Source organism: Procambarus clarkii, chromosome 1 (assembly GCF_040958095.1).
Source record: "Procambarus clarkii isolate CNS0578487 chromosome 1, FALCON_Pclarkii_2.0, whole genome shotgun sequence".
NCBI lineage: Eukaryota > Metazoa > Arthropoda > Malacostraca > Decapoda > Cambaridae > Procambarus > Procambarus clarkii.
The window spans coordinates 6,082,192-6,154,280 of NC_091150.1; the positions used below are offsets into that span (position 1 = coordinate 6,082,192).

A 72,089-nucleotide genomic window follows, 5' to 3' on the forward strand; every position below is an offset into this window, starting at 1 on the left:
GAATCAGAAGTAGGGGGCGAGGAAGAAAGCGAAGCCTTTTTACCCGCCAGGGAGGAGGAAGGAGAGGAGCCAGTCTTACGCTTCTGGCTCAAAGAAACAGGTGTCCCAACAACTACATACTGGGCAACAGTTTCCAGCGTCTCAACAGAAGCTGAACGAGAGCATACACGACGGTCGTTGGGAGAGCGATGGACATCAGCCTGTATTGACAGGCAGCGTGGAGAGTCAATAGATGGAGGAGGAGAATGGGAAGCAGGATCGGAGGGAGACGAGGAAGAAGACACAGGAGACATGACAGACTAGGCAGAAAAAAAGAGAGAATCCCAGACAGAGGACCAAGAGGGGGACCCTTTGGGACAGAATTCAAAGGAACGGAAGAGGGGGCGGTGGACGTATCAGGGTCCAAGGCCTGGAAATGGTTTTGAGTCTGAGGAAGGTGGGAAGGACAAGGAGAGGAAGAGCGCAACACGCGACCATAAGAGACGTTAGCATAAGGTGGGAGCGCCTCGCCTCAAGAAAAGATAAACGCTCCCAGTGCTTCAAGTTGAGGATGGCTGCCTCAAGCTTGTAATGTATACATGCACGGGAGAAGGTAGGGTATGCCTCACCGTAATTGAGGCAGCGAGCCTTGGGAGAAGTGCACTCCAACTTAGAGTGCCCTTTGCCCCCACACAAAGAACAGAGAGACAGTTCCAGAGCAGTGGAGAACACCATGCCCAAACCTTCAGCACTTATTACAGAGCCGAGGAGAGGGAATGTATTCCTGGACAGAGCACCTGGCACCAGCAAGAATGACAGAGGGCTGAAGGGTCCTACCATCAAAGGTAATTTTCACAACCCAAAGGGGTTGATGGCGATGACCATGAGGGGGACGAGAAAATGTTTCTACCTGGAGGAAGAATGGCCTTGAGCGTCGAGGATATGCCGAATATCATCACGGTGTCCTGCAGATTCCAAACACCAGTTGCAACATGGGGCGGGACGAGAATAGTGCCAACACTGGCATTCAACCGAGCTTTCTTTGAGACCCAAACAGGGGGTCTTGCCAAGGCAGGATAAGGCAGCCAAGTGGGAAGCTGCATCCTGAGAAGGAGCAGCAACGACATGTGTACCGAGACAAGTGGGGTTGAAGGTAACAGAGGCATCTACGGAATCAAAAAGATGCCTATGGAGGTAAAAATCGTCAGGAGGTGTAGAATCAAGAGGGAGGAGATCAAAGTATTTGGTCCACGAAGCGGGACCAAACAAGGCCTGATACGCATCAGTACGTGAAGGAATCGAGCATGTGCGGCCATGGCGCGGACAACGTTGAGAACCCCCAGAGAGAGAGAGGGGTTAAAAGGCACAGTAGTCATGAGAGACTGAGCCACGCCAGGGGACGAAGTGGTCACTACTGGGGGCTTGTGGCTCGACCCAACCAAAGAGGAGGGAGGGGAGCCGAGGGGAGAAGTCAGGAGGGTCAAAGGAGGAGCAAGGTTGGGGCCCAATGCAGCGGGAGCTACAGAGCCCAGACTTACAATACAGTCTGACCCGGGGGCTTGGTCACCCACCCCACGAGCCTGAGAGGGTACAAGAGGAACATTCAAAGACATAAAGATGAAAAGAGACATATTCATTCACGAATGTGCCCCATACCCACCATGGAGCCATAATTAGAGGCAGGACACCCAACAAGAAGCTATCGCCGATTATGCCGGGGCCCAATAGGGATGCGTCGTGAGTATACGCCCCACAAACGCCACCTAAACCCTTACCCACCATGGAGCAATAATTAGAGGCAGGACACCCAACAAGAAGCTATTGCCGATTATGCCGGGGGCCCAATAGGGATGCGTCGTGAGTATACGCCCCACAAACGCCACCTTAACCCTTAAGCTGCTAAGGGGTCCTGAAGAGATTTACACCCCAGTGTGCATGAAAAAAAGATTCTATAAAAATATTTTGTCTTTCAAAATGTTAATATGTGTTCCCTGAGCACGAAGGGGGGGGGGGGGGGGGGGGGAACGTAGGTTACATATTTTGGGTGCAATAGTCCGAGGAAGTCTGACAAAAAAGTGGCCGTTGACAGAGCGGTCGTCAGAGTCGGTCAGCGTCACCCGCGCTGACAGGTGGGAGTTGCCACAAAGACATTATCACTTAATTATTTTAATGTCTGATTGATTTTTTCTTAGTTTTTTGCAATAATATTATTCAATAGTGTGTATTGTGATATATTTATATAATAAAAGTGGTGAATAATTGCTATACTCAAAAGTATGGTGTGCATATTAGTGATTCAATTATTATGTTCATAAAACAATAAACAAATAGTTTTGCTGTTATTACACTTTATACACACATTATATATAAGTATCTGCATGTTTTGTTCACCATAACGAACCACTAAGTTAGTATTGAGAGTCGAAAAGCAACGAGGAGTGACCGCCATTCACCAGCCAGCCATGCATTGCCACTTCCTCAACAACGCCTCACTCGCCCACTTTTTCCTCCCACCATCCTATTTTATATTTTATTCACAATAAACAGATGTTATATATAAGTATCTACATGTTTTGTTCACAACTATACAAGTAAGCTGATATAGTTAGTTCAGGCACTAAGAGTCGTCGCTACACACACAGTCAGCTGGTGGCTCCCTCACTCATTCAAGGTCACATGCACTAAACTTTCTCCCCCAACAATACCATTTGTGGTGTTATGACACTATATACAGACATTATATATAAGTATGTATATGTTTTGTTCGCCATAACTGTACAACTAAGCTGATATAGTTAGTTCAGGCACTAAGAGACTCCGCTACACACAGCCAGCTGGCGGCTGCCTCCCGCACTCAGTCAAGTTCACACGCACTAAAATTTCTTCCCCAACAATACTGTTTGCAGAGCTATTACACTATATATAGACGTTATATATAAGTATGTATATATTTTTTATTCACCACAGCTGTACAACCAAGCTGATATAGTTAGTTCAGGCACTAAGAGTCGTTGCTACACACACACAGTCAGCTGGCGGCTCCCTCACTCATTCAAGGTTACATGCACTAAACTTTTTCCCCAACAATACTGTTTGCAGTGTTATTACACTACATACACATAATGAGCATAGTGGCCACCCTCTACATAGCCAGACAAATCATGCAGACGATGTCACCTCCGTCACCTAAATGGCTCCTCCCAGCATAATCCTTTTGCTGTTATTACACTAATACACACATTATATTTAAACGATTCTTCGCGGCAGGGGATCGTATTCCAGGGACCTGCCCGAAACGCTACGCGTACTAGTGGCTGTACAAGAATGTAACAACTCTTGTATATATCTCAAAAAAAAAAAAAAAAAAAAAAAAATATATAAGTATCTACATTTGTGTTCACCATAGAGAACCACTGAGCTCCAACACTCACGTTTATCTGTACAGATGGTCGTATGGGCCACTGCACTCACCTTCCAAAACAAAAGACAAGAATCAGCCATCTGCTGGCGGCGGTGTCGCTTCCAGGCTGCATGCTTATAGCAGACAGCCTGAACACAGTCCACATTCCACCAGGGAACGCACTTCCATGTTCCCTGAGAAGTAGAGCGAGGAATAGAGTGGAGGGCAGCGTCGAAGACGGTGTCATGAAAAAGGAGGAGGGCGCGAGGGAGAAGCAGAATGGAAAGGTCGGAGAGAGTAGCACAGAGGGTAAATAGATGCCAGTCAGCCTCGGCAAACCGCCACGTAGGGAAGGAGAGGGGAGGGTGAAAAGAGAAAAGGTAACAAGGATGGGGAAATGGTCACTGCCATGGAAGTCATCAAGAACCCACCATGTGAAATTCAAGTAAAGAGACAACGAGCAAAGAGAAAAATCAAGACAGGAAAGGGTGCAGTCCGAAAGTCCAAATCAGTGGGCTCATCAGAATTCAGAAGAGACAGGGAAGAAGAGAGGACGAATGGTTCGAGAAGGCGACCCCGGGGGTTTGTCAGAACATCACCCCAGAGGGTATGTCGACAATTGAAATGACCCAGCAGGAGCACGGGCTCTGGCAAGGAGTCCACTAGGTGTTTAAGATCAGGAAAATAAAGCAGCACATTTGGGGGAAAAATGGAACAAACTGTGTACCATTTATGCACAAAGACAAGGGCAACAGAACATTGGAAAGGTGATGGAAAAAGTAAGGGGATGAAGGGAACTTCAGAATGAATCAAGAGAAGGAGAGTTATAGGCCCCAGCAAAAGCTGAAGGGAGGGGGGGGGAGAGAAAGGAATAGTCATGGAAGCGACCAGGATGAGCACCAAGCATCGGCTCCTGGAGACGGACACAAAGGGGAGAAAACTGTGAAATCAAAAGTTGGAATTCATGGAAATTGGCGTAATATCCACGAATATTCCATTGAAGAATAGACATCAACAAAAAGAGAAAGGACAGGAACAGAGAACAATGAAGAAACAAAAGTTAAAAAGGAACACAGCATGTCAAAGAAGCGCAGGATCAGGGTCAGCTAAGTCAGGGTTACAAGGCATGGGTAAACTGAGTATGGATGGAGGGGAAGGGAGTGGGAGGACAGACCAGAGGCGGATGCGCAGGGTCCAGAGGAGGAAACAACAGAGAGGGACTGTCAAGGACAGCAGGAGGGGCAGAAACCGGGGAGCACATCTCAGCAAGGGCAGCAATCGAGAGGCTAGCAGGGGCCAAAGAAACCTCCATAGCAGGAACAGGGGGCTCGACCACCGAAATGGGAGGGGTGGAGCGATAGAGTCAGAGGTAGGGGGGTGAGGATGAAAGTGAAGCTTTCTTACCAGCCAGGGAGAAGGCAGATAAGCCAGGCTTTCGCTTTTGACTCAGAAAGACAAGTGTTCCAGCAGAAACGTACTGGGCAACAGACTTAAACGTCTCAACAGAAGAAGAATGAGAGCGAACAACACGATGATCGCTAGGAGAAGGATGGACATCAGCCCGCACAGACAGGCGGCGTGGAGAGCTAAGAGACGGAGGAGAAGGATGGGAAGGAGGCTCAAAGGGAGATGAGAAAGAAGACACAGGAGACATGACAGACTGGGTAGAAAGATGAGGGAACCCCAGACAGAGAACCAGGAGGGGGACCCTTCGGGACAAAATGTAAAGGAACAGGGGAGCAGGCGGTGGGCGTGTTTGGGTCTAAGGCCTGGAAACTGTTGTGAGACTGAGGAAGGTCGGAAGGATGAGGAGGGAAGAGCGCAACACGTGAGCATAAAAGACACCAGCGAAAGGGTAGTACAGTGAACTTAGCGCCACGCCTCATGAAAAGACAAACGTTCCCAGTGCTTTAAGTTGAAGACGGCTGCCTCAAGTTTGTAATGTATACACGCGCGGGAGAAGGTAGAGTGGGCCTCACCACAATTGAGGCAGCGAGCCTGGGGAGAAGTGCTCTCCGACTTAAGAGTGACCTTCGTTCCCACACATGGGGCAGAGAGAGAGTACTGGAGCATTTGAGGGCACCATGTCCGAACTTCCAGCACTTATTACAAAGCCGAGAAGAGGGTATGTACTCCTGAATGGAGCATCTGGCACCAGCAAGAATAACAGAGGGCGGAAGTGTCCGACCATCAGAGGTAATTTTCACAAGCCGAATGGGCAGACGGGGACAGCCATGAGGGGGTCGTGAACGTATCCACCTGGAGAACAGAATGGCCTTGAGCCTCGAGAACATGTTTAATATCCTCGTGGCAGTCCTTGAGGTTCCTAATACCAGTTGCAACATGGTGTGGGAGGAGAACAGTGCCAACACTGGCACTTAACTGAGTATTCTTGGAGACCCGAACAGGGGTCACCACAATGCAGGACAAAACCGCCAAGCGGACAGCTGCATCCTAAGAAAAAGCAACAACGACACGTGTACCGAGATGGCTGGGATTAAAAGTAACGGAGGCATCTACTGAATCCGCAAGGTGCCTATGGAGGGAGAAATCGTCAGGAGTAGAATCTAAATGATGGAGGTCAAAGTACTTAGTCCACGTGGCAAGACCAAACAAGGCATGGTACCAATTGGTATGGGAAGGAAGCATGTGAGAGCGGCCGTGGCAGGGACGGTGGTGAGAACCCCCTAAAGAGAGAGAGGGGTCATAAGGCGCAGTAGTCACAATGAGAGATGGAGTCGTACTAGGGGATGAGGTAGTCATCACAGGGGGCTTAGGGCTCGACCCTACCACAGAGGAGGGAGGGAAGTGGAGGAGTAGTCCAATCTGGGCCCAATGTAGAAGGGGCTACAGAGCCCAGTCTTCCAGCACAGTCCGACTCAGGGGCCTAGTCACCCACCCCCATGAGACTGGGAAAGAGAAGTCGTTTCATCATCCATGCAGCAGTCATTCTAAAAGTTTGGGGCCTGGAACCAAGGGATACCACCTACCAGGGTAGCCAGGGAGGCCGAGCGTGGGCCAGTGCAGAAAGGGTGCATCATCCCCAGCGGTGCCCCCCCCCCATTTTAACAGGAAGTCCTACTGCATCGTTCATTCTCCCACACTGGTGCAAAGACCCCACTCCCCTTATTGCCCCAGCCTGGACACCTAGCCATCCACTCAGGGCTACCCCTTCAGCGAGCAGTCCGATGGCTCACAAGGTCCCTACGTGGTGCCCATCTGCATGTACAACACACAAAGAGGGAGCAGGAGAGGGGGGGGGCAAAGGCAACCCTCACTAGTCCCAGGGAGGTGTACAGGAGCCCCTCACCACAACAAGGCGACACCAGAGGGAAGAGGCGAGAAGAGCAGATGTACTCCTGAACAGAGCATCTGGCACCAAGAGTTACGGAAGACGGAAGGGACCTATCAAAAGTTATTTTCATTACACAAAGAGACTGGCCATGACGACCACGAGGGGGGTCGAGTAACATATTAATCTGGAGGATAGAATGGCCTTGGGCCTCAAGGATATGTTTAATATCCTTATGGCAGTCTTTTAAGTTCCTTATCACCAGACGCTACATGGTATGGAAGAATAACTGCCAATCCTGGCATTTACTTAACCAGGCATTTTTTGACATTCGAACCGGTGTCTCCCCAATGCAGGACAACGAGGCTAAGTGGACAGCTGCTTCCCGAGAAGGAGCTGCAACAACACGTGTACCAGTATGGGTGGGGTTAAAAGTGACAAAGGTATCCACCAATTCAACTAAAGTAAGAGTAATTAGGTCAAGTGGAGGAGTAGGTCTGAATATTAAAGAGGAGCTGGCATGCACAGAGCTCCTGAACTTGACCAATGAGGTGGTAGAGGTACTTGGAATCAAGTAAGGAATATAAATCTAATTATTATTCTAATATACAAACTGCCAGATGCAACAGTTGAGGAATTCACTGAGCAGATCCACAAAATAGAAAATATCCTTGATAACCTAGCAAACCCAGTACCAGATATTATCTTCCTTGGAGACTTCAATCTACCCAGTTTACAATGGAGAATAGTAAACAATAATATTATAGCATGAAATCAACCTGGAAATAACCAATCACAGATCAGAGAAGTACTGAGATTCTGTGACAATTTCTCTCTCAGTCAGCAGATTACAGAACCAACTAGGAGTGACAACACGCTGGACCTCATATTCACGAACAAAGATGAGCTAACCAGAGACATTACTGTCTCAGACACTACGTACTCAGACCACAAGCTCATTGAAGTGCAAACTAACATTAATAACGGTAGTAGACCCAAGAGAAACAACAAGCTAGAAGGGCTATTCAATAAATTAAATTTTAATAATAAAAGGATAGACTGGGAGAAAATAAACGGAATTTACAAACATTCAATGAGAAAATGTTTAAGTAATAAAAATCCTACACAAGGTCCAACGTAGAAAGAGAACGCAGACGACATTACAAAAGTAGAAAAAAGTTAACAGAAATACTAAAGCAGATACGACTTTCCATACAAAGAAGGAATAATTTAAACATGGAGATTGAAGAAATCGAACAGAGACTGAATCATTCATATCAGATTGAAGAAAGGCAACTAAAACAGAAAGCAATTCAAGAAATAAAGAAAAAAACAAAATATTTCTTCACATATGCTAAATCAAAAGCAAAAACCACTGCCAGTATTGGACCTATTTGTACTAGTGAAGGTTCATACACTGAGGATGACAAAGAAATTAGTGAAATCCTAAAAAAACAAAATGAGGACATGTTTAGCACCCCGATACAGAGCATGAAAGTGGAAGATCCGGACAACTTCTTTATGCGTGATATCCAAACCCCTGTAAATATAACTGATATCAACACGAGCGTGGCAGGTTTTGAAAGAGAAATTGACAATATGCCAATGCACTCAGCCCTGGGTCCTGACTCATGGAATTCAATAATTATAATGAAATTCAAAGTGCCAGTAGCACAGGCACTCAGTAAAGTGTGGAGAAAAAGCTTGGACACGGGGGAGATACCAGACTCGCTTAGAGCAGCAGACATAGCCCCCTCCACACAAGGGAGGTAGCAAAGCATTGGCAAAGAATTATAGACCAGTTGCACTAACGTCCCACATAATAAAAGTACTGTATTTGAGAGAGTGATCAGGAGTCAGGTCACTAGTTTCATGGAGACCAATGACCTCCACAATCCAGGCCAATGTGGATTTAGAGCAGGAAGATCATGCCTCTCACAGCTACTTGACCATTACGACAAAATCACTGAGGCATTAGAAGAAAAACAGAGTGTAGATGTGGTATACACGGATTTCGCAAAGGCATTCGATAAATGTGACCATGAAGTGATAGCACACAAAATGAGGTCAATGGGAATAACTGGTAAAGTAGGATGCTGGATACTCGGTTTTCTGTCCAACAGAACACAGAGAGTAACAGTCAACCATATAAAATCGAGTCCAAGTGCAGTTAAAAGCTGCAGTACCTCAAGGTACAGTCCTTGCACCACTGCTTTTCCTTACTCTCATATCAGATATAGAATCAAATATAAGGCACAGCTTCGTATCATCCTTTGCAGATGACACAAAAATCAGCTTGAAAATTACCTCTGCTGATGATATTGAAAAACTACAAGCAGATATTAGTAAAGTTTCCGACTGGGCAACAGTATATAACATGTTTAACAGCGATAAATTCCAGGTACTCAGATACGGTAAAAGTGAGAACCTTAAACATAATACAGGGTACAAAACACAATCAAATTTGCCCATAGTAGGAAAGAAACATGTAAATGATTTGGGAATAATGATGTCTGACGACCTAAATTTTAGGGAGCATAACCAAGCAAATATTGCGGCAGCCAAGAAAATGATAGGATGGATTACGAGAACTTTTAAATCCAGGGATCCCATCACAATGGTTGTACTCTTCAAATTACTTATGCTGTCTCGTCTTGAGTACTGCTCAGTATTCACTTCCCCATTTAGAGCAGGAGAGATTGCTGAAATAGAGGGAGTACAGAGAACATATACGGGATACATAAACGAGATAAAGCATCTAAATTATTGGGATCGTCTCAAAGCTCTCCGAATGCACTCGCTAGAAAGACATTGGGAGAAATATCAAATAATATACAAGTGGGAAAATACTGGAGGGCCAGGTCCCAAATCTGCACAGTAAAATAACAACATACTGGAGTGAACGATATGGTAGAAAATGCAGAGTACAACTAGTGAAGAGCAGGGGTGCCATAGGCACAATTAGAGAGAACTATATAAACATCAGAGGTTCACAGTTGTTCAACATCCTCCCAGCGAGCATAAGAAATATTGCCAGAACAACCGTGGACATCTTCAAGAGGAATCTAGAAAGTTTCCTCCAAGGAGTGCCGGATGAACCGGGCTGCGGTGGGTATGTGGGCTTGTAGGCTGCTGCAAGCAACAGCCTAGGAGACCAAACTCTCACAAGTCAAGCCTGGCCTCGGGCCGGGCTCTGGGAGGAGAAGAACTCCCAGAACCCCATCAACCAGGTATCAACTAGGTGTTTATGGATGAATTAATCATCAGGACGAGTAGAATTAACATGACCGAGATTAAAATACTTAGTCCATGTAGCAGGACAAAACAAAGCTTGGAAGGTATTAGAACCGGAAGGAATCGTGCGAATGTGACTGAGGAGAGGATGGCACCGAGCATCCCCAGTAAGAGGAGGGGGGGGGGGGGGAGTAAAAGGCGCAGTTGTTACAATGAAAGATGAAGTCACTCCATGTGATGAGGTGGTCATCACTGGGGGCTTGGGGCTCAACCCTGCCACAGAGGTAGAAGAGGAGCAGAAAGGGGTAGTAGGGACCTGGTAGACCAAGCTCTAACAAGTCAAGCCTGGCCTCGAGGACTAGAAGAACTCCCAAAACACCCTCAAGCGGGTATCGAGCAGGGAAAGTCCAGAGCTGCTTGGCCTGGGACCAAAGTAGCAGGGGGCTACAGAGCCCGGCTTTCCATCACAGTCCGACTTAAGGGCCTGGTCTCCCATCCCACATCTGAGAAGTTAAAAATAAGGGTCAGATATCAGCATGTAAATGAACAGGTAATCATTTCATCAACAAACAAGCCCCCATACCCACCATGGCGCCGCAATTAGAGGATAGGACACCCGATAAGATGTGGCCCCCCCCCCAATCATCATTTTAAGAACCATCAGTCCGTCAAGATTGGGCTCAACAACGAAGGAAAAGAGTGACAATAAAAGTGTCCCTTTGCTCAACAATTTCGGGTACCACAGTTTTACGGGCGAGAGACTGTGCCTCACCTAACACCCAGTGTCAAAACAGAAGACAACATCTAAAAGAATGATCAAGAATAGCAAAAAGTCGCTGGGAAATAGCAATTAAAAAGGAGAATTGTGAAGGAAATATTAAACATAGTAGGAAAAAGCATTCAGCACAATTAGTGAAGAAGGCAGCAGGAGCATAAGGCTTCAAAAGGACAGAGAACACTGTCCCATGGAGCATCACACTCTAGCATCCGCCAACTAAGCCCCTTCACGATGGCAACGGGCTGGAAAGGTAAGGAGAGATGAAAAAGACGAGAGGGCGAAGAATACTGCCCGGTGGGACACCAGTGTTAATAGGTAGAGTGGGAAAATTGGAATTATTCACAGAGACATACTGGAGATTGTCACTGAGGTAAGATTGTAGGTACTGTATTGGAAGGAGTGACCTCTTACTCCGTAATGTTGCAATTTAAGAAAGCTAATGTGTTTAGTGTCAAAACGTCTTATGTAGGTCAACAAATATATGAAAAAGGTACTCATTTTTTCCAAGAACTGCATAAATGAAATTAATCATACTAACTGGGCATGATTGTTTTTTTTTGTGCCTGAAGCCATTATGGCAAGAACTAAGTATAAATAGGAGTAAGGCTGCATATAAATTAACTCTTTAAAATATTTTAGACAAAATCAGCAGAATTGATATTGGTCTATAATAGTTGACTTCAGTGAGATTGCTGCTTTTATGGACTAAGGTTACTCTTGCTTTTGTCTCAAAATATCAGGAAAGGCTTAGAGTTCAAATAATTTGTTGTAGAGCAATGCAATGGCTGGAGCTAAAAATCTAGAGGCTTTTTTGTAAAATAGGGTTGGTATCTCAACATACAGTATCTATGCATGGCGTTCATTCATCCACTGCAAATTACCTCAAGCCCATCATCACCCAACGAAAATCTGCTATAAGAACAATAAAACTGTCTTCAAACAACACACAGCCTCTCTGTTTAAATCCCTGAACATGCTACATATACACTCGCTCTACACATTCTCTTGTGCTATTTACAAGTAAAAAACCTTGTTCCTAAATGCTAACCCTGATTTGAAACTGTCCATTGATAGACGTAATAGAACCCACAAGCACCACAACATAAATAAATATCTCTTTGATATAAAAAAATTTTATAAATTGACAGTCAGGATAATATAATTGCCAATCAGGCTAATATAACTTTAAATCAGGCTTTTTCACCCACAGGGTTATTGATCGATGGAACTGCTGACCACGGCTCTTGATCACATCTGGACCAACATAACCTCTCCACTTACTTCAGGGATAATCATCGATAGCACTACAGACCATTACCCCCACATTTCTCCTAACCAACATTAACAAAACGCTTTGCGTAATAGTGGCTTTAGGCATTGTATGTACTTGCTCTATCTATAAAGCCAACAAACTTTGTAAAATCTCTTTATGTATGTACCTTTACCTAAATAAAAATTATTATTATTATTATTATAAACAACCTCTAGAGGCAAGGGAGATAAGCTTTAGGCTGCACAATGAAACTGTTATAGGTAATTTTATAGTTGCTGCTGCTAATATCAACTGGGAATCTGAATTAGGGAACATAGGGGTCATCAACCTATCAGTGCAATCATTTCTTCAAAAAACTCTTGGCCTTTATAACACCCACTGTCCTATGCTAACGAAACAAGTCACAACTAAAAGGCTAAACAATCCTTGGCTTACAAAGGGGATACTTAAATCCATTAATAAAAAACATGAACTTGTGAAGAAGTATAGGTTAGGAATCGTCTCCAAAGAATTCTCAAAGAATTACTCATCATTGCTATCTAAAAAAATTAGGAGAGCCAAAAGTAAATACTACGAAGATAAATTTACTCACACAAAGGGCAATATTAAGAAAACATGGAGCACAATTTCTCAAATATTGGGATGAAAGAAGATTATAAATAACAAACCAATACTCTTGTCAGATAATGATGGTCTCCTTTCAGCCTCTGACACTGCTCTTGAGTTCAATAGGTTCTTCTCTTCCATTGGGTCATCCCTTGCAAATGATATTCCATCTTCCAGTACTAATATTCAGGACTATCTTACAGGAAACTATCCACAGTCTCTTTACCTAATGCCTACTAATTCCACTTATGTTACTGACATAATCCTTTCCCTTAAAACCAAGTCTAGTGCCCTTGAGGAGATACCAACTCTTATTTACAAAAAAGCCTCCAGATTTTTAGCTCCTGCCATTGCATTGCTCTTCAAGAAGTCACTTGAACTCCAAACCTTTCCAGATATTCTAAAAAAAAGCGAGAGTAACCCCTGTCCACAAATGTGGTGATCCCACTGATGTTAACAACTTCAGACCTATATCAATTCTGCCAAACTTGTCAAAAATATTTGAAAAACTAATCTATAAGCAGCTTTACTCTTATCTAGCCAAACTCAATATACTTAGCTCTTGTCAATATGGCTTCAGACCCCCAAAAAAGCATTAACGATGCACTTATTAGTATGATTAACTTGATACATACAGTTCTTGATAAAAATGAGTTCCCTGTTGGGTTATTTGTAGACCTATGTAAGGTTTTTGACACTTAACCACCAAAACCTTCTTCTTAAATTACAACATTATGGAGTCAGAGGTCATTCCCTGCAGTACATTAAGTCTTACCTTACTGACAGGCTCCTGTATGTTTCTGTGAATAATTCAATTTCTCCCACCCTACCCATCAACATTGGTGTTCCCCAGGGCAGCATTCTTGGCCCTCTCCTCTTTCTCATCTACATTAATAACCTTCCAAATGCCTCCCAACATCTCAAATCAATTCTATTTGCTGACGACACAACCTTCATTTACTCCAGCCCTGACTAAATAGAGTCCATCACTGGCTAACTGCCAACAAACTCACCCTTCAATATTGACAAAACTTTCTATAATTTGTTTGGCAATAAATCCTAAAATCAAATAAATCTCAGGATTAACAATACCCAAATTTGTAATAAAGTAGATGGCAAATTCCTTCGTGTTATCATTGACCGCAAGCTGAATTTCCAGGGACACATTCTAAACATATAAAAAAAAGTTTCAAAAACTTGGCATTCTTTCTAAGATCAGATATTATGTACCTCGCCCTACCCTGGTGACACTCTATTATTCTCTCATCTATCCTTATCTCAACTATGGTATTTGTGCTTGGGGTTCTACTACCCAAAATCATTTATGTCCTCTAATTACTCAACACAAAGCTGCTATTAGGACAATATCCAACTCTGGTATAGCATCTCTAGTGTGAAAAGTTCTTGTTATCCAACCTGTCATTTTTCTTGCAGTTGTGACGGCTACTTTATTGTGTTCTTTAAAGGTAAGGTCTTCCGACATGAGTACACCCAGATCCTTTACATTGCCTTTTCTAGTTTGACTAAGTCGTACTCTTGGAATATCATATAGGTATTTGTTTCTGGTGTGGTTTCTGGTGGTTTCTGGTGTGGTGGTCCTTATCTCAACTATGGTATTTGTGCTTGGGGTTCTACTACCCAAAATCATTTATGTCCTCTTATTACCCAACACAAAGCTGCTATTAGGACAATATCCAACTCTGGCCCCAGACATCACTCGGTACCCTTACTCAAATCTCTGAATATGTTAGATATTAAGTCACTGCACATCCTCTCATGTGTATTTTATATATATAAAATGCTGAACTGTAATGTCAATCCTATCCTTAAAAGCTTCCCAGAAGGTTGTAACAGATCCCATGAGCACCACACCAGAAACAAATACCTATATGATATTCCAAGAGTACGACTTAGTCAATCTAGAAATGCTTTACAAATCAAGGGACCTCGAATGTGGAGAGACCTTCCCAATTATGTTAAAGACTGTACCTCTCCCAACCAGTTTAAGATAAAAACTAAGTACTACCTAATTAACTCAGTGTAACCTACCTCACCCCCAAAATGTCAACCCATATCTTCTATTTTAAACAATGCTGTTTGTTGATCAAATTGTATTTTGTTTTTTTTCTGCCATGTTTCCCCTCCCCATTTTTCCCATTTTTTTTCTTAAGACAATTTACACTTTAATCTCAATTAGTATTAAGTTTTAGTCTTAGTGTTTTTCCTGCTCGAAACGCTTTGCGTAATAGTGGCTTTAGGCATTGTATGTACTAGCTCTATCTATAAGTCCATCAACTTTTGTATCTTACCTTGTATGTATGTACTTTACCTGAATAAAAATTTGAATTTGAATTTGAATTTGAATCAGGCTTTTTCACCTACAGGGTTATTGATCGATGGAACTGCCGACCCACCAAAGCCATAACTGCAAAAACTGTGCTGAATTTCAAAATATATCTGGAAAAAATCATGAAGGCAAACTGGGAGGGGGAAGGGAACCGTGAACAAGCCGACGACTTCCTGTTCTCATCGAGGCCACTCGGGTTAGTGGCCCTCAGGTAAATCAGGTAAAGCATTATTCCCAGACAATTACAGCATAACTGATAAAGTTAGGCTAGAGTAATAAATTTCTGGTAAATTTAGAGTGATAAATTTCTAGAGTAATATGAATTTAAATTTCATATTAACTTGACTGACAACTATAAATGCCAATCAGCCTTCAATATACTCTTCGGTGAAATATTTATAATCAAGAGTAGAACTCATAAATAGGCCTAAACAAAAAATAAAAAATGGACATCAGTTTGCATATGAATCTGATGAGAAAATTCCTTAATTAATATACATTTCCTTACCAATCAAATGGTCTCACCTTAAGTACGTCTCAGATTGACTTCTTCACCAACTCCAATGCTAAATAATATTACAACAAAAATGTCCATAACTTAGCTACAGAGTATATTACATTTTAAATAAATTTCCATAGAAAGCAAAAAAAGGAAGCACATTATTTACATAAATATGAAGAAAAACATTTAAAGCTTTGTTTTATTTTTGCTAAATCAAAGAGATATTTCTATACTTATCAGCAATTTTGAGATTTCCTATAGTGACAGCTTGGTCATCTAACATTCATAAAAGAACAATATAATCAAATATCTTCAGATCTTTACCTTTCATGGTGAAGTGTATTTCTCAAACAAAATAGAATTACCTTCGAAGAACATCCAACTGACATTGTGATCCCACACTGGTAGATTAAAGGTAAATTAATATACCATTATGCGGTCCGTCTAATTACCACAAGCTACCACAAGCTACACAAGCTTCACAAAGCTTTCTGGCAATACGTTAGTAATGAATAAATATGATATATTTACTCATTATAATGTTGGTGCTGAATGTACAACACGAAAAAATATAATTTTAATCTGAAAAAGTATCTTTTTATAAAGAAATTAGGCGAAAATAAAAAGCTGGTGACGCCAAATCAAGTCGACGATCCAAGCATCGGTTAGGTTAGGTTAAGTTTGGTTTGGTTAAGTTAGGTTAGGTTAGGTTAGGATAGAATAGGTTAGGTTAGGTTAGGTTAGGTTAGGTTAGGGCAGCCTAACCTAACATATCATATTTTTCATTATTAACGTATTGCCAGGAAGTTTTCTGAAGCTTGTGTAGCTTGTGGTAATTAGACGGACCCCCATTATGTGCCTCATTATCCTTCAACATTCTCTTAACTATCTTCCACACATGAAGTGTTTAGCCTATTATCTGCATGTATCTTCTTGTGCCTCTTCATACTTCCACGCTCATTGAATCTCTTCCCACACTCTGGACACTTATGAGGTTTATCACCTGAATGCACTAACATGTGCCTTATTATTTTTCCACATTCTCTGAATTTTTTGCCACACTCAGCACATTGAAAAGGTCTCTCATCCCCATGCACCATCCTGTGAGTCTTCATATTTCCAAGAAGACTGAATTTCTTCCCACACTCTGGACACTCGTGAGGTTTGTCTCCTGAATGCACTAACATGTGATTCTTCATAACTCCAAGACGACTGAATCTCTTCTTACACTCTGGACACTCGTGAGGTTTGTCACCTGAATGCACTAACATATGAGTCTTCATATCTCCAAGACGACTGAATCTCTTCTCACACTCAGGACACTCGTGAGGTTTGTCACCAGAATGCACTAACATGTGTTCTATTATAGTTCCACGTAATCTAAATTTTTTACCACACTCGGCACATTGAAAAGGTCTCTCATTCCAATGCACCATCATGTGAGTCTTCATATTTCCATGCCGACTAAATCTCTTCCCACACTCTGGACACTCGTGAGGTTTATCATTTGAATGCTGTAACATGTGAGTCTTCATATCTCCAAGACGACTGAATCTCTTCTCACACTCTGGACACTCGTGAAGTTTGTCACTTGAATGCACTAACATGTGCCTTATTAGTTTTCCACGTTCTCTAAATTTTTTGCCACAATCGGCACATTGAATAGGTCTCTCATCCGCATGCACCATTCTGTGAGTCTTCATATTTCCAAGAAGACTGAATCGCTTCCCACACTCTGGACATTCGTGAGGTTTGTCACCTGAATGCACTAACATGTGAGTCTTCATATCTCCAAGACGACTGAATCTCTTCTCACACTCTGGACACTCATGAGGTTTCTCACCTGAATGCATAAACATATGACTTATTATAGGTCTACGTATCTAAATTTTTTGCCACACTCAGCACATTGAAAAGGTCTCTCATCCACATGCACCATCATGTGAGTCTTCATATTTCCATGCCGACTGAATCTCTTCCCACACTCTGGACACTCGTGAGGTTTTCCACCTGTATGTACTAACATGTGAGTCTTCATACTTCCACGCCGACTGAGTCTCTTCCCACATTCTGTACACTCATGAGATTTTTCACCTGAATGCACTAGTATGTGAGTCTTCATAGTTCCAAGAAGACTGAATCTCTTCCCACACTCTGGATATTCGTGAGGTTTTTCACCTGAATGCACTAACATGTGAGTCTTCACATGTCCAAGATGATTGAATCTTTTCCCACACACTGGACATTCATGAGGTTTGTCACCTGAATGCACTAACATGTGACGCCTCACATGTGAAGGACGGGTGAATACCTTCGGACACTGTGGACACTGGTGAGTCTTCATCTTTTTTATGACAGGTGCAGTTTGTGTGAAGGTTTTCTTCCCCGGATGTTGGGAGAAGCGTCAAGGCTTGAGTGTTGTTTCTTTGAGTTAGACTTGATGTGAGCACTTGGCAGTGAAGTGTGGTGTTTCTTCTTGAGATAGGTGCAGTTTGTGTCACAGTTTCCCGTAATGCTCGTGCTGGACATTACCGGCAGGCGCTACTAAAATGGCAGCGGTCGCTTACTCTCTCATCACCGAATAATCCAGCTCGGGAACTGGTCAAGTCGTCTACTGCAATTTCGGATACCGGGCTAGAAACAACTTCGTTTACTGAGAAATTTGTACATACAAACCATTTTGTTCGTATATGCGCTGGTTTTGTTCGCTGCTGTTCTCGTCTGAATAAATACATTTTTTTTTTGACACTGACATATGACACTTCATCATATAATTAGCGCTTCCATTATTAACAATGCTTAGCGCACTGTTTGTATTAAATAAATAAAATAAAATAAAATAAAATAAAATAAAATGTTTATTTAGGTAAGGTACATACATACAATAAATTTTTACAAAGATTGGTTGACTTATAGGTAGAGCTAGTACATACAATGCCTCAAGCCACTATTACGCAAAGCATTTCGGGCATGATAAACTTAAATGACAAGCTTAATACTAATTGAGCATAATGAGTAGAATGAAAACAAGAAATGAAAACATAGATGAAAAAGCAGCACAAATACAATTATGTCGACAAACAGCGCTCTTTAAAGAAAAACAGACATTGGTTGACAATAGAAGGGTAAGGTAGGTTACAGGGAATTTATTAGGTATAGCTTCGTTTTTAACTTAAACTGGTTGAGAGAGGTACAGTCTTTAACATGGTTGGGAAGGTCATTCCACATTCTGGGCTCCTTGATTTGTAGAGCATTTCTAGTTTGATTAAGTCGTACTCTAGGAATATCAAAACTGTATTTATTTCTGGTGTGGTGCTCATGGGTTCTGTTACAACCTTCTATGAAGCTTTTGAGATCAGGATTGGCATTATAGTTTAGCGTTTTATATATGTATAATACACATGAGAGAATGTGCAGTGACTTTAATGTCTAACATATTCAGAGATTTGAGTAGGGGTACCGAGTGATGTCTGGGGCCAGAGTTGGATATTGTCCTAATAGCAGCTTTGTGTTGAGTAATTAGAGGACGTAAGTTATTTTGGGTAGTAGAGCCCCAAGCACAAATACCATAGTTGAGATATGGATAGATAAGGGAGTAATAGAGAGTCACCAGGGCAGGGCGTGGTACATAATATCTGATCTTAGAAAGAATGTATAATACACATGAGAGAATGTGCAGAGACTTTAATGTCTAACATATTCAGAGATTTGAGTAGGGGTACCGAGTGATGTCTGGGGCCAGAGTTGGATATTGTCCTAATAGCAGCTTTGTGTTGAGTAATTAGAGGACGTAAGTTATTTTGGGTAGTAGAGCCCCAAGCACAAATACCATAGTTGAGATATGGATAGATAAGGGAGTAATAGAGAGTCGCCAGGGCAGGGCGTGGTACATAATATCTGATCTTAGAAAGAATGTATAATATGTATAATACACATGAGAGAATGTGCAGTGACTTTAATGTCTAACATATTTAGAGATTTGAGTAGGGGTACCGAGTGATGTCTGGGGCCAGAGTTGGATATTGTCCTAATAGCAGCTTTGTGTTGAGTAATTAGAGGACGTAAGTGATTTTGGGTAGTAGAGCCCCAAGCACAAATACCATAGTTGAGATATGGATAGATAAGGGAGTAATAGAGAGTCACCAGGGCAGGGCGTGGTACATAATATCTTTTTTTTTTTTTTTTTTTTTTTTTTTTTTTGATCTTAGAAAGAATGCCCACAGTTTTTTAAACTTTTTTTGATATATTTAAAATGTGTCCCTGGAAATTCAGCTTGTGGTCAATGAGAATGCCAAGGAATTTGCCATCTAATTTGTTACAAATTTGGGTATTGTTTATTTTGAGATTTATTTGACTAGAGGATTTATTGCCAAACAGAATATAGAAAGTTTTGTCAATGTTAAGGGTGAGTTTGTTGGCAGTTTGCCAAAGATGTACTTTATTTAGCTCAGTATTTACTGTGGCATTTAGATCAAGGGGGTCAGGACTGGAGTAAATGAAGGTTGTGTCGTCAGCAAATAGAATTGGTTTAAGGTGTTGGGAGGCATTTGGAAGGTCATTAATGTAGATGAGAAAGAGGAGAGGGCCAAGTATGCTGCCCTGAGGAACACCAATGTTGATGGGTAGGGTGGGAGAAATTGTATTATTCACAGAAACATATTGGAGCCTGTCAGTAAGGTAGGATTTGAGGTATTGTAGGGAGTGTCCTCTGACTCCATAATGATGTAATTTAAGAAGAAGGTTTTGGTGGTTGACAGTATCAAAAGCTTTACGCAGGTCCACAAATTACCCAACAGGGAACTCATTTTTATCAAGAGCTGTATGAATCGAGTTAAGCATACTAATAAGTGCATCGTTAGTGCTTTTTTTGGGTCTGAAGCCATATTGGCAAGGGCTAAGTATATTGAGTTTGGCTAGATATGAGTAAAGCTGCTTATAGATTAGTTTTTCAAAAATTTTTGACAAGTTTGGCAGGATAGATATAGGTCTGTAGTTGTTAACATCTGTGAGATTACCACATTTGTGGACAGGCGTTACTCTCGCTTTTTTTTTAGAATATCTGGAAAGGTTTGGAGTTCAAGTGGCTTGTTGAAGAGCAAAGCAATAGCAGGGGCTAAAAATCTGGAGGCTTTTTTGTAAATTAAAGTTGGTATCTCCTCAAGGGCACCAGACTTGGTTTTAAGGGAAAGGATTATCTCATTGACGTCAGTGGAATTAATAGGCTTTAGGTACAGAGACTGTGGATAGTTACCTGTAAGATAGTCCTTAATGTCAGTACTGGAAGATGGAATATCATTTGCAAGGGATGAACCAATGGAAGAGAAGAACCTATTGTTCTCAATAGCAGAATCAGAGGCTGAAAGCTGACCATCGTTATTAGACAGGAGAGTCGGTTTGTTATTTAAAGACTTCTTTGATCCCAATATTTGTGAAATTGTGCTCCAAGTTTGTTTAATGTTGCTCTTTATTTGGGTAAGTTTATCTTCGTAGTATTTAGTTTTGGCTCGTCTAATTATCTTAGATAGCAATAATGAGTAATTCTTTGAGAATTCTTTGGAGACAATTCCTAACCTATACTTCTTCTCAAGGTCATGTTTTTTATTAATAGATTTAAGTATTCCCTTTGTAAGCCAGGGATTGTTGAGCCTTTTGGTTGTGACTTGTTTTGTAAGCATAAGAGAGTGGGTATTATAAAGGCTAAGAGTTTTTTGAAGTAAAGATTGCACTGCTAGGTTGATGTCCTCTATGTTACCTAACTCGGACTCCCAGTTGACATTATCAGCAGCAGTTATAAAATTGTCTATAGCAGTTTCATTGTGCAGTCTAAAACGTATCTCTCTTGACTCAAGAGGTGGTTTGCTAATGTTAGTTAAGAGAAATGTGGGGTAATGGTCTGTAGTGCTATCGGTGATTATACCTGAAGTAAGCGGAGAGGTTATGTTGGTCCAGATGTGATCTAGAGTCGTGGCAGTACTATCAGTGATTCTAGTAGGTGTAGTGATTAAGGGTATGAGGAAGCAGGAATTCATACAGTTGAGGAAGCTAACAGCAGTAGGGTGTTCTTCCTCGCAGAGGTCAATATTAAAGTCCCCTGCGATAATTATAAGGTGGTTTTTGTTCAGTCTGTTATCAAGTATTAGATTACTTTGTTAACAAAGCGCTCTCGTATCAGAGAAGGGAAGGGAAGAGAATTAACTCTCAGGGGGGAAAGCGCCAAGCCATAAAGACTATATATAGCATTTGGATGGGGTCAGGTTAAGGATTTGTGATGGCACGGGGGAAGGGAAGGAATAGTGCCCAACCATTCGGATGGTCGGGGATTGAACTCTTATCAGAGAAGACATCCATTATTAGAATAACAAGGTGCAAACCATACCCCTTACAGTTGAAATCTATTTATTTATATACACGAAGGTACATTGGATTGCGAGAGTACATAATATTTGTTAAGAGGTACATTGTAGCAAAATTTGAGTTGACAGAGTGGGTAGCACAAGATACAGTGTGAGTTTGAAACACATTTAGAAACAAGGCGCCGCCGAAGGAGGCTAATTTATTATGCACTCCATACTCAACCAGTGAGTAGTTGAGCAAAACAGAATACATGATCATAAAGTCTTAATCAGACCTCAGTGGCTATTTTTACATTAACATTTACAACTAACTTAAGTAAAATAATACCGTAGTGTTTGAATGACAATGAAGGAAAGACCCAATGCATGTGAAAATGTGTTATTAAACCAAATTTTGGGACGAACTTACATTTATTAAGGTTTATCAAATAGAGAGAAAGATCTCGGGGGTTGATATCACACCGAACCTGTCCCCAGAGGCCCACATCAAAAGGATATCATCAGACAGCGTGTCCAGACCACGGTTGTGTGCGGTCACAAGGTTGGCGCTCTTGGCGTCCGCTGATTGGTGGGAGGTGGAGTATTGCCCCACACTCTTCGTTTTTGCACGTGGTGACACAGGATATTGTGCATTTGTTCTCGATTATTGACAGCGTCGAAGAAATGGCTGAGGCGGTATGCCTAAGTGGTAGTGAGGAGGACAGACAAGATGATAACAGACCGTTTGAAGTAGTAGTGAATAGAAAGAAACGGAGAAATAATAACAGACAGCGAGACAGTGAGAGTGACGATGAAATTACAAAGAGACCAAAGAATGAGACCCTACTCAGCAAGACTCAAGACAAGCAAGACAAGACAAGAAAGAAGAGGCTGTTGTTCCCTACAACATGCCAATTGAATTTCCACCAAAAGCTAGAGTGGACGGTACGTCTAGCTAAACAATGTTTGGAATACGAACCACTTTTCAAGGAGGGTCTTCACCGGCCCTACATAACAGTTGGGACTGAACAGGCCGTGGAACGCCTCACGACGGTTGGTTTTGAAAATGTAGTGATGGTTCCTCCAGAAGAAGGTATGTTGCACACAAAGATCATAGTTTTCAAGTTTCCAACTTATTTGGATCCTGACTGTGTTCTTCTTAACAATGATAATGTTGTCTGGGCAAAGAGGAACAGTGTTCGTGGTGACAAACAAAGCCTGGTTGTTGCCTTCGTAAAGGGTGAGGCGCCGGAGAAAATTGTTGTGCAAGGACTAGGCTATAGGAACGTTGCGAAATACGTTGAGGAGCCCATACTGTGCATAAAGTGTTCACATTGGGGACATATGGCATGGAAATGCCAGTTTGACCCCAGGTGTCGGTATTGTGGGAAAAAACACGACTCGCGAGAGTGTAGAGTCAAGATTGAAAGAAGTGAAAAAATCATCTCATTTTATTGCAACTGTCGAGGCAGCCACAATGCTGGTTCCTCTCTATGCCCCATGAATCCTCATCTGAAAGAGACTAGGACGGGTCCTACAAGCAGGATAGATGTATCCTCGCAGCAAGGAAAGATTGTGCAAGAGGAACATGGAGGAAAGAGTTAGAAGCCAACGACAGCCCCTATGATCAATGTGTGGGAAAAAGGGACGGAGAAAGTAAAGGCGAGCTTAGGGAAAGTACATCATGCAGTGGAAAAACTGAAACCTTGTGAGGACAAGGTTCAGGACAATATGGTCACCTCTGAGGTTGGTAATCAAATTTTGGAGTATCTAAAAAAACTAGATAAGAGGATTGAGGCATTGGAAAAATTGGCTACGGAAGGTAGACGGGGTGAAGATGGTGGTGAAACAGGACGTGTAATTGAAAGTAAAACGGGACGTGAAATGGAAAGTGAAACGTGCGTAGAAGAACGTAATGATGTGCATGACGTAACGATGATAGAGGATAGTCAGGAGAATACATTTTCTAGTAGTGTTAGCGGTGTTCAACCTCCTGTTGTGACAAATGTTGAAAGAAAGGTTAAAGTAAAACGGGTTACATAAATAACAAAGAAAATAGATGTGAATAATATTACCTTCGATGTTAGTAGTAGTTGTGAAAGTGAGGAGAAAGAAAAAATGTTACGGTGTTGGAAGGAAGTTTCTAAGGTACTCTCGTATCTCATGGAATGTGACGGACAGGGCAAAGGTAGTTTTATTATTCATCATGGATGAAAGTAAATTGAGAATATTATCTTGGAATGTTAATGGATTAAAAACTAGAGCGGTGGATGTACACTATTATACTCTTAGAGAGAATATTGACATAGTAGCACTCCAGGAAACTGGGGATAGGGATGGTAGCATTCTGAGGCTAAATGGCTATAGAGGTTTTTACTTATATGCTGATGGAGGAACTAGGGGGGTCTCATGTTATGTCAAAAGTACCATACCTGCCGAGATAACTGGAATCCCTCAGAGATATAGAGGTATTGAAAGTATTAGCTTGCGGATACAATTAAAGGACCGAGAGTTAAATTTCATTAATCTATACATCTCTGATAGCTCCCTTGATTTAAGATACTTGCCAGATTCCTTCTTTTCTGAAGATACACTTGTGGTAGGGGATTTTAATGCCAGACACCCAGCTTTAGGATCAAGGGGTAAAGCAAATAGGAATGGTTGCAGATGGTACCAGTTTTTGCAGGAACATGAAGATGTTCAACTGCTGGGCGAGCCCTCTCCTACTCATTTGAGGGGAGGGAGATTAGATTATGCTTGTTTAATAAATGCTGAGGGCATAGAGGGGAATTGTCTTACTGTGGATGAAATGCTAAGTGATCATTTTGCATTTCAAATACAGCTTAAACTAGATAAAAAGCATGCCTGCCTTCAGAGGAAAAGGTTAAAGTTTACTGAGGGAGAATTAAGGGGTCTTGTTGGCCATATTAAGTCTTGGTATGATACTTATAAGCCAGTTTCGGCAGAAGCATTTTGTGAAGATTTAATTAAGGAGGTAGATGTATTTAATGCAACATTGAACCGGAAACCATCTAGTATAAAAAGGCATCCCCCCAGAAAAGAAAATTATACACATGACAAGATGCTTAAGGGGTGGACATTAACAATGAGGAGAGCTCACAGGGATTGGAATAGGAATGGTAGGACTGAGGAAGGGAAGAATGTTTTACTGGCAGTTGCTAGGCTGTGCGGTGAGAAGAGAAAGGATATTAGGAGCAAGTATTGGCAGGAGTTTGCAGAGAAAGTTGGGAGTAACAGAAACTTGAAGGAAATCTGGCAAGACGTAAATAAAATAAGGGGTAAAAAGCATAATTTTGTTGCACATCCTGACCCTCAAGGAATTGCAAATGGGCTCGTAAATAAATGGGCGGAAGCTGCCAAACTTAGTTCATTACCCGCTGTAACGAGAGAGTCATTAGATTCTTGGAAAGATCTAAGAAAGGATTTTATACTTACAGCAGGTAACAGTGGTAATGTCACTTGCACAGGTATTACCAGAGAAGAACTAATAACGGCGATTAAAGTTGGGAAATCTACCGCACCTGGGGAGGATGGATTAACTTATGAAATACTTAATAAACATGCCATTATGACGAAAAGCCCACTTTAAGATCTCTTTAATATTAGTTATAAAGAGGGCAGTATTCCCAGTAAATGGAAAAAAACTATGATCATCCCTATCCCTAAAGCCATTGGAGAGTACAGACCTGTGTCTTTAACCTCGTGTTTTTGTAAAATGATGGAGAGGATCATTTTAAATAGACTTTTATATATAATAGGTGATCAGCTGTCTAGTAATTTGTTCGGGTTCCTCAAAGGAAAAAGTACCTCTGATTGTATTATTAAATGTCTAGCTAATGAAAATGATTATTATAGAATTTTCATTGATTTACAAGGAGCTTTTGATAAAGCCAACAAAGAGGTTATTTTATATGAATTAGCTAGTCTTGGTGTTAAAGGGAAATTATTGCGCTGGATAGGGGATTATCTTTACGAAAGGAAGGCTCAGGTGTGGTATCAAGGTTGTATGTCAGGTGTGAGGTCTTTTGAACTCGGCACACCTCAGGGAGGAGTGTTGAGTCCCACCCTGTTTAATGTACTAATGAATAAGATAGCATCTGAGAGATACTCAAATGGGGTAACTCCGATCACATATGCCGATGATATTTTGTTTCAGGGCAAAGATATTTCAAAGGTTCAAACAGTGTTGGACAATTTCGGAAACCTGTGTCACCATATGGGACTGGTGGTTAATGAAAACAAAACTAAGTTTGAATGTAGAAGTCGGAGCCCCATTGTATTGAAAATAAACGGTAAAAATATAGAGAGAGTTAATATATATAAATATTTAGGCATATATGTTGGATATACCCATGAGAGTTTGGAAACTGAGAGGAACAGACTGTTGGGTCAATGTCGGAAGAGATTACAACCTCTGAAGGCCTTGGCATGCTGTGGAAAGGGAGTGGGAGTCCCTGTGCTACGAATGATATACTTGAGTACTCAATGATATACTTGAGTACTGAGAACATGCTTAAAAGAAATTAGAACCAGAGACTGCTATGGGGAGTATATCTTCGCCAGCTTCAGAGTCAAGGGTGCCGAGTCTGTCCTGACTGTGGGTGCAGTTTATAGAATTCCTAACACTGATGTGTCCGAATTCAACTCAAACCTTAGAAATCTAATACTTGATAACAGACTGAACAAAAACCACCTAATTATCGCAGGGGACTTTAATATTGACCTCTGCGAGCCTGAATACCCCACTGCTGTTAGCTTCCTCAACTGTATGAATTCCTGCTTCCTCATACCCTTAATCACTAGACCTACTAGAATCACTGATAGCACTGCCACGACGCTCGATCACATCTGGACAAACATAACCTCTCCGCTTACTTCAGGTATAATCACCGATAGCACTACAGATCATTACCCCACATTTCTCTTAACTAACATTAGCAAACCACCTCTTGAGTCAAGAGTGATACGTTTTAGACTACACAATGAAACTGCTATAGACAATTTTATAACTGCTGCTGATAATGTCAACTGGGAGTCCGAGTTAGGTAACATAGTGGACATCAACCTAGCAGTGCAATCTTTTCTTCAAAAAACTCTTAGCCTTTATAATACCCACTGTCCTATGCTTACAAAACAAGTCACAACCAAAAGGCTTAACAATCCCTGGCTTACAAAGGGAATACTTAAATCTATTAATAAAAAACATGACCTTGAGAAGAAGTATAGGTTAGGAATTGTCTCCAAAGAATTCTCAAAGAATTACTCATTATTGCTGTCTAAGATAATTAGACGAGCCAAAACTAAATACTACGAAGATAAATTTACCCAAATAAAGAGCAACATTAAACAAACTTGGAAAACAATTTCTCAAATATTGGGATCAAAGAAGTCTTTTAATAACAAACCGACTCTCCTGTCTAATAACGATGGTCAGCTTTCAGCTTCTGATTCTGCTATTGAGTTCAATAGGTTCTTCTCTTCCATTGGTTCATCCCTTGCAAATGATATTCCATCTTCCAGTACAGACATTAATGACTATCTTTCAGGTAACTATCCACAGTCTCTGTACCTAAAGCCTATTAATTCCACTGACGTCAATGAGATAATCCTTTCCCTTAAAACCAAGTCTGGTGCCCTTGAGGAGATACCAACTTTAATTTACAAAAAAGCCTCCAGATCTTTAGCCCCTGCTATTGCTTTGCTCTTCAACAAGTCACTTGAACTCCAAACCTTCCCAGATATTCTAAAAAAAGCGAGAGTAACGCCTGTCCACAAATGTGGTAATCTCACAGATGTTAACAACTACAGACCTATATCTATCCTGCCAAACTTGTCAACAATTGTTGAAAAACTAATCTATAAGCAGCTTTACTCATATCTAGCCAAACTCAATATACTTAGCCCTTGCCAATATGGCTTCAGACCCAAAAAAAGCACTAACGATGCACTTATTAGTATGCTTAACTCGATTCATACAGCTCTTGATAAAAATGAGTTCCCTGTTGGGTTGTTTGTGGACCTGCGTAAAGCTTTTGACACTGTCAACCACCAAAACCTTCTTCTTAAATTACATCATTATGGAGTCAGAGGACACTCCCTACAATACCTCAAATCCTACCTTACTGACAGGCTCCAATATGTTTCTGTGAATAATACAATTTCTCCCACCCTACCCAGCAACATTGGTGTTCCCCAGGGCAGCATACTTGGCCCTCTCCTCTTTCTCATCTACATTAATGACCTTCCAAATGCCTCCCAACACCTCAAACCAATTCTATTTGCTGACGACACAACCTTCATTTACTCCAGTCCTGATCCCCTTGCTCTAAATGCCACAGTAAATACTGAGCTAAATAAAGTCCATCTGTGGCTAACTGCCAACAAACTCACCCTTAACATTGACAAAACCTTCTATATTCTGTTTGGCAATAAATCCTCTAATCAAATAAATCTCAAAATAAACAATACCCAAATTTGTAACAAATTAGATGGCAAATTCCTTGGCATTCTCATTGACCACAAGCTTAATTTTCAGGGACACATTCTAAACATATCAAAAAAAGTTTCAAAAACGTTGGGCATTCTTTCTAAGATCAGATATTATGTACCACGCCCTGCCCTGGTGACTCTCTATTACTCCCTTATCTATCCATATCTCAACTATGGTATTTGTGCTTGGGGCTCTACTACCCAAAATCACTTACGTCCTCTAATTACTCAACACAAAGCTGCTATTAGGACAATATCCAATTCTGGCCCCAGACATCACTCGGTACCCCTACTTAAATCTCTGAATATGTTAGACATTAAGTCACTGCACATTCTCTCATGTGTATTATACATATATAAAACGCTAAACTATAATGCCAATCCTGATCTCAAAAGCTTCATAGAAGGTTGTATCAGAACCCATGAGCATCACACCAGAAATAAATACAGTTTTGATATTCCTAGAGTACGACTTAATCAAACTAGAAATGCTCTACAAATCAAGGGGCCCAGAATGTGGAATGACCTTCCCAACCATGTTAAAGACTGTACCTCTCTCAACCAGTTTAAGTTAAAAGCGAAGCTATACCTAATAAATTCCCTGTAACCTACCTTACCCTTCTATTGTCAACCAATGTCTGTTTTTTTCTTAAAGAGCGCTGTTTGTCGACATAATTGTATTTGTGCTGCTTTTTCATCTATGTTTTCATTTCTTGTTTTCATTCTACTCATTATGCTCAATTAGTATTAAGCTTGTCATTTAAGTTTATCATGCCCAAAACGCTTTGCGTAATAGTGGCTTTAGGCATTGTATGTACTAGCTCTACCTATAAGTCAACCAATCTTTGTAAAAATTTATTGTATGTATGTACCTTACCTAAATAAACATTTTATTTTATTTTATTTTATTTTATTTTATTTTATTTTTTATTGATTATGCTGCACCTGTCATTTCTTGTTTTGGTAAAGGTAGGATGGGCAAGTTGGAGAAGGTACAAAATGAAACCATGAGAATTATCTTAGGATGCCGAAGAAATGCTATGATTGAGATAATGAGGATGGAGTTGAATCTGCAGAGTATTGGGGATAGAATTGAAGAGATAAATGTAGCCTCTGCCATTAGATTAATGAGAGGTGGGGGAGCTAATGAATTAATCCTCTCGGTTCAAAAGGTGGGAAGTAGTGAACAGTGTATGATGAAGAAGAGAGTATATATGAATAAATTATGTTATAATGTTATAAAGTATGATGTTATTACAGAGTGTATTGCTGTGCCCAAGAGAAAATTTACACCACCATGGGAGGATTGTAATGTAGATGTAGTAATTACTCCCTTGCATAAGAAAAAAAGTATGTATGAAATAGGAGAGCTGAGGGCAACATATGATTGTATAATTAGAAAACTGCCTACAGAAAACACTCTACATGTATATTGTGATGGGTCAGTAGCTAGAGATGGGAAGGCAGGATGTGGAGTCTTGATCAGGGAGTCACTGATCACTGACATCGGCACTGTAGATACTGTTATTGGACGCCGCTTAACTGACAATGTCTCTTCAACGCAGGCTGAACTCCAAGGTGTATTAGCAGGATTACAGGAAGTAGTCAAATGTGGTAAAAATGCCTGCTTCTTTATTGACAGCAGAGGAGCGTTAGAGTCTTTGAATAGCAGACGCCCAGTATATCAGAATATTGTGATAGAGTGTAGAGAGAATGTTAAGAGACTAGAAAAAACTGGGTATAAAGTAAGATTCATGTGGATCCCTTCACATGTGGGAATACTGTTGAATGAGGTAGTTGATGACATAGCGAAGAGAGCCACTGAAAAAACTCTTGTTGATGTTGTATGTCAGTTAACCTTGAAACAAATAAAAACAAGAATCAAGATGATCCAAGAGGGTGAAGAAATGATAAAGAGAATGGCAATGGTGGACAGTAGTAACACACTCAAGAATTATTCAATAATAAATACAAATTCGTCCTTCACCTATGGTAAAGGAAAGTCTACTTGGAAGGATTCAATTTACGTGAGATTAAGATTAGGATACAATTATATCTGGCAATACGGTGTTGATGTCAGTGAAAAGGATAAGGAGTGTAAATTATGCAGTACTCACCCTGTTAACTGTTAACGAGCTCCATGTAGCTCACCCTGTCAGCACTGCTGACGAGCTCAATGCAGCTCACCCTGTCAACACTGTTGACGAGTTCACTGAACTCACCCTGTTAACTGTTAACGAGCTCCATGTAGCTCACCCTGTCAGCACTGCTGACGAGCTCAATGTAGCTCACTCTGTTAACTGTTAACGAGCTCCATGTAGCTCACTCTGTTAACTGTTAACGAGCTCCATGTAGCTCACCCTGTCAGCACTGCTGACGAGCTCAATGCAGCTCACCCTGTCAACACTGTTGACGAGTTCACTGCAACTCACCTGTTAGCACTAGCTAACGAGCTCAATGTAGCTCACCCTGTCAACACTGTTGACGAGTTCACTGTAACTCACCCTGTTAGCACTAGCTAACGAGCTCACTGTAGCTCACCCTGTCAACACTGTTGACGAGTTCACTGCAACTCACCCTGTTAGCACTAGCTAACGAGCTCACTGTAGCTCACCCTGTCAACACTGTTGACGAGTTCACTGCAACTCACCCTGTTAGCACTAGCTAACGAGCTCACTGTAGCTCACCCTGTCAACACTGTTGACGAGTTCACTGTAACTCACCCTGTTAGCACTAGCTAACGAGCTCACCCTGTCAACACTGTTGACGAGTTCACTGTAACTCACCCTGTTAGCACTAGCTAACGAGCTCACTGTAGCTCACCCTGTCAACACTGTTGACGAGTTCACTGTAACTCACCCTGTTAGCACTGCTAACGAGCTCAATGTAGCTCACCCTGTCAACACTGTTGACGAGCTCACTGTAGCTCACCATGTTCACGAGTTCAATATAGCTCGACCAGTTAATGAGCTCAATACTGCTCACAATGTTAATTCGAGTACATTTTTGCTCACAATTAGCTTAGTCTCTTACTTAGGTAGGTTAGAAATTCAAACCATTTATTTAGGTAGGTTTAGAGACTTTAGTAGTGTCAACTGAGTACTAACCTAATCTGTACTCACCATTAATTACAGTTGACTATACTTATAGAGACTGATCTAATAAACTCAAATTCATGTAAAGGTGATTTCGTACTAACCAGTTTACAGTGTCAAGCCTATGAGCTGCCATTTAATTAGCTCATAAGTCAGAATGACTAGGCTACTAATCTCACTGTCGACTCAGAATTTTCCTTGATTTTAATGAATAAACTTTTCAGTTCTCTACTTTTCTATTAATTTAGCTAGTTAGCAAATTAGTTGTACCATCAGTCAGCATGACTACTGCACGGCAGTGCACATTAAATTCAACTTCCTCATTTGAATTTGGGGTGATCATGATACTGCGTGATGTTATTGTCTAGTAACTCAATAGTTACAAGTCACAGCGACCCTAGACAGTGACCTTACTGTAGTGTCATAGTCTCCTTGATCTTAAATGACTAATAATACTTTACTGTATAATTATACAATAGTGTTATCAGTTCTTAGGAACTTATTCTGAGTTTACCTACGATTCAGCAGCTACGTAATACACCATTACTTGTCACTGCGACCCTAGTTGTTGAGTTTATTGTGAGCTTTAGAGCGTTCCTGATTACGGATAATTTAATCATTTAATGTTTCAATATTTAATACATGTTTCCACTAAGGGAAACTGCAAGCCTATTACAACTCTGAAGAAGAGTAATTTCCTTCACATCTCACTTAGATAACCATGATGAAACTACGATGTGATATCACGTAACGAAACATTACACGTCACTATGACCAGGATATCGCATCACCGTAGATTCTGTTAGTTTTAATTGGGAGAGTTAAATTCTATAAATATTGTGTAAGCTACAAACAACATGTTTCAGTTGACATGTAAATAGCAAGACTCAAGTTCTTGTAAGTCCTTGATAAATCCGGGACGTTCGTTATGTGTGTACTAACATACTAACATACTAATGTATTAATCTTAATATCACTTCGGGATAGGTCAGTACAACACAGTACACTGCGACCCTGGGAATCCCCCCCTGGAGTTATGTTGGATATTTCCAACATCGAATACAGCATTGTTGTATTCTCATTACTTATTACTAACCATACTAAATATTGTAGTAAGTAAAATTAACAACTCGTAGAATTCTCCTGTACTAATAATTCATCTGTGCATTAGGCTAGAATTCTCACGTCACCTGACGCCAGTATTGCGTCAGATTTCTTTACAGTAAAACACATTATATTCAATTTGTGTGAGAATTAAATACGATTCTCCATAATTAAAGCATTCTGTATGACAACTGATTGCAGACGAATTGTTCTCTAACTAAAAGCCGAATAGAGCGTTAGAATCATAGCGTCTACCTCGCGATAGAGTTAACGTCATCAATGAATGCCATGGGGAGACATTAATTCCTCCCCCTTATATATTTACTATTCTTAAATAGTTAAATAATAATATTTCGTTCCTCTAAATAATAAACCCGTCCAGTCTTTAGAGTTTCAAGCGCGAATGCGAGAAATATTAATGTTCAAGACAATAATTTGTGTTATGAACGTCGACTCGGTGTGGGTTGGAGGGACGCCATCCCCCACAGTCGGTACGCGGACACGTGCAGAGCCGGAAGGAGGCAAAACTGTGCTTACCGTACTCATAAACGACGCCATTGCCCAGCAAATCGGGCAGGTGTTATTCATCCTCAGATGAAAGCCGCCACTGTGAGGCGTGAACGACCTTGCAGATAATATCTTCAACTAGTGCTGGTGTTAAATGAGGGACCCCTAGACTTGGTTCCTGACGACACGTGATCAGCCAGCTTGAAACGCATCAATCCAGGATAGGTTCACCGGAGCCTGGGATGCGAAATTACGGCAATCTTAATACTTATACAGTGCCCACAGCTAAGTACCCTTTATTTGATGCATCATTTACAGGTTTAATAATAGCGGGGTGATTGTTCGTCACGCGGCGAGATAACACCTAATAACAGGTGATTAGAATTCCATCTGTAGATATCAATAATCTTGAATATGAATTGAGTAGTTAAATCAATTGCTACTGGTAGTTATTTATCTTGCAGCTCGAGAGACGAATTCCTCATGCTGTCTTCTCCATGTTAACCGTGCCATTCGTCAGTGTACCAGACTTGGAGATTAAGAGGACTTCCAGGGTTATCTAAAGGAACCTACTACAAGCTAAGGCTTATTTCTTTTTTAACCATATTCTTGCAATTTGATACATTCAGAATGTTTAATATTAATGTGTGATTTACTGTAACTCATTACTATGCTCATATTCATGTTCTTCTTTATATGAATAATATTATATTCAGCATTATTTATAGGATTAGATTATTATTAATTGAATTAGTGAACGAACCACACTGATTCCTGGACGTACTTACCTCCAGCAATAACCCCCCAATGTAGGTGTTTGAGGTTTGTTTCTTTAATAATACAGCCCATTAATTATTCTTATGATCATACTTTCTAGTCATATCCATAGTCACTGGTTTTCTCTAGAATTTTATCTAATGATCTGAAATTCTCAGTTTCCCTCTTTACTTTAAAAGCGGGTGGTCCTTCGTAATTTAATTTACTACTTTAATTATTAATTAATCAGAATCAAGCCCAAATATCCCACAACACCAGCCAGCCACTCGCTGCCACTCCCTCAACACACGCACTAAACTTTCTCCCCCAACAATGCCATTTGTGGTGTTATTGCACTATATACAGACGTTATATATAAGTATGTATATATTTTGCTCACCACAACTGTACAGCTAAGCTGATATAGTTAGTTCAGGCACTAAGAGTCGTCGCTATACACAGATGGCGGCTGGCGGCTCCCTCACTCTTTCAAGGTCACACGCACTAAACTTTCTCCCCCAACAATACCTTTTGCAGTGTTATTACCCTATATACACATATTATATATAAATATCTACATGTTTTATGCACCGTAACTGTACACCTAAGCTTGTAGTACGCCCAAAGAGCATAGTGGCCACCCTCTAGACAGCTAGACAAATCGTGCAGACGACGTCACCTCCGTCACCCATATGGCTCCTCCCAGCATAATCCTTTTGCTGTTATTACACAAATACACACATTATATATAAGTATCTACATTTGTGTTCACCATAAAGAACCACTGACCTGGTATGGTGAATGCAGACAATAACAGCTAGCCACACAGTCAGTAAACGATGCTGTCTCCCTCCATCTCTCAGCATCACTCCTCCCACAACGCTAATTATTACAACAATCCTGCTATTATCACAACCCTGGTTATTTATATCACAGTCATGGGTCATCTGTAATATTGTCATCGCTAAATAATAACAATTATATATTTATTTTGACATTTTTCGGCGATGCTGTGGTCACAAGCTGAACAGCAATGCTGTTCGCTCATGCTGCGTGCGCCGGCCTTGGTTGCTCCAACAGCACTGTGCCTCTCACACCTGAGAATATTGCCCACGATTTTTTTTTTAAATGGCATCTGTTTACAAGAGCCCTGAGGAAGCTACTGTGAACCCTGTGTAGCCGCGGGCCATTTGAATCAGGCCTGGCACCCTATGGCGTATATATACGCCATGCGCACCATGGGACATGTTACTCAGGGCGTATATATACGCCATGCGCAGTTTAAGGGCCTTACTGATGTCGGTAGTGTATGCATAAGTCCCGATGTGAAACTTTAAAGCACGTTGTATAGCCTTTGTGTCAGACTATGGCCAGTTTGAAGGCAGTCATCCAATGAAATACTATTCTGCTTAGTCTTAGCATTGCAATTAAATACTATCCTTATTGGGGTAGTAGCTGAATTTTTCAGTACTCGGTGGTGTGGCAGGTAGTGTCCTTCCTTTGTGTCATCATTTGTTTCAACCTCGATAAATTTGTTACCGAGTTGTTGTTGGATTATATCATGGTACAATTTCAAGTTCTCAGGATGTCTTTGTAAGTGCATCACCTTAATTGGTTTTGTGCAATGAAATGGTTGATGGGTAGTTGAGGGTAATTCAGCTTCCATGGTAACCTGACCCAGTATTGATTATCTCTCTAGACAACTGAGTCAAGGTATTGTTTGTAAGTCCACTCATCATCTGGACTAGGTTTTTCAGGCCTAGTTCATCACCCGGCTGAGAGTTATCAGGTCCCATAATTTATGTACAGGGGGATCAAGCTCATCCTCAGACATGTCTCTGAATTGTAATGGAGACTGTTCTCCTATTCATGCAACCATCACGGGGTTGGCATGTTAGTGGTCTACAGGTGCGGGTTGCTTCAGCCATAATACTTGGCTTTTTAGCAAATAGCCACCTACACACATTAAAAGGTTCATTCCCTGTTTTTCATCTTTTCCTTTGATAAGCTGATGGTTGACATCTGAACCGATAAAGATGTCAATATTGGAGAGGTTGCCAGATGTGATTTTCAGCCAACTTGATTCTCTTTTCTTCCAGGAATTTGGCTGTTGTTTCTAGACCATAAACATACAGGTCTGATGGGAAATTGTCTACAAGAGCAAGTACCGGTCGAACATAACCGCCTAAACGTACTCCAGGTTGTATTTTCTTGAACTCGGACTCCTGAGTTAGTCAGGAATCCTGCTATGTCTAATTTTGTCTCTCATACAGACTTGAGTTTCAAGGTATCTACTAACTCATGGGAGATAAAGGTCATTTGGGATCCTTGGTCAAATAATCTATGTATGGTGACCTTGGATCTTCTGTTTTTAAGGATTAATTGGGCAGTGGGCAAAGCTGATTTATGATCAGACTTTGGTGATAGTACACTTACATCTGGAAATAATTTACAGAGCTGTTCTGAAGTGGAAGTTCCTTACTCCACCTGTGGGTGGTAGACTTTGTACTTGAGTCCCTACACAATACTGTATGGCGTTGACTCTTATTGCACCTGTTGCAGGTGCACATTTGAGTTGCACAGGTATCGGGTTTATTTGATCTTAGACACCTAGTACATCTGTGCAACTCCTTGAGTCGTCTCACACGTGTAGCACGATCTTGGTAAGTATTGTAGTTGTACATAGACTGTTCTTCTTCACACAACACACATGGCCTCCAGACGTTAACAGCACCTTTGGGAGTCACTGTTTTGGGTGACACATTAACTGTAGGTTAATGGTACTCTGAGGTACCAACAGGTACTCTGAGAGAGAACTCTATCAACATCAGAGGTCCGAGACTGTTCAACACGCTTCCACTACACATAAGGGGCATAACTGGCCGACCCCTCACAGTGTTCAAGAGAGAATTGGATAAGCACATCCAAAGGATACCTGATCAACCAGGCTGTGACTCATACGTCAGGCTGCGAGCAGCCGCGTCCAACAGCCTGGTTGATCAGTCCGGCAACCAGGAGGCCTGGTCGACGACCGGGCCGTGGGGACGCTAATCCCCGGAAGCACCTCAAGGTAACCTCAAGGTAGGTTTGGAGGGACCCACTGCATTTGTGCCCACACTGCCTTGTTTCCACCTTGGTGTGGTGGTAGTTGGTTTAGATTTACTTAGAGTACGGGTTGTACTCTGTTGTTTACTATGGGTGTTTAACGAAGGTTTAGGTGTTGATTTACTCTCTGTGTTGTCTCTTTTTCGTTCTATAACAGAGCGTAGACCTTCTGTAATCTCCTTTACTGTCAGAGAAGATTTGTTATTTAAGGCACACAACTTATCCAGTATTTCAGTGGGTAACTTGTGTCTTACAAAAAGTTGAATTATCCAATCTGATTCACCTAGGTTTATTTTAAGGCTAAGTGCTTTGAGTAAGGACTCAAGCTCCAATCTAAAGGCTTGGAGTGAGTCAACGGATCCATCTGTTGCTGGTATATCCACCAATTTTTGTTTTAAAAGTCTGATAGCTCATTCTGGTTCAGCATAATTTTCTTTAAGGAGCTGTACTCCTTATCATAGCCATCATCTGACAATGTTAAATTACAGACCACTTTTAACGCTTCACCCTTTAATATAGCTTGTATGTATGTAAATTTGGTGGTCTTAGCTATATTGGCATTAGCATCTACTGAGTCAACAAATTTGTTCCAGAAGTTATCCCAATTTTCATCCACTGTTCCAGAGAAAGTAGGTAGACTAATTGATGGTAGTTTGACGTTTGGTTGTGTGGATTTTTGGAAGCTGTGGCTGTAATGTTTGTTGTTGCCTTGCAATGCATTATTTTATTACTAAACTGTTGTATCTTGATTTGAATGGCATCTTCATAACCTGCCTGTTCTTGCACGACAGCCTCTCTTGTTGCTTCATCTATTGCAGTGTCAGTAAGAACATCCTGATATTTCTGTATTTGGCTTCCTACTTGTTCAAATTTTCTCTCGGTAACCTTATGATGACCCTCCAGTTCAACATGATTAACTGGAGTTTGTGTGTATAAATCCTCGCATTTATTGATCTGTCTGGATAAATGGCCTTTCATAACAGTGGAGATCACTTTCACTTTTCCTGCAGTAGACATAATGACTGTTTGGGCTAGCCATGCTGCAGTTGTACGAGAGCAAAGCCTTGATGGGCTTGGACTTGGGCTGCTTCTATGGCTTGAACTAGAGCCGTTTATCATTTAATTAATAAACATTATATAATCATACACATTGTGATTTGAGTGGTATCCTTGTATCTATGATCGATTCACCTCAAGTTAGGTCATCTATATCACTCTTAGTTGGTACAGAGTCACAGATTAACATTCAAAGGTGAAATGATTAAAGTTAAATTATTACTATGGTAATGGTAAATGTACAACACAACTCATGTTGTTATAAGAACAGCACAATAAAATATATATACTTGCTTGGCTGTACAATTGGTTCAACTCTAGACAAGTGTAAACCCCTTTCCTTACACCAGGCTAGTACAATTAATTAAGTTAGACTAGGTTGCTGTACAACACCAGTCTAATAATGTCCTGCCCCTTGTATAAGAGTTGGCTATAAATAATGGTAATATGCAGTTATTGGTATAGTGCAATATGTTGTAATGTTTATATATAAATACTTATATATAAATTTATAAGTATAATTAGCCTCTTATCAACCACTAGTAATGATTTAGCAAAATTGTTCTCTTGGTTCAGTCATTGGAACAATATTAATGCCTGCTGTAAGTTCTGTTCACGGTGACCTGAGATTGAGTAAGTTAGGCGAGAAAATTGTTTAGCAGTCCATTTCTGCTGTAATTTATATATATATGTAAATATTTCACTCAGTAGTTTATGTTGATCCTAGATTTGATGAACTACTGGGTTAATTCTAGCTTATCCGGTTCGTTGAGGTCCATATTTATGTGGGAGAATCCTAGCAGGCATATACTTATTTTAAATATAATTTATTATTAACTTAAATATTGTATTAATTATGATATAAGTGGACTGTATTTTGATTCAGCCTGCCGGAACTTATCTATACATAGTTTGGGGGGGACAATTATAACTTATGCCACCTATGAGTGGATATATTATAAGCTATAATTGCAAAATATAAATTACAGCACATATGGTGGCTTAATCTTCAATATTATTAAATCTATCTACTTTTTGCAAAAAGATTTGTGTAAATCCTTAACTTATACTGTAGGTATGGCCTGATTAGGCTGGCTATTTTAAGCCAACAACTGTTTAGGGTGTGGCTACATGTGCTTCAGAGTGCCACGTAATGGCGCCTGGCACTGTAGCGTCGGTGTACAACTAGTGTTGCCAGAAACTTTACAGTTTGTGTGGGCCAGCCTATCTTTTCAGTAACTCCAAATCACAATTTACCTGCCAAATGAAGTACATTAGTAATGGAACATTAACATATGATGTACAGGTGTGACATGAATATTGTGTGTGTGTAGTGCTTAGTAAAACACTTACTTTGTTGAGTTTAAGCTCACAGTATAACCGCCAGACTCATCAAGACAGTAAATGGACAAAAACATGAAATAGATAATGGGTAAGACAGATACTCAGTTATTCTTGTTGTTGTAGAGGTTGCTGTGGTAGTTAATAGGGAGCCGGTCGGCCGGGCGGACAGCACGCTGGAATTGTGATCCTGTGGTCCTGGGTTCGATCCCAGGCGCCTCGAGAAACAATGGGCAGAGTTTCTTTCACCCTATGCCCCTGTTACCTAGCAGTAAAATAGGTACCTGGGTGTTAGTCAGCTGTCACGGGCTGCTTCCTGGGGGTAGAGGCATGGTCGAGGACCGGGCACCAGGGGACACTAAAAAGCCCCGAAATCATCTCAAGATAACCTCTAAGATATAACCCTATGCCCCTGTTACCTAGCAGTAAATAGGTACCTGGGAGTTAGTCAGCTGTCACGGGCTGCTTGCCTGAGGGTGGAGGCCTGGTCGAGGACCAGGCCACGGGGACACTAAAAGCCCCAAATAAAGATAACCTCAAGATAACTCGGTTGGTTGACTCATATTTTGGGAGTCTATGACACGTTGTGCTTGCTCATATGGAGCCCTCTCTGTTTGGTGTTCCTCTGTTTACATTCTCTCTCTGTGATTCGCCTCCCTCCTCCCTCAGCTGACGGTCCAACAATATCTGCTGCTTCTATCTGTGTCTTAAGGAATGGGGAGTCAAGATATATTTCTGGTGTATTTATTAATATTCAGTCCTAGTGAAAACTATTTTATTAAGTTTAAACACTAGACTTTGGTTTAAAAGAAATGACAGTACATATTTACGTGGTGTTGATGACGGCACGAAATCCCATTCACTGATTTTAAAAGGGTAACTGAAGTATATTAACGTGTGTGTCGGATTTCTGACAACATCGTGCCTGGGACACATTCAGACCCACACGACTATTTTTACCACTGCTCGTTTTAGGTCGGCGTTCAATCCCCGACCGTCCGAGTGGTTGGGCACCATCCTTTCCCAGGGCTATATAGTCGTAATGGCTTGTCGTTTTCTTCTGATAGTAACCTTCCCGCCTATCACCTGACACTCTCACAGACAACACTGATGAGGCGTCACAACTCTCACAGACAACATTGATGAGGCGTCACAACACACACAGACAACACTGATGAAGCATCACAACACACATAGACAACACTGATGAAGCGTCACAACACTGAGGCCACTGGGACTGTGAGCACGAAAAACTTCAACTGATATTGCTTGTTTTATCAATCCTGGATAATTGCAGGTTTGGTGAACAAGGACCATTATGGTGTATTGACCCACCCATCACTACCCTGCTCCACCTTCCTCATCACCAGTAGTCTACACTACCCTGCTCCACCTTCCTCATCACCAGTAGCCTACACTACCCTGCTCCACCTTCCTCATCACCAGTAGCCTACACTACCCTGCTCCACCTTCCTCATCACCAGTAGCCTACACTACCCTGCTCCACCTTCCTCATCACCAGTAGCCTACACTACCCTGCTCCACCTTCCTCGTCACAAGTAGCCTACACTACCCTACTCCATCTTCCTCATCACCAGTAGCCTACACTACCCTTCTCCACCATCCTCATCACCAAAAGCCTAGACTACCCTGCTCCACCTTCCTCACCACCAGTACCCTACACTTACCACCCAACGCCAAGGTTTTCGAAAATACTATTTCCCAAGGCTCACCTGGACGATGTGTTCAAAAGCTTTCCAAGCTGAACTTTTCAGTGCCTCTTCTGTATATGTTCCATGGGATATTGATTGTTATTTGCTCTTGGACTCGCCATGATACCATGTTCCGTGCCTCTTCAGGATAATGTGCTCCATGTTCCTCATGTGTGACGTGTTCCAGGGTCGTTCAGGACAAAGTGTTACAGGGGATTTCCTGTCCAAAGTTCCCTTCTCACCTTGCACCTCACCCACTTTCACCCACTGCATCACCCCGTCCTTCACCCAATGCACTACCCCCTCCTTCACCCACTGCACCTCCCCCACTTTCACCCACTGTACCACCCCGTCCTTCACCCACTGCACCACCCCCTCCTTCACCCACTGCACCTCTCCTTCCTTCATCCACTGCACCTCCCCCACCTTCAACCACTGCACCACCCCCACCTTAACCACTGCACCACCCCCTCCTTCACCCACTGCACCACCCCCACCTTAACCACTGCACCTCCACCTCCTTCAACCACTGCACCTCCCCTTCCTTCACCCACTGCAGCTCCCCTCACCTTCACCCACTGCACCTCCCCCACCTTTACCCACTGCACCTCCCCCACCTTCACCCCCTGCACCGCCCCCACCTTCACCCACTGCACCACCCCCTCCTTCACCCACTGCACCTCCCCCTCCTTCACCCACTGCACCTCCCCTCCCCCACCTTCACCCACTACACAACCCCCTCCTTTACCCACTGCTCCTCCCCCACCTTTGTAACACCGTGAGGTGTTTGGTTTAGTTTTATTTAATCATACTTAGAGATATATGAGTCTCAGACAAGGATTTGAGAGGCGCCAGGTTGTCGGCCTGAGTCTCACACCTCTAAGCGTTAATGACCTCAAGTTGACCTGAGGTCAGATCATGCGAATTCCACCTTGCTTCTGCTAATCTGATAATTGGCCTTCAAACATGCCGACGTTTAAGGAGTGGCTTGGTAGAGTGCCTGAGGCTGTCTACTTGTGGGCGGAGTTAGTTACTAGGTTCTCCAATATATACTCGGAGAGCAGAGCATAGAGGAGAGAGGAGCCAGCAAAGCAGAGGGAGAAGACGGCCTAGCCAGGGAGGCTGTCAGCCGGCGGGGCGGGACAGTCTCTGTCAACTACAGACCCCCTCTTTCCTCCATCTCTATCCAGCTATAGGCAGACACTTGGTGAGTTGAACATTAAAGTGACTTGGTCGTGTTTACAAGTGTTGTGTGAGTATCAAGGGCAGTCAAGTTGTAGGGTTCTCGAATTCTTGGATGATGACTCACTTGGCATATTAATCTTGAACATTGGAATTGCTTAAATTATGATACTTCATGTGAAATATAATTATGAATTTATTGGTTTAAATTGTCTTTAACTTTGTTCCCTAGAGTTTTGAGTTGAGATGAGAAAGCCTCTGTGGTTTCATGATTTAATGAGTACATGAAAGATGGAACATACTAATAATGACCTTTTTATAACCTCTTTTGAGAATATTGTGATACAGACAAGTTCCATTCCTTGTCTTGTATGTAATAGTCTTGAATGGATGGTGGCAGCATTTCTTCATCTACTATCTACTCTTCTACTTCTACTATCTACTCTTCTACTTCTATCTATCTACACCTCTAACTCCACTCCTCTCCAAACTCTCCACCCCTCTCCCTCCTCCCCTCTTCAACTAATGACCCTCCTCGCTCCTCCCACTTCTCTACCTCTCTCACCCCACACCCTCACTAATTACTTCATTATTTATCTCTTCCCTTTCGTTTCTCTTAAACGTTTGTGGCAGTGAAATGTATTTTAGAGTTCTTTGTAGAGTTTCGGGTAGCTGATCAAGTTACGGCGCCTTGTAGTCGTAGCACCTAGGTAGTCAAATACCTAGGTTACAAGGTGTTGAACGAGAGAGGTTGCCTTAGGAATTCTGGAGGTGCTCTAGAATAGTTAGCTAACTGAGGATGGGATAACGGACTAGAGAGAGCTGTTTCCCCCGACCTCGTTAGTTAACTGGGGGGTTGGAATAATGGACAAGAGAGAGCCATTTACCCCACCCCTGTTACAATGATGTCAGCGGTGTTGAACAATGTTTAATGTAACAGGTATTAGTTTAACATTGTTCAGTCCCATGTGTCCTTTTGCTACTCAGGCGCTATCAGGGTGTTTATCTTGACGGGTGTTTAATATTCGCAAGTTAGCGAGTTTTTCAGGTTAGCAGATAGTGATTCTCTGGCGATGTGTTTTAGTGATTTTGTGAGTTTTGTGAAGTTCAGATAATGGTCACCAGAACTTGCGTGTGTAGTGATTTATGTTAGTGATAATTTTGGCGATTTGGGAACTTAGTGGTTGGTGGTAGTGCAGGTCAGCTGAGTGTGACAGGTGACCCCGCAAGTCCCAGGGGGACACCCAGCCTCCGCTGGTTGCCAGGTCAGTTGGGGAGTGGCAGGTGTAGTTCTTAAGTAGTTTTAAGTGGTGGTTCTGCTCAGATTATTGTGATCGACTGTTTTACTCCATTTGAACGCAATAACCCGAGGTGTACTGGTATTGTACAACATGCTAGCCATGGAGGCTTAGTATGTCAGTAGACTTCACGTTGGGGACGCTCGACGTTAGATAGTCTGGTCATAGGGGTGGCAAAAGTTTGGAGTTGTGGACCTGCGGAGAAGCAGGGAAACACTCTGGGTCACGTAGGTGGCTGTAGGTTAAGGGTGGGAGTAACGGATATTTAAGTACGTAAGATTGGGAACGGTATAGTTAAGTTAGGCTAGTGTTTTGTCTCTATTAGTATTGATATTTTTGGTGGAGATTCGTTTAGTGACAAGTTAAAAGCAGTGACGACCTTATTCTCTCTTCTCTAAACTTTACTCTGTTACTGTTTTATGTTCCACCAAGTCAATATCATTCAGTGTTAATTGCATTTTTAAAATTTAAGTGTAGTCGTTGCCAGGTTGAGAGCGTTTTGATTGGACTGTGTGAACCCTATACAACTTGCAGGGTCACACAACATTTTGGAACACGGGTATTGTTGCCTTTATGTTCATTCCCAGGTTGGAGCCAGTGGAGAAGCGCGCATACACAGAAGAGGGAGACGGCTGCCTTGTACCAAACTCACGGGCGTTTATCACCAGCCCACTACCTGGATGTCATGGCTCCACCACCACCACCACCACCCCGGGGGACCCCCAAGATGCAGCCCTCTCGGGCAGTTAAAATGGTCTACCCAGTAGACCCCAGGATGGACTGGACCCCAGTGGATCCCAGGACGGACGGACCCCAGTGGACCCCAAGACGGACGGACCCCAGTGGACCCCAGGTCGATCTGCAGACGACCCCAGACGACCCAGTAAAGATGAAAGAGGAACAACAACGACTCCAGTCTGTCCTACCAACATCGGTCTATCCAGGATGGACCCCAGGATAGACGGACCCCAAGTCGCTTGTCAAAGACCCATGGGAGGAGGAAGAGAGAAGAAAGAAGAGAAAAGAGAGAAGAAAGAAGAGGAGAAGATAAGACAAGCTGAGTGAGACACGATGCCTAGTGTCCCTTGCTGGTGTCAGCATGTTACGACCCTCTCGGGACGCAACGGGGTTCTCACTCTGATGTTGTTAGAGTCAGATATAGATATCCGTTCCCAAGCCAGAAGGCTATCAAGGGATGAGATCCGTGACGCAAGTAACTTAAAGGGAGTAGGGAAAGAAAGCTAAGAACTTAATATTATAATTTTCACCATCACCGATTAAATATATAAAACAAAAGAGTGCACAAGGGTGGAGGGGTATTAACACTTTACAAGGGGATTAATCCACAATCGATGTCTTCTGCTGAAGACGCTGGTGCCATAACTCTCGGTGCCGAATCCTTGGTGCTTTCTTCGTGGCCTCACAATTAATTCTCCAAAGAAGTTGAGTCTACCCTGGCCACAGGTCAGCCAAAACACAGGTCCACTGGGGGCACCGCCGTGGAGGCCGTCAACCACACGTCCAGCTGGTCTGCTGGCAGGTTCTGAGCCAACAAGGCTGGTACGGCCACTCCACGAACGATAAATGGGGAACGCCCTAGACAGGAGCCTCGTGTGACACCACAAATCACTCTCCTGTCTTCAGTACCCCAGTGGATGATCGTCTCCAACAGTAGGTCCCGGGTAAATCCTTTTACTGCCACTCCACTGGCAGGCTAACACACCACAGTGTTCTTCCGGGGGGGACGACTTCACAACAGCTGCAGCTAGGTTCAAAGTATGGAGACTGGCTGCCTCGGGTAGACTGACTCAACCTTCAACACAGCGGTCCCAGGTCGACTCTGTAAGCAGACACGTCATCAATAACTAGGACACTACAACACCTCACTTACAGGCTCGGGCACAAACACCTGACGTATCCAGTCCATAGATTGCGCTGTCGTCGAAGCACCACCTCACCAGAGGTCAGTGGCGGCGGTGTTGAGCGCTGAACCAGACTGGAAACTGGTCCTCGAGGCCAGTACACGCTGTCCTCACCAGGTGTCGTCGTCCGTTTGGCGGGGGTTTCGGGAGCTGACCCACAGATGGCGCAGGTTGTCACGGCTCCGTGCACGAACCTCGGATCCGGGTTCGTAACACAGCATCATTGCATGGAGCGTACTTGCAAGACAGAATCATTTGCCTTAACTGGCCGCCCCTCCTGCAAGCATGTTGCTCTGTTGAGTGATTCCTCCTGTGTCGAGCGGACTTGATGTAGCCGTCAGAAGTGGCTCTCTGAAGGAGGCGTGCTGGAGCAACAGGGAGGAGAAAAGTAGGATGGGATTTCTACTGGTGGCAACTATATGGAGGTCTCGAAACTTGTAGTCCCTATAGCTGTGAAGAACCCCAATATACGTCTCTCATGGTGACTGACGTAGGGCCAATTACAGATCAGCTGGGACAACTAAATTCCATGGTCCTGTGCGCAGTGCAAGAAGTAACGGCTACCTGGTTGGCCAAGGGTTGTTGTGTGTTAACGACGGAGAAGCGACAGAGGCAGTTGTGTTGAAGAAATATGGTACAGGACTATCTACAAGACCAAGCAGTGACGTCGCCCAGCCAGAGACAATGGACGTCTGTCTAAATATTTATTTTTTTAGAGTAGGATGATGTATATTTGTTTAGCTAGGATGTATTTTTTTCAGTTCATAAAGTTATTGCATACAGCTAGCTTGCTTCAGCAGTGTTGCAAAAACTTTATTTCGGGGAGAAGGGGAGATGTAACACCGTAAGGTGTTTGGTTTAGTTTTATTTAATCATACTTAGAGATATATGAGTCTCAGACAAGGATTTGAGAGGCGCCAGGTTGTCGGCCTGAGTCTCACACCTCTAAGCGTTAATGACCTCAAGTTGACCTGAGGTCAGATCATGCGAATTCCACCTTGCTTCTGCGAATCTGATAATTGGCCTTCAAACATGCTGACGTTTAAGGAGTGGCTTGGTAGAGTGCCTGAGGCTATCTACTTGTGGGCAGAGTTAGTTACTAGGTTCCCCAATATATAATCGGAGAGCAGAGCATAGAGGAGAGAGGAGCCAGCAAAGCAGAGGAGAAGACGGTCTAGCCAGGGAGGCTGTCATGCCGGCGGGGCGGGACAGTCTCTGTCAACTTCAGACCCCCCCCCCCCCCCTCCATCTCTATCCAGCTATAGGCAGACATTTGGTGAGTTGAACATTAAGGTGACTTGGTCGTGTTTACAAGTGTTGTGTGAGGATCAGGGGCAGTCAAGTTGTTGGGTTCTTGAATTCTTGGATGATGGCTCACTTGGCATATTAATCTTGAACATTGGAATTGCTTAAATTATGATACTTCATGTGAAATATAATTATGAATTTATTGGTTTAAATTGTCTTTAACTTTGTTCCCTAGAGTTTTGAGTTGAGATGAGAAAGCCTCTGTGGTTTCATGACTTAATGAGTACATGAAAGATGGAACATACTAATAATGACCTTTTTATAACCTCTTTTGAGAATATTGTGATACAGACAAGTTCCATTCCTTGTCTTGTATGTAATGGTCTTGAATGGATGGTGGCAGCATTTCTTCTTCTACTATCTACTCTTCTACTTCTACTATCTACTCTTCTACTTCTATCTATCTACACCTCTCCCTCCACCCCTCTCCAAACTCTCACTTTCAACTAATGACCCTCCTCGCTCCTCCCACTTCTCTACCTCTCTCACCCCACACCCTCACTAATTACTTCATTATTTATCTCTTCCCTTTCGTTTCTTTTAAACGTTTGTGGCAGTGAAATGTATTCTAGAGTTTCGGGTAGCTGATCAAGTTAAGGCGCCTAGTAGTCCCCGCACCTAGGTAGTCAAATACCTAGGTTACAAGGTATGGAACGAGAGAGGTTGCCGTAGGAACTCTGGAGGTGCTCTAGAATAGTTAGCTAACTGAGGACGGGATAACGGACTAGAGAGAGCTGTTTCCCCCGAACTCGTTAGTTAACTGGGGGGTTGGAATAATGGACAAGAGAGAGCCATTTCTCCCCACCCCCCGTTACACCTTCACTCACTGCACCACCCCACCTTCACCTACTGCACCTCCCCCTTCTTCATCACTACACCTCCCCCACCTTCACCCACTGCACCTCCCCCACCTTCACCCACTGCACCACCCTGCCTTCACCTACTGCACCTCCCCCTTCTTCATCACTGCACCTCCCCCACCTTCACCCACTGCACCTCCCCCACCTTCACCCACTGCACCACCCTGCCTTCACCTACTGCACCTCTCCCTTCTTCATCACTGCACCTTCCCCACCTTCACCCACTGCACCTCCCCCACCTTCACCCACTGCACCACCTCACCTTCACCCACTGCACCACCTCACCTTCACCCACTGCACCACCCCACCTTCACCCACTGCACCACCTCACCTTCACCCACTGCACCACCCCACCTTCACCCACTGCACCACCCCACCTTCACCCACTGCACCACCCCCTCCTTCACCCACTGCTCTTTCCCCACCTTCCCCTTTTGCACCTCCCCACTTTCATAACACCGTAATTACGTCATGTAGTTGTATCATGTTGTGCTACAGTAATGTTGATGAAGTGAGTGAGAGAGTTGGTGGGGGAGTGTAGGCGCCGTGTTCCTCGCCCCGAGCCAGCGGGTGTTTATCACGGCTACGGAGCAGCTGCACAGTGCACACCGTGTCTAGTTCACCTACTGCCGCTGCAACGAGTTTCTCCTGATATTGCAACTGCCTTCACTTCCTATGTGTCTGCAGCTGTGCTAGAGAGTTGGGCCAAATATGTTCAGTCATCCAGCAGCGTCCGGGGTAGTGGGCTGCGTGTCGCTGATGGCGCCCTTGTGCTTACCGTCAGCTCGTGCACCACATGACTCTGGAGGCCAGCAGGGAGTGGCTGGAGGCAGCAGACAGGTGGGTATATGAGGCAGGTGTCATGTCTTAATTACCGGCTGGGGCTTCATTATTCTCCGCTCAGTTGGTCGTAAACAGCAGGTGAGCTGTTTGTTGGGCGGTGAATGTGAGGCACTGTTATTGTGCTACACCAGTGTGACCTGGTGTGAGGTGTGAGGTACCAGCGTGATCCCACAGTGAGGGGGGAGGGGGAGTCTGAGGCGCAGGAGGAGGGGAGGTGTCAGATGAGGAGGAGAGGAAGCGAAGGGTTGCCTATCAGTGACTATTGGCATATAAGACCTTGTTCTTTATTCTTGGTCGCCTCCTAACATCAAATATCTGACGCGTTAGTTTCATCTCAATTTAGTTTTGTTAAAGTTATGGATGGAATTGACTTCACCAAGCTCTTCCTCCTCTGCACTCCAGTGTCCGACCCCCGTACAAGGTGCCACAACTTCCTTACTTCTCTTCAACTCAACTCTTTGTACAACTTGCAATGACGTTCATATTACCTATCCTCTCTTTAATTTAAGTTGGCTTCCTTAATTCACTTGGACTCTTCCCCTTAGGATTGTGAATGTAGCAATCCTTGTTTCTCCATAGAGGTCGTGAGGGAGAGTTTTCTCATCCTGTCCTCAAAGCTCAAGCCTCTCAAGTCACCTACGATCTAATTGTAAACTTTGAATTATTTTAAGTTTTAGTTTCTGCTTCACAAGGTGTGGGTTCAGTGCTAGTGCTGAATACTCAAGCCTCACCTGGGCAGTGAAACCATCTTCACTACACACAGCCTTCATCACTGTAACCATCCTTACTACACACAACCTTGACCACTGTAACCATCTTTAGTACACACACCCACACAACGTTCATCACTGTAACCATCTTTACTACACACACCCACACAACCTTCATCACTACAACCATCCTTACTACACACAACCTTCATCTCTGTAACCATCTCTACTACACACAACCTTCACAACTGTAACCATCTTTACTACACACAACCTTCACAACTGTAACCATCTTTACTACACACAACCTTCACTGTAACCATCTTTACTACACACAACCTTCATCTCTGTAACCATCTTTACTACACACAACCTTCACCACTGTAACCATCTTTACTACACACAACCTTCGTCACTGTAACCATCTTTACTACACACAACCTTCATTACTGTAACCATCTTTACTACACACAACCTTCACCACTGTAACCATCTTTACTACACACAACCTTCACCACTGTAACCATCTTTACTACACACAACCTTCATCACTGTAACCATCTTTACTACACACAATCGGCATCACTGTAACCATCTTTACTACACACAACCTTCACCACTGTAACCATCTTTAGTACACACAACCTTCACCACTGTAACCATCTTTACTACACACAACCTTCATTACTGTAACCATCCTAACTGTACAGTTTTCGTTACTGAGTCCTTTATTAGGTACAAACATCATCACTGTAACCGTCTTTACTACACACCAACGTAATCATTTCTTGACCAAACAATAATTTTAGGACACATTGTTAAATTGTTGCACATTTAATTTTCAGCTTCAGAAATCAAGGAATAAGGAAACAACAGTTAAATAACTCAGATAAAATATTTTATTTAATCCTAGTAATAACATCAATGATTTTTAATATAAAAATGTCTTTTCAATAATTTCATTTTTTTCATTTTTAGTTCCTTTCCCTGTTTTCGTTCTTTATTATTTTCCAGCTTATGCTTTTTCTCTTTTTCTTGTCCATACTGCTTATCTTTTTCTTGTCCGTGCTGCTTATCTTTTTCTTGTCCATACTGCTTACCTTTTTCTTGACCGTGCTGCTTATCTTTTTCTTGTCCATGCTGCTTACCTTTTTCTTGTCCCTGCTTCACTTCTGCCTGCCGTTGTTCTTCGTGGTTGTGCCGGTGTTCTTTTTTCCGTGGGTTCTTCTCCACCTTCTGAAGCTTGGTCTTCATGCGTGCGAGCTTCTCTGCGAGAGCACTGGGCACTGAGCCCACCACTCCCTGCCTGGCTCGCTTGATACGTGGGTCTTGTGACCCCGGGGGAACAACCTCTGCATACCTGCGTTTCACACCTGACCCTGCCTCATATCCTCCATCATGACCTATGAGCCAAGGCGGGACCCCTTCTCCATAACCTTCAGGCAAGTCTGGGTTCCTGACAGACTCATCCATCCTTGACTGAGGTCTAAGTAAAGAGTCCTGAAGAACTCAGTGAGGCTCAGGTAAATATCCCAGATGGTGAATATTTAGTCAAGATGATAGTGTTTCTAGCGTAGGGTAAGGGAATTATCAGGAGAAAGCGCTAAGGCATTACGACTATACAGCACTTGCAAAGGGTAAGGGGGATAAGTAACTAGGATATGATAGAGGAAAGGAATGGTGTCCAATCACTTCGACGGCACCATTCTTGTTTTAGTGAGTGGAGGAGCTACAAAGTCTTATAGTAACCCAACCCTCATGTTTGTCACGCTGACGATGATTAAAGTACTCATGACGAAGCTGCGAGTGAAATACTGAAGATAAAAATGCCAAGAAGAAGTCAAGAAAAAGATTTATTATGAGAAAGTGTCAAGATGATAGTCAATGACCAGAGAAGATGTTGGCACTGCTGGCAATGGTGTAGTGAAGAGTTAGATGCTGGCAGCTTAGTAGTGAATATGGCAACACTGGAGATGTTGGCACTGCTGGCAATGGTGTTGTCAAGAGTTAGATGTTGGGAGTGTAATAGTTATAGTGACAATGTTGGGAGTGTAATAGTCATGGTGATGATGTTGGGAGTGTAATAGTTATAGTGACAATGTTGGTAGTGTAATAGTCATGATGATGTTGGGAGTGTAATAGTCATGGTGACGATGTTGGGAGTGTAATAGTCATGGTGGTGACGCTGGGAGTGTAATAGTCATGGTGATGATGCTGGGAGTGTAATAGTCATGGTGACGATGTTGGGAGTGTAATAGTCATGGTGATGATGCTGGGAGTGTAATAGTCATGGTGGTGACGCTGGGAGTGTAATAGTCATGGTGATGATGCTGGGAGTGTAATAGTCATGGTGATGATGTTGGGAGTGTAATAGTCATGGTGACAATGTTGGGAGTGTAATAGTCATGGTGACAATGTTGGGAGTGTAATAGTCATGGTGGTGACGCTGGGAGTGTAATAGTCATGGTGATGATGCTGGGAGTGTAATAGTCATGGTGACGATGTTGGGAGTGTAATAGTCATGGTGATGATGCTGGGAGTGTAATAGTCATGGTGGTGACGCTGGGAGTGTAATAGTCATGGTGACAATGTTGGGAGTGTAATAGTCATGGTGATGATGCTGGGAGTGTAATAGTCATGGTGATGATGCTGGGAGTGTAATAGTCATGGGGATGATGTTGGGAGTGTAATAGTCATGGTGACAATGTTGGGAGTGTAATAGTCATGGTGACAATGTTGGGAGTGTAATAGTCATGGTGACAATGTTGGGATTGTAATAATCATGGTGGTGACGCTGAGAGTGTAATAGTCATGGTGGTGACGCTGGGAGTGTAATAGTCATGGTGGTGACGCTGAGAGTGTAATAGTCATGGTGGTGACGCTGGGAGTGTAATAGTCATGGTGGTGACGCTGGGAGTGTAATAGTCATGGTGGTGACGCTGGGAGTGTAATAGTCATGGTGGTAACGCTGGGAGTGTAATAGTCATGGTGGTGACGCTGGGAGTGTAATAGTCATGGTGGTGACGCTGGGAGTGTAATAGTCATGGTGGTGACGCTGAGAGTGTAATAGTCATGGTGGTGACGCTGGGAGTGTAATAGTCATGGTGGTGACGCTGGGAGTGTAATAGTCATGGTGGTGACGCTGGGAGTGTAATAGTCATGGTGGTGACGCTGGAAGTGTAATAGTCATGGTGGTGACGCTGGGAGTGTAATAGTCATGGTGGTGACGCTGGGAGTGTAATAGTCATGGTGGTGACGCTGGGAGTGTAATAGTCATGGTGGTGACGCTGGGAGTGTAATAGTCATGGTGGTGACGCTGGGAGTGTAATAGTCATGGTGGTTATGATAAATTGGGATGATGATAAATAGGAATGATGATAATTGATCATGCTCGAGCCGAGCTCAGACCGGGAGCTACATTTAACTCTTGCCGAGCTACATTGCATAATGATGATGCAATGTAGCAATTACAAACGATGCAGAACATTTGCAGAGACGAAATGTCTCTGACATTTCATTGTCACTTGACAATGTCGAAGTCTTCACTTTGAAAATTTTTGTGCATATTGGAGATGTAAGCGATTGTAAGAAATTTTATTTTACACTTATTAACATGTCCTCTTTCTGTTCTTAGTGTATTTATTGGATGTTATATAGTTTAATTGCATTCTTTCGCACCTCCACAGGTGAAGAACAACTACATCAAACATGATAAATTTATCTTATGAGAGACATGATGATTATAAAGTAAAAATGTGCAATATTTAAAGGAGAGAATTTGAGACTAAGTCCCCTGTCGATTCCTTTTAGAATTTTGTAGGTAATGATGAGGTCTCCTCGAGCTCTCCTGTCTTCCAACGAGGTGGGGTGCATTTCACACCACCTTTCCTTGTAACTCTAACCTCTTAGTTCTTGGACTAGACTAGTGATTTACCTCTGAACTTTTTCCAGCTTTGTTCTGTGCATGACAATGTGCAGGCCACATGCTGGGGCCGCATACTCTAGGATTAGTCTTACATATGTGGTATACATGATTCTGAAGGCTATTCAGATGTTAGCTGTGTGAGACAATATGCAGGAAGAACCATCTTGATCTTTAAAATCGTCTTTGATATCTTTGAGAATGGGGTTTGTTGGTGGACATGGAAATTTTTGTGTATTCCCAATGACTCTGAGAAATATCTTTGAATGCGAGAATAATTTTTTGACGAGTTTGAGAGTGATGATAAGCAGAAATACATTGACATTGTTTCACAATTAAATTTGGCTGAATGGATAAATATAATGCTTCATAACTTACTAAAATAAATAATTTGAACTAACTAAAAATTAATTTGTTGACAAACAATAATGTCGTTGAAAATTCGAGGCCATGAACTAGATACTGAAAAGAAGAAACAACACAAAATCCCGATATTGAAACGAGTTTGAACTGAAGTAGTAAAGAATTTGAAAGTGAATTATTATATGTAGTGTGAAGTGCTTCAGGAAAGCAGTAAGTAAACTTAATTTGAAAAAGATAATGAGTAGTCTGAAAAAGTATGACACGGTGAAATCAGTAAAATAAGAAGCAATGATCTTCATAGAACATAACCATGACCGTAATTAATACATTGTGAACCCTCGTAAAACTTAACACTCTGCAAAAGTTAAATCAGCCTAGTATGAGCTATAATCCCAAAACAGAAGTTGTATTGATGTATTAGAACTGTTTAAAGTAATGCTTCAATCGCCTGCTATCTAATTGTAAACATTGAATTATTTTAAGTTTTTGTTTCTGCTTCACAAGGTGCGGGTTCAGTGCTAGTGCTGAATACTCAAGCCTCACCTGGGCAGTGTAACCATCTTTACTACACACAGCCATTATCACTGTAACCATCCTTACTACACACAACCTTCACCACTGTAACCATCTTTACTACACACTACCTTCATCTCTGTAACCATCTTTACTACACACAACCTTCACCACTGTAACCATCTTTACTACACACAACCTTCGTCACTGTAACCATCTTTACTACACACAACCTTCATCTCTGTAACTATCTTTACTACACACAACCTTCACCACTGTAACCATCTCTACGACACACAACCTTCATTACTGTAACCATCTTTACTACACACAACCTTCACCACTGTAACCATCTTTACTACACACAACCTTCATCTCTGTAACCATCTTTACTACACACAACCTTCACTACTGTAACCATCTTTACTACACACAACCTTCATCTCTGTAACCATCTTTACTACACACAACCTTCACCACTGTATCCATCTTTACTACACACAACCTTCACAACTGTAACCATCTTTACTACACACAACCTTCGTCACTGTAACCATCTTTACTACACACAACCTTCATCTCTGTAACCATCTTTACTACACACAACCTTCACCACTGTAACCATCTTTACTACACACAACCTTCGTCACTGTAACCATCTTTACTACACACAACCTTCATCACTGTAACCATCTTTAGTACACACAACCTTCACCACTGTAACCATCTTTACTACACACAACCTTCATTACTGTAACCATCCTAACTGTACAATTTTCATTACTGGGGCCTTTATTAGTTACAAACATCATCACTGTAACCGTCTTTACTACACACCAACGTAACCATTTCTTGACCAAACAATAATTTTAGGACACATTATTAAATTGTTACACATTTAATTTTCAGCTTCAGAAATCATGGAATAAGGAAACAACAGTTAAATAACTCAGATAAAATATTTTATTTAATCCTAGTAATAACATCAATGATTTCTAATATAAAAATGTCTTTTCAATAATTTCATTTTTTTCATTTTTAGTTCCTTTCCCTGTTTTCGTTCGTTATTATTTTCCAGCTTATTCTTTTTCTCTTTTTCTTGTCCATACTGCTTATCTTTTCCTTGACCGCGCTGCTTATCTTTTTCTTGTCCATGTTGCTTATCTTTTTCTTGCCATCACCACAACAACGTCACCACACACTATACAAGACTGCTGACCATCACCATATCAAAGTAACTACACTATACACGACTGTCGACCATCACCACAACAACGTCACTAAACACATTATATAAAACTTTCGACCATCGCCGCAACAACGTCACCACATTCTATACAACACTGTCGACCATAACCGGTACAAGTCACTGTCTCATGACTCAGGGACAACAGTGACACAGGAGACAGAGCATCACTAACCTCTACACGTCACTGTCTCATGACTCAGGGACAACAGTGACACAAGACGCAGAGCATCATTAACTGCTTCACGTCACTGTCTCATGACTCAGGGACAAGAGTGACACTGGAGACAGAGCATCATTAACCTCTACACGTCACTGTCTCATGACTCAAGGACAACAGTGACACACGACGCAGAGCATCATTAACCTCTACACGTCACTGTCTCATGACTCAGGGACAACAGTGACACAAGACGCAGAGCATCATTAACCTCTACACGTCACTGTCTCATGACTCAGGGACAACAGGGACACAGGAGACAGAGCATCACTAATCTCTACACGTCACTGTCTCATGACTCAGGGACAACAGTGACACAGGAGACAGAGCATCATTAACCTCTACACGTCACTGTCTCATGACTCAGGGACAACAGGGACACAGGAGACAGAGCATCACTAACCTCTACTCGTCACTGTCTCATGACTCAGGGACAACAGTGACACAGAAGACAGAGCATCACTAACCTCTACACGTCACTGTCTCATGACTCAGGGACAACAGTGACGCAGAAGACAGAGCATCACTAACCTCTACACGTCACTGTCTCATGACTCAGGGACAACAGTGACACAAGACACAGAGCATCATTAACTGCTTCACGTCTCTAATCAGCTCAAAGCCCTAGCTAGAGGACAATTCCAAACTAACTATAATTAGAGCATCTGAGATATATATATATATAAGTATGCTGGCAGTGTTGTGTCAACTGTTAGTGTTGTGTTGTGTCGTGTTCCCTTCTCTTTTATTGACTTACTGCACCAAGATAAGTATGAGTAAGTTACAAGGCTTCTTCCGCCCCTTCCTTGCATGCTTTACCTGCGGGAAGTTAGAAGTGTCTGGGGGCAAAGGTCGCAGTAAACACAAGAAGAAGACTCGTCGGGGTCAGGTGACCGAGGACAGATCTTATGACTGGCCTAACGAGGGCTGGGAAGATAGACAAGATGTGGGCCGCTGGATATTCCGCGGAGACCGGGCCGCCTTCACCAAACGACGCCATCAAACAGAGGAAATGTTGAAGGCTGCCAAGATCTTTGACTTGTAACACAGAAAAGTTATTTTTTCCTCCAGATTCTTAGGTTTACTCCGACTCTTTGATACCGCAGAGGCCTCGCTTCTTACAGGTCCACGTTCGATCCCCGGCGTTCCGCTCCTCACCAAACGATGTTCTGATATTCAAAACGTCTTAAAAGATGAGAACATTTTTGTTCCCTTACATATTAAGAAAAAGGTTTACGAAAGATACTTGGATTCTTCAGTCCAACAACTTGGGCTCGTCGATAGCGCAGAGGCCTCGCTTCTCACAGGTGTTTGTTCGACCTCCGACAGTCGAAGTGGTTGGGCACGATCCCTTCTCTCCATCCAATGTCAGTGCCATATCATTAAGTTTCTTTCAATTACCATTCTAGTATACTGGCTTAGGGCTTTAGCCTCGTGCTGACCAAACTAACCTTGTTTATTGAGTCAGCCAATGACTTATGACTTATCTTTACATAACGATTTTGTCTAAAATATTCACCACAGTTAATATGGATATTTTATGTTATTTATGAAACCCAGAACATATCTGTTTAGTTTTTCAATACAACTGCATGAACATGAAAAAGTGCATCAGGGTGAAAGAAACTCTGCCCATTTTGTTTCTGCCATCACAGGGGATCGATACCGGACCCTATGATTACGAGTCCATAGCGTTGTCCACTCAGCTATCAGGCCACCGGAGGGACGTGAGTGTGTGTGTGTGTATTCACCAATTTTTATTCCCCTAGTTGTACTTACGGGGGTTGATCACTGCTTTTTCGGCCCTAACCCTTGATGAATGCGTGTACTTACCTAGTTGTACTTACCTATTTGTGCTTGCGGGGATTGAGCTCTGGCTCTTTGGTTCCGCCTCTCAACTGTCAATCAACTAGTGTAAGGTTCCTGAGCCTATTGGGGTCTATCATTTCGACATTTGAAACTGTGTATGGAGTCAGTCTCCACCACATCACTGCCTAATGAGTTCCTTTTGTTAACTACTCTGACACTGAAAAAGTTCTTTCTCACTTATTTGGGTATTCAGTTTCCACCTGTGTCCCCTAGTGCATGTTCCCTTTGTATTAAAAAGCCTGTCTTTATCGGCCCTACCAATTCCTTTGGGAATCTTGTATGTGGTGATCATGTTCCCCCTACCTCTTCTGTCTTCCAGCGACGTGAGGTTTAATTCCTGTAGTCTCTCCAAGTAGTTCATACCTCTCAGTTCGGGTACTAGTCTGGTGGCAAACTTTTGAAACTTTTCCAGTTTAGTCTTATGCTTGACTAGATATGGACTCCATGCTGGAGCTGCATACTCCAGGGTTGGTATGACATATGTGGAATACAAAGTTCAGAATGATTCCTTTCACATGTTTCTAAAGGCCGTTCTTATGTTGGCCAACCTGGAACTATGTGGCTGATGTTATCCTCTAGATAGCTTCTGGGAACAGGGCTAGCGTGAAATCAACCCTTAAGTCTTTCTCTCTCTCTCTCTGTCTCTGACTCTTGAAGAATTTTATCTTCCAAATGATACCTTGTATCTGGCCTCCTGCAACACCCTACTATGTAAAAATGTACTCCTCATTTCATTACATTTGCTTGGGTTAAACTCTAATAACCATTTACTCGACCATTCCTTCAGTTTGTCCAGGTCCTCTTGAGGCCTCAAGCAGCCCTGCTCTATCTCAATCCTTCTTTAACAAAGTGTCTGTAAACATTGAGAGGAATGAACCTTTACATCAGAAAGATCATTTACGTATATCAGAAACAGGAAAGGTCCGAGTACAGAGCTCTGTGGGACTCCATTGGTGACCACGCCAATCTAAGGTCTTACTCCTCACTATAACTCTCTACTTCCTATTGATTAGGAACTCCCTTATCCACTGGAGCACCTTACCAGTTACTCCTGCCTGTCTCTCCAGCTTATGTAACAGCCTCTTTTGGAGTACTGTGTCAAAGGCTTTTCGACTGTCCAAAAAATGCTTATCCTTCTTCCTCAATCTTTGTCACCTGGTCGTAGAATTTTATTAAGTCAGGTAAGGCAAGATTTACCCTCCCTGAACCCATGTTAACAATGGGTTAACGATGGAAAGTTCCTTCTCTCCAGATGCGTTACTAGGTTTTTTCTCACTATCGTCTCCATCACCTTGCATGGTATACAAGTTAAGGACACTGGCCTGTAGTGTTCCTCTTGTCTGTCACCCTTTTTGTATATTGGGACCACATTACCCAATATCTTTAATATTTCTGGTAGGTCCCCCATCTCCAGTGACCTACTATACATTATGAAGAGTGGCAAGCAAAGTGTCTCTGCACACTCTTTCAATACCTATGGTGAGATTCTGTCTGGACCAACAGCACTTTCTCATATCCAGATCCAACATGTGTCTCTCTTGACTTTATCTCTCGTAACTTCGAACCCTTCCAAGGCCGCCTGGTTTACTCTCTCTTAGTGCAGTGACCTCACCTTGTTCTATTGTGAAGTCCTCCTGGAACCTCTTGTTGAATTCTTCACACACCTCTTTGTCTTTCTCTGTATACCTGTCATCGCTTGTACTAAGTTTCATTACCTGTTCTTTCATTGTTTTTTTCCTCCTGATGTGACTGTGGAGTAGCTTTGGTTCGGTCTTGGCTTTGTTTGCTATATAATTTTTATTATTTTTCTCTGCTTCTCTTTTCTCACTATCATACTCATTTCTGTTTCTCTGGAATCTCTCTTTGCATTCTGGTGTTCTGTTATTTTGGAAATTCCTCCTAGCCCTTTTGTTCAGTTCCTTTGCTTCCCATATGTGCCCTAATGAACCATGGATTCTAGTTTTGCTTCTCGGATTTTTCTTTTTGGGCCGGGATAAACCTGTTTACTGCCTTTTGACACTTTTGGGTGACATAGTCCATCATATCTTGTACATACTTAGCTCTGAGGTCTGTGTCCCATGGTATTTCCCTTAGGAACCTCCTATCTCATCATAATTCCCTTTGCGGTATGCTAACATTTTGTTTCCTAGATCATTTTTGGGGGAGATAAATCCTAGCTCTACCAGAAACTAAAAGATCAATACACCGTGACCACTCATTCCCAAGGGTGCTTCCAACTTAACTTCCCTTATATCCCACTCATTTAGGGTAAATATCAAATCGAGCATTGCTGGTTCATCTTCCCCTCTCATTCTTGTTGGTTCCTTGATGTGTTGGCTTAGAAAGTTTCTTGTTGCCACGTCCAGCAGCTTAGTTCTCCATGTATCTTGTCCCCATGTAGGTCTCTGTTCTCCCAATCTATCTTCCCGTGGTTGAAGTCTCTTATGATTAGTAGTCCAGATCCATTCCTGCTAGCAACAGAAGCTGCTCTCTCTATTATGCTAATGGTGACCCTGTTGTTTCTATCATATTCCTGTATGGGCCTTCTGTCATTTGGTGCTGGATTACATATGACTACGACTATAATTTTTTGTTCTCCAGTAGCTATGGTACCTCTTATGTAGTCACTGAAATCTTCACAGCCCTGAATAACCATCTCCTCAAAATCCCAGCCTTTTCTTACCAGAAGAGATACACCACCACCTCCTCTTCCTTCTCTCTCTTTCCTCAGAACATAGTAGTCCTGTGGAAACACTGCATATGTTATGTTTTCCGTCAGTTTCGTTTCTGTGAGTGCTAATATGTCTAGGTTTTCTTCTAGTACCCATTCTCCAAGTTCATTTATTATATATGTAATCCCATCTATGTTAGTGTATATTACCATGAGATTCTCTTCTGTCCCTTCTCATGTCCCCTTCTTGGCGAGTGTTCAGCTGATAGAGAGAGCTGTTCCATGGGTGTGAGGATTTGTGAGGTGGATAACAGGTTCTCAGAGGATACTGGAGTGAGAAGTGGGGGATATAGTGAAGCAGGGACAGGGAGGGTATGTGACGAAGGGGGAGGGAAGACAGGGAGGGAAAGGGGGAAGGGGGGACATGGTGGGAGTAGGGGAGGGGTAGCAGGGTGGAAATGGGTTGAGGGGGGGTAGGGAGATTAGGTTGCTGAGCTGAGTGGGAGCATGGAGGGTTCTGGGTAGGTGATTTCTATGCAGAGGAAGGTGGTGGAGTTGCCCTTCACTCTGGTGTTACTGGTTTGCTGGTTGTGGGTGTCTCCCCCCCCCTCACCTCTGGGGATGTTGTGTCGGGGGTTGTGATTTCCTGGTTTTCTCCTCTTGCCCAGCACTTCTTCCTTGCTTCTGCCACCATGGCCCTCTCTTCTCTTGTCATGTCCCTCTGGAGGAATACTTTTTTTTAATTTTCCCATATATTGCAGGTGGCTCTTCCTTGTTAGAATCTTCTCCTTTGCAGGCTCATTTGCAAACATTATCTTTAATACACGGTCTCTGTCCTTTTTGTTCCAGCCCAATCTGAAATCCTTCTCATTGCTATGATCAGCCTCTTCCATCTCTCGCCCCTTTAGTATTTCATTTACTCTCGCTGTGTCCATATCATCCCATTATGTCCTGTTGGAGCCTTCCTGCTCCTTAATACCCACAGCTACCATAGATCTTTTTCTTTCCAGCAGCTGACTAGTGGATCTTGCTGCTTCCTGTGAGGTGAATGCTTTCATTGCTACCTCCCTCACTATGAACATTGCTTCCAAGTTCGTTTTTAGCATCTCTGCAAATGTTGCTTGTACAATGGCATTCCCTTCTAATGTACCACTTCCATCCTCTCTTTGGATGATTATCTGAGCCTCGGCCTTCATATTGACCTCTATGAGGATTTTAATCTCCTCCTTTGTGGCTGTCAGCTCGCTTTGCAGGTTGCTTTTTTATTATTTATTTCCTACATCTCCCTCCTGATTTCCTCCAAAACTTTGGAGAACACTTCCTTCATTTTTTAACAATGACTTTTCTCTGTTCCCTTGTTACCTCTCGCTGCCATGTTTGTCCCTGATCCTACTATGTCGTGTCGTGAAAGAGAGAGAGAGAGAAAGAGAGAGAGAGAGAGAGAGAGAGAGAGAGAGAGAGAGAGAGAGAGAGAGAGAGAGAGAGAGAGAGAGAGAGAGAGAGAGAGAGAGAGTGAGTGTGTGAGGGGGTGGAACAGAGAGAAGGGGTAATAAAGAAGGTGAGAGAGAGAGAAAGAGGGTGAGTGAGAGAGAGATCGAGAGAGGTGAGAGGGAGAGAGCATGGGAGGGCGAAAGTGAGTGATGGAGCAAGAGGGAGAGGGTTGAGAGAGAACGGGAGAGATAGGGAGAGGGTTGAGTGATGAATCAGTGAAAAAATACACAAGAGTCATGACAAGTATTCAAATCAACATCCAAGAGCATACCAGATGCTGTCTTAATCGACTGAGCTACGACATGGTCAAAAGAACTGAAACCAGAAGTTCAACTGAACTTACTTGGATCCTGCAGCCTCTCCGAGACACAAACCAGGATTTTACACAATTCCCCCATGCACTTGAGCTATGTCAATAGGCTGCTCTACTGTACAACCATAAAGGTGTTTTGTATTTAATATACATAGATACACATGAGTCACAGACAAGATTTTGAGATGCTCTATTCTGTCGGGCTGAAAGTCACACCTCTAGAATATTAATGACCACAAAATGACCAAGGTCAGGTCGTGTGAAGATGACCTTGTTTATGCTAAGCTCATAATTGCAGGCGGCTAGCCGGAGGTGTCCTTCAAACAAGCCGCTAGTTAAGATGTGGTCTGATAGATGGCCTGGGACTATCTACTTGTGTGTCGGGGGGGGGGGGGGGATTTGCTACTAGATTTCAAATAAATAAATAAATACCCAGGAAACTGTACTTTCGGGAGCAATAGGAGAGCAGGGCAGAAGACAGCAGCCGAGATAGGCTGTCGGCCGGACAGGGGTGACTCTGCCTGCCAACTTGAGACCATCCCCTCCCCTTCTCTATTCAACTTCCTAGAACCGAGGCAGTCCTTGGTGAGTTGAACATTAAGGTGACTTATTCGTGTTCAAAGTGTTGTGTTGATTATCTTGGGGGCAGACAGCTGTAATGGTTCTCAAAGTTTTGTGTAATGACTCATGTTGTTTAGTAATCCTGACAGAGTGAACCTTCAGTTCGAGTGCTTGAATGATGCTACTTATCATTGCTAAAATATATGTTGGTTAACTTAATTGTTTACATTGTCATTAACTTGGTTCCCTAGAACTTTGTGAGTTGAGGCGACACTGCCTCTGAGTTTACTTATTACATATCCATACCTGGTTAGAGTTGGTACAAGAAACAAGATTATGATACAGATGAAGCATACTAATAATGACCTTTTGATAACATCTTTGAGAATTTTCTGATACAGACTAGTTCCATTCCTTGTCTTGTATGTACAAGTACCTTTGTCCTCTCGGGTACCTGGCAGTCGGGAAATTCAGTTGCGATCAGTTGATTTAATTTGGCATTGTTGGAGACCCACGACTGGAGAGGCATATTGGCTCCCATTAATTCTCGATTGACCTCATGGTATATGTTCAACAGTTTACTCTCATTGCTGGTTGTTCCTTGAAAATTATCCACATGCAATTTTTTACTAATTTCTGTTTTGTTTGGGCTATTGGACTTCTTCAAGTGCATATCTAAGGTAGCTTGAAGCAGAAACGGTGAGGAAGTGGCCCCAAACAAAACAGATGCAAACTTGTAAGTGATTAATTCACTGTTTGGATCGTTAGGATCCTTGATCCATAGGAACTTTGTGTAGTTCCGGTCTTCTTCTTAGAGACCTACCCTAAGGAAAGCCTTGCTGATGTCGACCGTATATCCGTAAGTCCCAATATGGAACTTTAACAACACGTCGTATAGCCTTTGTCTCAGGCTAGGGCCAGTTTGAAGGCAGTCATTTAACGAAACACTACTCTGCTTCGTCTTAGAGCTGCAAGTAAATACTATCCGCAGTGGGTAGTAGCAGAATTTTTCAGTACAAGGTGGTGTGGCAGGTAGTGCCCGTCCTTTGGGTTATCATTAGTGACAACTTCCATAAATTTATCGAGTTGCTTCTGTAATATTTCATGATACAACTTCAAGTTCTCAGGCTGTCTTTGTAAGCGCAACACCTGTGATCTTAATTGGTTATGTGCCATAAAATGGTTGACGTGTAGCTGAGGCTGATTCAGCTTCCATGGTAACCTGACCCAGTATTGATTATCTCTGTAGATAAATGAGTCCAGGTATTGGTTGTAAGTCCAGTCGTCATCTGGGCTAGGTTGTTCAGGGACAATGCCGAGAGTTGCCAGGTCCCATAGTTTATGTACAGGGGGATCAAGCTCATCCTCGGACATGTCTCTGAATTGCAGTGGAGACTGGTCTCTTAGTCATGCAACCATTACTGGGTTGGCAAGTTGGCGGTCTACAGGTGCGGGTTGTTTCAGCCGTAATACTGGGCCTGTTAGCAAATAGCCACCTGCAGATGGTAACAAGCTCATTCCTTGTTTTTCTTCCTTTCCTTTGATAAACGTATGGTAGACATCTAATCCCATAAGGATTCCAATATTGGAAAGGTTGTCTGACGTGATTTTATCAGCCAAATGGATTCCCTTTTCTTTCAGGAATTTGACTGTTGTACCTAGACCATATACATACAGGTCTGTTGGGAATCTATCTACTACCAGAGCTTGTATCGTTCGGACATAACCTCCTAAACGTACTTTAGGTCGTACTACCTTGAGGACTCGGGCTCCTGTGTTAGTCAGGAATCCTGCTATGTCTATTCGTGTCTCTCTTACAGGTGTGAGTTTCAGGGCATCTACCAACTCCTTTGAGATAAAAGCCATTTGGGATCCTTGGTCAAATAATCCACATATGGTGGCTTTGGACTCTCCATTTTTAATGGTCAATTGAGCAGTGAGTAGAGCTGATTTATGATCAGACCTTGTTGAGAAGACACTTATGCCAAGTAACACAGTACAAAGCTGTACTGATGTGGTAGTTCCTTCCTCCTTCTGTGGTTTGGCAGACTTTGTACTTGAGTCCCCACAAAGTGCTGTATGGTGTTGACCCTTATGGCACCTATTACAGGTGCGTATATGAGTTGTACAGGTGTCGGGATTATGTGCCCTTATAAACTTGGTACATTTACGTAACTCCTTGAGTCGTTTTATACGTGTAGCACGATCGGGGTAAAATTTGCAAAAGTATATGACATGTGGTTGTTCACAGAACACACATGGTTTCCAGACGTTAACAGCATCTTGGGGAGTCACCGATTTGGGTGACGCATTAACTGTAGGTTTGGAGGGACCAACTGCATATGTGCCTACTTCTTTGTTTCCACTTTGGGGAGGGGGAAGTAGTTTTAGATTTGTTTGGAATACTGTTTGTACTCTGTTGTCTACTATTAGTGGTAGACAAAGGTTTAGATGTCACTTTTCCATCTGGGTTATCTCTTTGTCTTTCTATGATGGAACACAAACCTTCGCTTATCTCCTTTACACTCAGAGAAAATTTGTTATATAAGACAAACAACTTATCCAGTACTTCACTGGGTAAATTGCGTTTCATATGGACTTGGATTATCCAGTCGGATTCGTCCAAGTTGACCTTGTTCTTAAGTGCTTTGAGCAAGGACTCAAGCTCTAATCTAAAGGCTTGGAGTGAGTCAGCCGTACTATTTGGAGGGTTAAAATCCAACAGCTTCTGGGTTAGAAGTCTGATAGTCCTTTCTGGCTTAGCATAATTATCCTTAAGGAGCTGTACTGCATTGTCTTAACCGTCATCAGTGAATGTCAGATCACAGACCAACTGTAGTGCTTCATTCTTTAAGACACCCTGTAAATATGTCAATTTTGTCGTCTTTGCTGGCATTAACAATAGAATCCACAGAATCAACAAATTTGTTCCAGAAGTTGTCCCAACTCTCGTCCTTTGTACCAAAGAAAGTTGAGAGACTGAGTGATGGAAATTTGACTTCTGGTTGTGTCTAGTTTTGGGAAGCTGTGGCTGCAATATTTGTATTGGCCTTATGTGTGGTTATTAAATCGTCAAAGTGTTGTAACTTTGCATGCATTTCATCTTCGTAATCTGCATTTTCTTGTATTACATCATCCATTGCCTCTTCATTGATATTAGGAGTTGCGAGGATATCCTGATATTTCAGGATTTTTTTGAGCACATGTTGGTATTTGGTCTGTGCAACCTTATAATAGCCTTCCAGTTCTTCGTAATTAACTGGAGTTTGATTACTTAAATCCTCACAATTTTTGATCTGTCGGGTTAAGTGGCCCTTCATGCCAGTGAGGGTTGCTTTTACATTTTTGGCAGTAGACATCATGGCAGTATTTGCTAGCCTTGTTGGACTGTTTCTGGTACTTGAATTAGTAGAGCCACTAGTTTCCGAAATAGAGCTGCTTATCTTAAAAAAAAAAACACTATATAATCATACACACTATAATTTGAGTGGTAAGCCTGCATCAATGCTGGAATTTCCTCAAGTTAACCCTTCTTTATCACTCTTGGTTCGTACAGAGACACAGATTAACACTCAAAGGTGAAATGATTATAGTTAAATTATTACTATAGTTAAGGTAATATTATGTAGACAACACAACTCGGGTTGTCATGAATATTGCATAAAAGTATGTGCTTGCTAGATTCTAATATTAGTAGGCTGGGTCACGTGATGCGAGACTGTTGGCAGGGCAAGAGAGTTGTGACCCTGGCCATGTGTGAACCCCGAAGTAAATATACTAATGTGTCCCAAGACAAACCACAGAAGGTGAACTTAGTGAATGAGAGGTATAGGCCGTTCATGAGCAAAGGTTGGATCAGTATAGGAGGCCAACCTGAGGTAGAAGTGGGTATCTTAAGAGATACCGGAGCTAATCAGAGCTTCATTGCGAGAAGCCTGATTGGGAATGATAGACGGTTAGCTGGCAGGAGGAAGATGAAAGTATATGGGTTATTGTCTGAGAGTGACATGCCCGTATGTGCTGTCCAGCTAAGGTTAGAATATGTGTCGGCAGAGGTGATGTTGGGAGTGTGCCCCGACATACCCGTTCCAGGAGTCCAAGTGATCCTGGGGAATGACTTGTGTGGGACAAAGGTGTTGCCAAAAGTCATAGCAGAGACTGTGCCAGAGGAGAGCCCAGAAGGCCACGGCACGGGTGGGACACCTGAGAGTGTGAACCTGACTGACATCCGAGGAGGTGAGTCAGGAGACTGCCAAGCCATTGAGTACCCTGTCTCGGTAGTGACGAAGGCAGAGGTAGCCGACGAGGAAGACGCTGTAGAAGATGATACAGTGTCGATTCAACCAGTAGAGGATATCGACGTTGATATAGCGTGGTTATTTGATGAAGGTCCAGCCCAGGAAAATGAAGTCTCGGTGAGGTCAAAAGTGAAGATGGGCCAGCCGAAGAAGAATCATGTGAAGAGAGCGGACCTGAGTAGAGCCCAGACTGCTGAAATTAAGAGTCGGAAGGCGAATGCAACTGTGCTGAGTAGGAATGAGGAAAGATGTGGGCAGACTGAGGACGGGAGTAGAGCGTCAAGTTGTACACGAGCACAGAGGCATTTGGATAGTGGAGTTAAGTTGTGGGAGATGTCAAGAGTAGGCATGTTTCACAGAAAACGTGGAGGAGAGATAGTGAAGAAGAGTAATAGCCGAGAAAATGAAAGGGGAAGAGACAGTATGTGTGGAGAGATGCTTACGAGCACTCTAGGAGAAGTAAAGCGACATGTACGGTCAAGTGCTGTTGGATGTAGTACAGTGCTCGAAGAAACTTTTAGGGAACGAAGAAGAGTTGAAGGAGAAGAAAGGGAGTTGTATAAAGGTGAGAAGTGTGGGAAGAGGATGATGATACAAGCATGGAGGAATAGAAGAAAGCCGAGGACTCGATGGAAGTCAAACAGGATGAGGTCTCGGATAAATGAGGAGACGAAAGGGAGGAGCGTCGGTGAAGACGAGGGAGTGAAGTATGATGGCAGGAGACGAAAGTATAATAGCAGTAGATGGAAGTGTGAAGACGACAGAGGAGGTACAGACGGCAGACGTCTGACTCTGGACGTGAAGAGAGGAAGACGAGGAAACGGAGGGTGGAAACAATAAGTAGAGTTGACCGATGGAGTGCAGGCGTCCTAGAAGGACAACCTAGCCAAGAGGTGCCAGAGAGGTCAGATCGTGTGTGAGAAGATCATGTTTCTGGCGAGTTGTGAGCCAGATGTTGCAAGGAGCAACGAACTAATTGTAGACTCCTAAGGGAGTACGTAAGCAGATCATCCGGTTGAAGAACGAGACAGTGTGGTGGCGGATGTATTATCCCGAGCTTTGCTACTGGAATAACTCTCAAAAATAAGGGGAGGGGAGTGTTATGATCTCAGCCAACAGGAAAAACGAGTCTCCCCCTTGAGAGTTATTCAACAAGCCTGACCTACCTAGAAAGTATAGGAAATATAGAGGCAATAACACAGATGTAAAATAATTTGTTGGATTCAATGAACAGTTTAAGATTATGGGCAGTGCATAAGAAAGCAGATAAATGACTGATTTGGAGATGTGGAAAATTTGCTGGAGGCGTGAGGCTCGCTTCTGGAGGGCTTTGACCTCAGTTGAGGCCAGACATCGCAGGGGGAAAGCCGCGCTCCGTTGAGCTCCCGTCAGAAAGGAACCCCTAGTGATATATCTCCAAGAGAAGAGAAGGGTGCAGACGTGCCAGCTGTGGAATCGAGCTGAGAACGTTGTGGTCTCAAGTCCTAGACTGCTAGGAGAGTATTAAGCCGCGCAGAGACATTATCGTGGGCAGTGGCAGCGCCCTGACCAGGCTTCGTCAGAGGTAGGAGCGCCCTCGACCAGATAATCTGTGGTAAGCACGATTTATGCCAGTTCATAGTGATTGCTTGTAGTTGGTCATGTGCCCAGCGACAGAAGCAATGTTTATTGATAAGTTAGACATGTTTTGGTAAGGCAGGAAGCCTAAATAAGAGGACGGAGATGAGAGAGACAGCCGGAGGGATGTGCAGCGCTTCCTCTCCCTTGGACCGCTTGGAGCCAACTGACTGAGGGGCGGCGGAGGAGAGTGTGGAGGCCCCCTGGGCGAGGTGGAGTATGGACCCGCCCAACGGGGAAGTCCACTCTCACAGTATGTAGAGGACAGATAGAGGTTGGAGGCAAACATATTGTGTGATTATTTTTGTTTGTGTTAAAGGGGAAACATTTTTATTGGAGTGTCAATGGGTTGCAGGTTTGTCTTTGGGGAAGAAGTTGCTGAGAACTTCGAAGCCAGCACAGATGAAGTAATTGATGAGACTCCAAGGTAGTGGAGGAGAGGACCTCGAGCTGTGAGGAGAAGCAGTGAAGAGGAGTGTCACATGCTTCTGTAGAGGTGGTGAAGCACCATAGTTGCTCGAGGGAACTTCATGGTGTAGCAGCCAGGAGAGCTGTGGAGGAACCCCGCAGAAGTGGCGAAGCACCGAAGTTGCTCAAGGAAAACTTCATGCTAGCAGCCTGGAGGAGCTGCAGAGGATCCGGAGGAACCCAGCAGAAGTGGCGAAGCACCGTAGTTGCTCAAGGAAAACTTCATGCTAGCAGCCTGGAGGAGCTGCAGAGGATCCGGGTAGTTAAACCCAGAAGAACCTGAAGAGATCAGGGTAGTGAACTTCAAGAGGTGGAAGGGAAGTTCTGGTGGATTACTTGTAGGGAGTTGATAGTGTTTGGTTGTCATTAGCGTGCAAGACGCAGTGAGTGGTGAGTGATTGTTTGCATTCTTATGTCAAGGAGTGTTTTATACTGAAGTTTAGAGTTACAGACGTAGGCTGGATTACCTACAGGTGTATGTGTTCTAGGACTGATAGAGTGATCAATTGATCATTGTTGTGTATCAAGGAACATCTACACTGATATATGTTATTGCATTCACATGCTGATTTTCTTTGTACACATCTATAGATACATATATGTATTCTCTTGCTGATAGTGCAACATTGTAGTATAAGACTTGATCTACTTGAAGAGGTAGATAGTATCAGGTGGGGAATCAGAAGATAGGATACCACTTATAAGCTGATGATAGAGTTCTGATGGTGATGGAGTGCAACCTGATTGTAATAGTATACAGTATAGGATTCATTATTATTATATGTGTGTATGTATTGTGTATGTGCTTTGTCCAGTAAATGTATTCCAATTTGCTGGTGTTTGCCCTTGTCCTAGTGAGGCTTCCCAGGAAATAGTAAAGAAGGAGAGAGAAAGAACCAAGAACCACTGCTGTGGACAGACTAGAAGGTAATACTAATAAGTCAAAGGGGATTGAAGAGATCATATCACCTAGGGAGAGAGTGGGAAGTCACAGCGGCTCGAGTAGGTGTGTGCACGTGACAATGAGGCTAAGTGTTGGAGCCACATCCCCTAAATGTGTGACGTTGAGCCCCTCTCCAAGAGCCAGAAGCGTCCAGGGTGATCTCCTGGAAAAGTATAAACACTTTACCGAGTTGTGGGTTGGGTTGTCCGTAGAGAAGGATCAACACGACAACACCACCAACATACAAACTATAATAATGGGTAGTTGGCTGGTTGACGACGAACCGATGTGGAGGGTGCGACGAGCCAACGTGGAGGGTGTGTGAAGTTGGGGGTTTAGGGTACGTCTTGCCTCGTGGTCAAAACGTTTTGTGCTACTGGTAGACGTATCTTGAATGTGGCATCTTATACTTGTAGACTGGACGTAACTTTACGTAGGGAAGAGCAGGCTCAATCTCTCTTGAAAGAGATTATCGTCACAAAATATATATATATATATATATATATATATATATATATATATATATATATATATATATATATATATATATATATATATATATATATATATATATATATATATATATATATATAACAACTGAAAACTCACACCCCAGAAGTGACTCGAACCCATACTCCCAGATGCCACGCAACTGGTATGTACAAGACGCCTTAATCCACTTGACCATCACGACCGGACATAATGAGGTGATAGCCGAGGCTATTTGAACCACCCCACCGCCGGCACTCGGATAGTAATCTTGGGCATAGCATTTTACCAAATCACCTCATTCTTTGGGGCACACGTGAGGAACACAAATGCGAACAAGCCTGAATGGTCCCCAGGACAATATGCAACTGAAAACTCACACCCCAGAAGTGACTCGAACCCATACTCCCAGATGCCACGCAACTGGTATGTACAAGACGCCTTAATCCACTTGACCATCACGACCGGACATAATGAGGTGATAGCCGAGGCTATTTGAACCACCCCACCGCCGGCACTCGGATAGTAATCTTGGGCATAGCATTTTACCAAATCACCTCATTCTTTGGGGCACACGTGAGGAACACAAATGCGAACAAGCCTGAATGGTCCCCAGGACAATATGCAACTGAAAACTCACACCCCAGAAGTGACTCGAACCCATACTCCCAGATGCCACGCAACTGGTATGTACAAGACGCCTTAATCCACTTGACCATCACGACCGGACATAATGAGGTGATAGCCGAGGCTATTTGAACCACCCCACCGCCGGCACTCGGATAGTAATCTTGGGCATAGCATTTTACCAAATCACCTCATTCTTTGGGGCACACGTGAGGAACACAAATGCGAACAAGCCTGAATGGTCCCCAGGACAATATGCAACTGAAAACTCACACCCCAGAAGTGACTCGAACCCATACTCCCAGATGCCACGCAACTGGTATGTACAAGACGCCTTAATCCACTTGACCATCACGACCGGACATAATGAGGTGATAGCCGAGGCTATTTGAACCACCCCACCGCCGGCACTCGGATAGTAATCTTGGGCATAGCATTTTACCAAATCACCTCATTCTTTGGGGCACACGTGAGGAACACAAATGCGAACAAGCCTGAATGGTCCCCAGGACAATATGCAACTGAAAACTCACACCCCAGAATGATTTGGTAAAATGCTATGCCCAAGATTACTATCCGAGTGCCGGCGGTGGGGTGGTTCAAATAGCCTCGGCTATCACCTCATTATGTCCGGTCGTGATGGTCAAGTGGATTAAGGCGTCTTGTACATACCAGTTGCGTGGCATCTGGGAGTATGGGTTCGAGTCACTTCTGGGGTGTGAGTTTTCAGTTGCATATTGTCCTGGGGACCATTCAGGCTTGTTCGCATTTGTGTTCCTCACGTGTGCCCCAAAGAATGAGGTGATTTGGTAAAATGCTATGCCCAAGATTACTATCCGAGTGCCGGCGGTGGGGTGGTTCAAATAGCCTCGGCTATCACCTCATTATGTCCGGTCGTGATGGTCAAGTGGATTAAGGCGTCTTGTACATACCAGTTGCGTGGCATCTGGGAGTATGGGTTCGAGTCACTTCTGGGGTGTGAGTTTTCAGTTGCATATTGTCCTGGGGACCATTCAGGCTTGTTCGCATTTGTGTTCCTCACGTGTGCCCCAAAGAATGAGGTGATTTGGTAAAATGCTATGCCCAAGATTACTATCCGAGTGCCGGCGGTGGGGTGGTTCAAATAGCCTCGGCTATCACCTCATTATGTCCGGTCGTGATGGTCAAGTGGATTAAGGCGTCTTGTACATACCAGTTGCGTGGCATCTGGGAGTATGGGTTCGAGTCACTTCTGGGGTGTGAGTTTTCAGTTGCATATTGTCCTGGGGACCATTCAGGCTTGTTCGCATTTGTGTTCCTCACGTGTGCCCCAAAGAATGAGGTGATTTGGTAAAATGCTATGCCCAAGATTACTATCCGAGTGCCGGCGGTGGGGTGGTTCAAATAGCCTCGGCTATCACCTCATTATGTCCGGTCGTGATGGTCA

General features: G+C 42.8%; 4 protein-coding genes across 4 annotated transcripts; all 4 read right to left on the reverse strand.

The window, feature by feature from the left end:
- Positions 1 to 16,292: 16,292 nt before the first annotated feature.
- Positions 16,293 to 17,114, reverse strand: LOC138356904 (zinc finger protein 98-like). Its single transcript, XM_069313437.1, has 2 exons — positions 16,892 to 17,114; positions 16,293 to 16,666 (listed from the first exon to the last, which is right to left on the reverse strand). Exons 1-2 carry the CDS (start codon positions 17,112 to 17,114, stop codon positions 16,293 to 16,295), a joined length of 597 nt encoding a protein of 198 aa, XP_069169538.1.
- A 164-nt stretch (positions 17,115 to 17,278) lies between these two features.
- On the reverse strand, positions 17,279 to 17,605 carry LOC138356952 (gastrula zinc finger protein XlCGF49.1-like). The gene has a single exon (XM_069313501.1). The coding sequence runs from the start codon at positions 17,603 to 17,605 to the stop codon at positions 17,279 to 17,281; it is 327 nt and encodes a 108-aa protein (XP_069169602.1).
- A 45,597-nt stretch (positions 17,606 to 63,202) lies between these two features.
- LOC138357021 (uncharacterized) lies at positions 63,203 to 63,595 on the reverse strand. Its single transcript, XM_069313586.1, has one exon. It carries the CDS (start codon positions 63,593 to 63,595, stop codon positions 63,203 to 63,205), a length of 393 nt encoding a protein of 130 aa, XP_069169687.1.
- Positions 63,596 to 63,628: 33 nt separating this feature from the next.
- Positions 63,629 to 65,580, reverse strand: LOC138357081 (uncharacterized). Its single transcript, XM_069313640.1, has 2 exons — positions 65,309 to 65,580; positions 63,629 to 64,586 (listed from the first exon to the last, which is right to left on the reverse strand). Exons 1-2 carry the CDS (start codon positions 65,578 to 65,580, stop codon positions 63,629 to 63,631), a joined length of 1,230 nt encoding a protein of 409 aa, XP_069169741.1.
- Positions 65,581 to 72,089: the final 6,509 nt, after the last annotated feature.

Excerpts from the sequence above, each read along its gene's own strand:
- LOC138356904 (XM_069313437.1), bottom strand. The coding sequence starts at position 17,114 with ATGAAGACTCACAGAATGGTGCATGCGGATGAGAGACCTATTCAATGT. Across the intron at positions 16,667-16,891 it reads ACCTCACGAGTGTCCAGAGT|GTGACAAACCTCACGAGTGT; the intron begins GTGGGAAGAGAT and ends TAGTGCATTCAG.
- LOC138356952 (XM_069313501.1), bottom strand. The coding sequence starts at position 17,605 with ATGTTAGTGCATTCAGGTGAAAAACCTCACGAATATCCAGAGTGTGGG.
- LOC138357021 (XM_069313586.1), bottom strand. The coding sequence starts at position 63,595 with ATGTCCGAGGATGAGCTTGATCCCCCTGTACATAAACTATGGGACCTG.
- LOC138357081 (XM_069313640.1), bottom strand. The coding sequence starts at position 65,580 with ATGTCTACTGCCAAAAATGTAAAAGCAACCCTCACTGGCATGAAGGGC. Across the intron at positions 64,587-65,308 it reads GAAGATGAAATGCATGCAAA|TGGAAACAAAGAAGTAGGCA; the intron begins GTTACAACACTT and ends CCCTCCCCAAAG.